The sequence below is a fragment of the Neltuma alba genome, unplaced genomic scaffold, assembly GCF_004799145.2.
Source record: "Neltuma alba isolate B1F8T4 unplaced genomic scaffold, ASM479914v2 tig00013204_pilon, whole genome shotgun sequence".
NCBI lineage: Eukaryota > Viridiplantae > Streptophyta > Magnoliopsida > Fabales > Fabaceae > Neltuma > Neltuma alba.
Genome location: NW_021637509.1, coordinates 21,378 through 82,325, shown reverse-complemented (window position 1 = coordinate 82,325; position 60,948 = coordinate 21,378). Strand labels below are relative to the sequence as shown.

Below are 60,948 nucleotides of genomic sequence, written 5' to 3'. Positions count from 1 at the left end.
GTTAACGGTTATATTGAAGTTGTAAAAATTTTCAACTTCAGTATAACGTTCACAATTACGTTTTTTTGAAAATTTTTACAACTCCAATATAACCGTTAACAACTTTGATATAGCAGTTAACAACAAGTTTTTAAATTCAAAAAGTGACATTTTAATAACTTCAGTAATGCCTTTAACAAACTCAAAAACCTGTTGTTAACCGCTATACTGAAGTTGTTAATAGGGTTACAAAAGTTGTTAACCGCTATACTGAAGTTGTTAATAGGGTTACAAAAGTTGTTAACCGCTATACTGAAGTTGTAAAAATTTTCAAAAAAATTGTTTCCAGTTGCCAGAGTTTGTTGAATTTCCCAGAAAAGCTGTTGTTAATTACTATATTGAAGTTGTGAATGGCATTACAAAAGTTGTTAACGGTTATATTGGAGTTGTAAAAATTTTCAACTTCAGTATAACGTTCACAATTACGTTTTTTTGAAAATTTTTACAACTCTAATATAACGGTTAACAACTTTGATATAGCAGTTAACAACAAGTTTTTAAATTCAAAAAGTGACATTTTTATAACTTCAGTAATGCCTTTAACAAACTCAAAAACCTGTTGTTAACCGCTATACTGAAATTGTTAATAGGGTTACAAAAGTTGTTAACCGCTATATTGAAGTTGTAAAAATTTTCAAAAAAATTGTTTCCGGTCGCTTGAGTTTGTTGTTGTTAACCGCTATAATGAAGTTGTTAATAGGGTTACAAAAGTTGTTAACCGCTATACTGAAGTTGTAAAAATTTTCAAAAAAATTATTTCTGGTCGCCGGAGTTTGTTGAATTTCCCAAAAAAGCTGTTGTTAATTGCTATATTGAAGTTGTGAATGGCATTACAAAAGTTGTTAACGGTTATATTGAAGTTGTAAAAATTTTCAAAATAATTGTTTCCGGTCGCCGGAGTTTGTTGAATTTTCCAGAAAAGCTGTTGTTAATTGTTATACTGAAGTTGTGAATAGCATTACAAAAGTTGTTAATCGTTATATTGAAGTTGTAAAAATTTTCAAAAAAAAAAATTCCGACCGCCGGAGCTCCGGTGACCAATTGTCGGCTGGTCACCGGAGGTCCGGTGACCAATTGTCGGCTGGTCACCGGAGGTCCGGTGACCGGCCAGCCAGTAGGGGCTGTGATATTTTAAAAATAATATTTAAAATGAAGGGCAATGTGGTCTTTTCCTTTCACATAATAATCCCAATTTGGTCTCATGGTAACAAAGTGGGATTTGTAGAATTGGGCGGACGTTTCTGGGCTTTTGGAGTTGGATGTGCATTTTTCTGTCTTTTTCCCAAATTTTTTTCTGATGCCGAACACTCACTCTGAGTCATCAGCCATAAAATTCACGTTGCTAGATGGAGAGTGAAAGTTGTCGTTCTCAACTCATCGCAAACAACTCAAACGATGTCGTTTTGGATCTGGCAATTGCGTTACCCGACCGGTCGTGCAATTCTCCTTCCCACTGTGGCCCCTCCCAGTATCTGGAACAGCGACTTCCTTTCCGTCACTTCAACTCGCTCCTTCTCCAGCACCACCCAAGAAGTAGGGTCCCACTCTCTCAGTGCCATTCTCTGAACCCTAACTGATGCTCTTAAATTCTCTTCACTGTTTCCCAAATTGAACTTCGCAGTACTATCTATTATGTCATCGGAAGAAATTGGTCTTGCTCCAAATCAGAGGATTGATAATGGTCTTAATTCACCCCTAGTTTTCCAAGACGAGCCCTTGCGTTACAGTAGCGGTGCCCCACAACGTCGGGTTGGGGACCCAGGTTCGAAAACGAGGGAGCTGGCCGGTTTCATTGATGAAAAGATTTTCGCCGTGGATCGTGACCGTTTTTTCGCGGCTCCGGCATTGGAGTTTCGTCGTAATGTTTACGGGGATTGCGCGGACCATCGGAACCCACCGGACGCCCGGAATTGGAATGGGAACGGGAGCACTGCAACTCCGAGCGGCGATGAATCGGACGGCGAGGATGATGAAGACGATGAGGAAGAGGACGACGACGATGTTGTTGAGGGTGGCGCTGAAGTACAAAGACTAGTTGGTGTTAACGATGCAAGCAAAGGGAATTCCAATTCTAATTCAATTAACGATATTAGCAATAACAGCATAAGTGGTGGTAACCTGGCTAGTGCTGCAGATGGAATATCGAACGGAAAAGCTCAACACCATTCGTCCTACGGTATGTAGGAAGTAAATTAAATTTCTCTAACTTCAAAAAATAGCCAGTTCTTTTATTTTCGTTGCGCTAACTGGGGGATTGGATTGTAGGATCCAGGAGAGAGGTATTGGGGAAGGATGGAGAAATTGGGCAGACGCCGAATAATTCAAGGGGTAACGACGAAGATCATCAGCAAGAAAGGTTAGATAAATCGCAGAGTGCGGTCACGATTGCCGAAACTGATTGTGAGGAGTATTATTCGCACTATCTTCAAGGCACGGAGGGCTCAGCTTCAGTGCACAAACCTATAGGAGGGGAAAATGGTTGTGGATTTAGCGGAAGAAAGGAAGTTATCTATTCAAGCGAGTCAGTCGAGTCATTGAGGGCAGTGCTTTCAGATCCTATAACGTAAGTTACCTTTGGAACTTGTTAGCTTTTAACATCAGTTTATCACTACATAAGTCCTGTGCCCACTGCCCAGTTTATTGAAATCCAGTTCCTTGTGGATTGCGTTCTTTTCCAATGAAGTTAAAAAAATATCGTGATGCAGAAGGAGGATGGCTCAGTCGATGCTCTTAACTATCTCTCTTTGCGTGCGTACAAGAGCACACAAGTTCAATCTTCTAATATCTTGAGCCGATATAGATGCTTATATCTTTCTTGTACCCGTTATAGTAAATTGATGTTATATTCAAAAAATTCAGGGGTGCTCTTATGGATGATGCAATGATATTGCCTTGCGGACATTCCTTTGGCGGAGGAGGAATACAGCATGTTATTAGAATGGTGGGTTCTAAGCCATCAAAAGCCATAATTTTTGGATTGACCTTTTCTGTAACTAGTCAACTGAAAAATATTATTAACAATGGAGCTGGTAATACTCGACCTCTTTTCTTGTGCATATGCCTCTATCAGTTGAATGGCATGACTTTTAAAGCCCTAGACTATTATTTTGAACAAGTAACTGTTTGTGATATAATTTTGCTGAACTGTAGAAACAAGCCTGAGCCTGTGTGCTTTCTTTCCTTTATCCTACTTTTATCTGGTTTTCTTCTTTTCAATTGAGGATCTTTATGCTTTATCCCCTATCTTTTTCTCTTTATTTATTTATTTTTTGGGTTCTTTCTTTCTTTGTTGTTTTGGGCTTGAATCTAAATAACATCGAGCTGTTACCAAAGTAAATGCACGTAAGTGTCATTTGTAATGAGAACAAAATAAATGTGACAAAACTGCACAATTAGCTGATAGCTCCTTTTCATTTACAGCAGTGTGCTCTCATGAGACCCAATCATCTGCTTATAAGAGGAGACTGATTGAACCTAGATGAATTGCCACTATTTTGGATCTGATCTCCCTCTCTTGCTTATCCTCCTTATAGTTTTAGATGTAGTGAGCAGCAACAATGGCCTGAACTGCTAAAAGTTGGCTTTTTTATTAGCTATACATGTGGCTATTGGCTAGGCAGTTTTAACACTGGCCCATTATTTGTCAAATTTACAAATCCCAGTCTTCTCATTGGAAATTGCTTTTGTCAGTCAGAAATTGCCGTGTTTTCAACTGGCTAATGTAGTGCTTTTGTGATGCATTTTCAGAAAGCTTGTTGCACTTGTTCCCAACCCATATCTGAAGAATCAATATCTCCAAATCTATGTAAGCAGAACTTATCCCGGAAAAATGTTGAAATTTAATTCTTGGTGCTTAAATATGTTTATGTTCTTCCAAACAAATAATAGAATAATTTTGAAACTTAATTTTCTTCTAGTTTCTTGTACTATTGGGTGTTAATTTTATTTATGTAAGATTGATTTTGCTTTCATATGCAATATGTTCGCAAATAATAAAGTTCATAGATCTTTAATTTGATTGAAGGAGTCAAACTCTTGAAAATCGAACTGGAACATCTGATGTTGAAAATTCAGTATACAACACCACAACTAATTCATTGAAAATTTTGGATGGAGGTTCCTTGAAAATTTTAAACGATACTGCAATTTATATTGTATGCTCATATAATTTTCTTACGTGGTTTTCTGCGGTGGCTGGGTGCTGTGGTCAGCACTTAGGGTTGCTGTGCAGGCATACCATCGGGAAGAGGAGTCACAGTTTTACCGATCATCCAAAAGAAGAAAAGAAAGATTTGATCAGGTGTGTAAATTCCTTCCCAACCTCCCGAACCATGCAATATTTTGATAGAATGAAAGAGATTGAGCTAATCAAAATTACGAAGGCTGCCTTGACGCTATCTTTTCATATAAAATTCATTTTTACATAGGACAGGGTGGTTATGGTGATTCAACAGTTATGGAACAACCAAGAGGAAGAGGTGTTCAATTTCCGTTTGCTGTGATGGATCGGGTTATTATAAAGGTAGTATGAGGAAAGTTGAGTTTGCTTTTGAATCTATTCTTTTGTTAAACTAAATCTCATATAGCTAATGACTGGAGTGAAATTGGATCAGGGGAACAAGAGGACCCCGCAGCGTTTTGTTGGACGGGAAGCTATTGTAACAACACAATGCCTGAATGGATGGTCAGTCACTTTCTAATATATTTCCCTTTAGCAGTTAAATGAAATCTTGATTGCTGTATGTGGATTCACTAGTATAGAAGAACGTGCTGAAATATCCATGAACTCAAAAAAAAGCGTGGTTGTGATGTTATTGGTACTATAATTATCTAATATCAAATAATATTGAATTCAAGTGCATATAGTAGAACTTTAGGATTTATTGATATTTATTATCTTTCACTGGAAATTTAAAAATTTCCGGGTGAAACATCCTACGGCATTCTTTTCACTTTTCCTGACGTGGGACAAGATGCCCCTTTGAAGTGAAAATGTACAAGTTATCCTCTTGCTGTAAAGCTATCTGCAGTGTAGGCGAATTTGAATGTGTTCACTGTGATGCATAAAAAAGACATTAAGGGCTTAGCCTTGGAAATAAAAATAATTACTTGATTAGTTCTTAGACAATCCGCATGAGGGAATAGGGTCTGATATTGATTCTTGTACGCGCGCTACTAAATCTATCGTGCTGCTGATGGAGGTCTAAATGTTTAGGTACGTGGTAAAGACATTGGACAATGCAGAGAGTGTTAAATTGCAGTATCGCTCGCTTGCTAAGGTTTCAGATCTCCGGCAAGGTGGGACATGACGGTTTTTCCTCTTAAATTTGCTCACTCTCATATTACTTGCAAGAAAATGTGCTGACAAACTTTGTTAACATAGAAGCGTCGTTAGAGATTGTATGATTTGTATCTATGTATTGATCTTCATACAGTTCTAATTTTACGTCAACGGCTATAAAGTTGTCAGATTATGTTAGAGGAAATTGCAAGTCTCTCTCAGTATTGACTTTAATTGGATTAGATATGGGCTATGGATATGGGCATTGTGCGAAGTCTAATGTGCGTTACATTACGTTATATACGGCTCGTAAATAATGAAGAAAGCTAAATTATGTCAAAATCTAGCATAGAGCAATTTGTTTTACTTAATTGTTAATTATGTCTTATAAATAAAGTGGTAAAAGTCGACGAATTCTGCTTGTATGATATTGTATCTGTGTGTATGTGTGTGTTTGTTGAAAATTTCCTTCAATCTTCTATCAAAAGTGATTCTTTCCCCGAAACGTGGGGTGATAGTTTTATTTTTGAGAAAATCTCACCAATTTTTTTTTTGAAAATTATTAAATTCCAAATTAGAAATTCATATTCAGATGAGTTGTTATTTGCAAGTTAAATGTAATCAAAACCCATTAAAGTGTAGAAAAAGGCACTCGTCGATGTATATATTTGTTATCTATTCTGACATTTTTATTACAATTTCCGTGAGTAAATAAATTCCAAGTAATTTTTAACAAGTTCTTACCATTTTATTTCTGTTTATAATGTGTCACGTTGTAAATTTTACTTCATTATTTGTGTATTTTTACTTTTAGTTAAAATAAAATAAATTTATAATATAAAATATTATATGATTAGTTAAATTATTGAATTTTAATAAAAAAAAATTTCTTGAAAGATATAACATTTGAGTCTAACATGCTACACTCAATGATTTAAAGCTGAAACTCTTATGCACTGTTTGGACGAGAAGAAGAGTTGGAAGGAAAAAAATAGGAAGAGAGAAAATAAAAAGAAAGAAAAACTGGAGGGAAGATATTATCATCCCTCTTGCTTGGATAGATGAGAGAAAATAGAAAGGAAAGAAAATTAATAAATATCTAAATAACTAAAATATTCTCATCAAAATATATCATATTTAAAATTAACTTAAATTAGATATTACAATAGAAAAACTATGCTAACATTAACATCATTAAATAATTTAAAATAATTTAAAATCAAGTTGTTTGGTTTATATATTTTTTCAGATTATTATATTTTAAAACCAAATTATTTAATAAAAATATTGTTTTAAGATATAAAATAAAAAATTGAATAACTTTTTAAATATAATAGAAGAAAATAAATATGGAGAGGAAGAGAGAAGAGGAGCAATAATGGAAATCTTGTTTTCTTTCTCAAATCTCTCCATATATGGAGAAAAAATTTGAAAAGAAAATGAGACATGAGACCTACTTTATTTTTTCTCCTACTTTTTGTTTCTCCTATATTTTATCTCCTATCCAAACAAGAGAAAACTTATTTCTTCTCATGCTTTCTTCTTTAGTTTTCTTTTCTCCCTAATTTTCTCTCAATCCAAGCAAGGGGTTAGGTTCCATTTGATACGAAGCATTGAAAATTAGAGGTAAAAATTTTGATTGGGATTAAAAAAACCTATTAAAATAGTATTTAACTTGAAATTGCTTTTTATATGAGATTAGTCAAAACTATACATATGGGATTAGAAAATACCATGGGAAAAAGTAGTATTTCCCAATTCCACTTCTATAGGTTTGTCTAATCCAATGTACCAAACAATTACTCATACTAAATACTATTTATGATTTTTTCAAATTACAATCATAATCTTTATTTTTTATTTTTAATGTTTTGTATCAAACAAAACCTTATATTTATAGTTATTTAAATTGACATAAACCACTCATTTTTAGCAAAATTATTTTATATCTCATTAAAATTAAATTGAACTTTTGAGTCTTAAATATCATTCCCTTAAATTTATAGGATTTATTAAAAGAATCAAATTAAAATTTAGTAAAACTAGAGATCAACCTAACATTCGCAATGAGATTAACCTATCAAAAATAATTCGCCAAACCTGCGGAGAAAGTGCTGTGTTCGTACCATCTAACATGAAGATCAGCCATAGAAGCTGCTTGTTCCAATAATTCAGCGACTAATCAGAAATTCGAATTTATCAGCTTATGAGCTACCCCAGATTAACAAATGCTTTGCACTTGATCCAAAATGCTCAAGAAACTGAAATAAAAAAGCTGATATTCGTGATTCATGAGACAAATAACCAATAAGAGTTCAGTCCAGACTTAGACTTAGCATTATCTTCCTTATGGTATGAGACCATTTACAATCTCAATTAACAACTTATTGGTACCAAAGATTTAGGCACAGCATCAATCTAACAGATTCAGACAAATGAGATGGAAAACAGGAGGGAAATTACACCGCTAATGTTACAATGTGAAGTAGCTGCAATGAGAAATAGTTCAGTCACTATCTAGACATAGCATTACTCTGACACAGGCAAATGAATGTGACAAAAGAGGGGGAAAACGGGTGGGGGAAATATCCCACAGCTAAATGCTAATGTTACAATCTGAACAAACCGCAAAGCTTGCTCATCTCAGAACTGAATGCTGAGTTTTTCTACATGTTGATGACAATTTACTGAAGGCCGCTGCTTCTCACTGAGGAGAAGAAAGAAGAAAAAAATCAGCAATAATTAAATGGAGGTTACAATTCTCAACGTCAAATCGGGATCAATTAGCTTTGTGACAATAGGAAACTGCATGTTGAGTATATAGAAGCCGCAGCTGCACTGACCGCTAACTCTTTCTCTGAGCTAACTCTGTAAAATATGAAATACCTATATTAATGTGACATTCGTGGGAAATAGTATTCTTAAGTACGTTTGATTGGCTTTTTTTTGGGGATGAGAACATGCTTTCGGCTATTACAAGAAAACACTCAGAAACTAGTTAGAAAAAGTACTGGCATAGAAATACATGGAATTAGTTGTTCAAACCCAGTTTAAGACGACCGTCCAAGTCAAGGCACCGACATGCAAATTTCACACTCCCATATGTTTCAAAGTCAATAATCCAATTTTCGTAATTGAAAAACAAAATCACAATGTATGATCACAAAGCAGCAAACTAAGACCTTGTCGTTGTTAGCCACAGAGAAAGCAAGTTGCAACAAAAACCAAGAAAATCAATCCATTCAGAGAAAGAAATTGTTAAAATTTGGGAAGAACGTTAATAATTACGATGTGCCAAGAGGCCAAAGCTAAAAATAGTAGACTCGCTAGAAAATGCGGATTAGGTTTCACTTGCAACGAATACTAGACTGAAAAATTGCATCAAAGATCACAACAAAAAGCAAAGTTCACTAGACAAAAACCCCCCAAGATATTTAGTGTTTGAGAAACGTGAATGTTGTTACTATCCCGGCCTATGAGATCTAATCCACGTCTAGGATATATGATTGTGCTTTTTTTTTTTTTTTTAATACCAGCATTCAAACACAGAATCCCAAGGTTCAGCCGTCTAGAGGTGTCCATAGAGACTAGAACCAGATTTATCAGTAAATCCACGCTCATTCAACCAAACTATAATTTTATCATTTTTGTAAGTTTTTTCTCTTCATCTAAACTAGAGGCAAAAGTTGATCCAAGACATCTCAGACCTTCAATTCTATATAACGTATCCCCTCAATTTTGATAATGTGAACAAGGGTTTTTAGGGTTTTAGACAAAAAATATTAATAAATGCGGTAGTTCGCACAAAATTAAAATTAATAAATTTGTAAAATCCCTGGTCGGTTAAAGTTCAGCCACGACTGAATCCGAGCCAAGGGAAGGTTTGTTTTGATGCATTAGGAGATCTAAACTTTTGACCTCTACCTTTACTGCACACTTATCATTCGAGTTAAGCTCAAGTGGGAAGGGATTTTTGACATGAAAAGTACGTTTCCTTATCATCTGATTGCCCAAGAAAGCAAATCATATTTTTTTAAGGGGGTTTTTATAAGAATGCTCTGTAATTCCAGTTTTTTTTTTCCTCCTGTTTTCTCCAATTTTATAAAAACATTGCCACATTATCCCCAAAAAAAATGTGACCATTGTTATGCCTATTATCAGCTGAATTGTGCTTTAATTTGTATGTTTTGATCTTTCCTAACACAGCGTCTTGGAAATATCATCAACAGATTATGGTTTTCAGTTTTACCACATGTAGATGCCATAAAATATGCCAAAAGACGAAAGCGGCATACTGTAATATTTTAAATAGCGGAATTCTAGTCGTAAGTTCATAACATCAATATCATCAATAGTTAGTAAACGGTGAAAAAGCTTCAAGTGCAACCTTTACATCTGTACTATTAAATTCTCCGACAAAAATAAGCTTTTTAAAACTGCGGATCACATTATTAGGCACTTTTTTCGCAAGATTCTTCAAACATTGCATGATTAGGTATGAGACTTGCACACAAATGTACGGGTTTACCACGTAATTCAGTCTTTGAACCCCAAAAAAAAAAAAAACAAACAAACAAACATGCCATAAGTGTATCAAAGAGCATTATAATAAACACAAAATAGAACTCTATCTAAATTTGGTTTATAGTTAATACCAGCTAAGTAAAACATATACCTGGAGTCCTTTTCTATAGTCCCCGGTTGTTGCGAACCATAAGTTGCGTTCCAATTTACATGTTGGAGGCCCTGATCACATAGCAGTTGCTTTTCTTTTACTGATTTAACCAACTTTCCTGAAATTATGAACCAGGAACAGTGCAGGCTTCGATTAAGAAAAGCAAACAAAGGCCTTCCAGTGCAACCGGATCACAAAACCCTTAAAGCGAAATTATAAGTTTAAAAAAAAAAACCATTATCCTCCTAAAATGTTATTTCACCAGCCCCATATATAGGGCCCAGATTCAGATGTTAGCCGAGTAGATTGGAACCTTGGCTTCGCTGATAAACAGCGGTGCGTACAACATTTCAAACCCCTGGACGACTTCTTCCCATGAAGTTAAACCATCACTTAACCCAAAAACAAATTATTTTTAAACATTAACTATGAGGCCAGTAAAAGGAAATGTTATTTATCTATTGAGTACTCACAAGTTGCTTTTCTTCTTCAGCGAGTGCTTCATCCATCTGATCAAACAAAGCAGTCCATCTTGTCCGATGCATTTCTGCAATTATACTATGCGGGAGTTCGGTAGTGGTTTTCATAACAGAAGAATCATTTTCTTGGATATTTGAGAATTCCTTTGACATAAGGTAAGGTAATTCAGTATTAATGACGGTTCGAACTCTCCTTCTACTGCGACGCAAAGCTGAAGAAGTAGAAAAAAGAACGATACTGAATGTAAGCAATTGCACTGCCCACGATATGGCAAAATAAAATAAAAATGGAATTACCCGAGAGACGCCCTTTGATGTCTTGATGAAGGAGCTCCAACCATTGAGACGCGACAGTAGCAGCTGAAAAAACAAACAGAAGAATCCTTATCAGCAAGACGCTTTTTTTCTGGTTGCCGGGTCTTAGAAGCGCAATTGGCAAGGTGAAATATGATAGATTAAAATCTCTCCCGAATGCATGATGATCTAAGAGGCCAATTCTAAAGCATAAATTTTTTAATACAACGTTGATTGCTAACTTTCAAACAACTAAATTTTCCATCTGTTTTATCTCTACAGCGGGAATGTCTGAACGAAAAAAGCATGAGGGGGGCTAAATATAAATCTTAAAGAAATAATAATATTGCATAAGTAGAAGGAAAGTGTGACACTAGCCTTTCAGGGAAAGAGACGAAACGCTAGGAAAGTTTGATGATTCCTCATTTGACATAGAGCTAGAACTCACAGATGCCTTCGCTGAAGACAATTTCAGAGCTAAAATGTCATCTTCGGCGAGATGAGTGAATTGTGATCCACAACTTTTAAGCCTTTCTTTCTCCTCCAAGCATCTGTCATTTTCACCAACCTTACCCTCCAAAGTCCAAGAATCATCCGTTGCCATGGGATACTTTTTTGCCTTCCTACTACCAGCAGAATGGTGCACGGTCCCTTCTTCTCGATGAAAGGAATGCTGATGCTTTCCTGTTCCTGTTACGTACTCGAAATCCCTTTTGCTAACTTCTGTACTTTCACCTGCAAAATGTGCTGCTTGCTTGCATCCGACGTTGGCATTTTCATGCTTTTCAGACACAATAGCCTCTATAATCGAATGGACCTGTTTTTTATTTCTTACGTGATTAATAATCCCCGGGTTTAACTCATTCAGCAGTCCACTTGGAGCAGCAATCTTTGAGAACCTGTCAACTTGTTCCCTTTTTGCAAGTTCTAACTTTTTCTTGAGGATATCATTTTTACTTTTTCTACCACGTTTGCTTGGCATAGGAATACCTCCATGAGAAGATGAAAGAAAACCATTTCGCTTCATCTCCCTCCATAATCTCATGGGATCCTTTTCTTTTAAAGGCCCAGTACAGCTACCACTCTCAGAAACGTCCTTTGACTTAAATTGATCGTGTTCTTTGAAAGACTGTGCCGAGCCCAGATTTATACAGCTTGTAACATCTTCTGCATTAAGATCAACGTCAATTCCTTTGGAGTTCACACAAGTAGTAAGGGGCTCCCTATCGTGCTTCCCAAGAAAGGATACTTTGGCGGGATTCTTGCCACATTCACCACTTCCATCACAGGATGAATTTCTGGGACAGAGTGCTTCGGAATTAAGATCAAGTGATCTGACGACAGGACTAACCTCTACCGAGCATGTGCTCCTTCCAATTTGTTCCGGTTGAGAAGCAGTGTGTTCCAGAGGTAAAGGGACCTCTGTCACTTGTGAAATATCATTTTCACTCGACGGTAATGGAAATTTATGTTCTTTGTCCCTAAAACTCCCTTGAGGACGGGTATTAGTTTCTGTAGCATAAGCAGAATAAATTAAATTCGATCTAAGACAAGCATATGCGCAGTATGACTCATATAATTACTTCCTTTCCTGGCTGAAAGGGAAAGCGATTTATTGTGAATGAATTAAAATATAAACCCAATCGACCAAAATCGCATACTACTTGCTCTCGGCAACTCCCTGCCCAGCCGCAAGGAAGTACTACCTAATCATTCTACAAAACATCAATTATATCATTAGAAACCAACAATGTGCTAGTGTCGAAGCAACATTTCAACTGTAGCGTTTCATAAAGCTCAATTCTTTGCAAAACAAATCATTAGACCTTTGCTTGATTAGGAATGGACAGAAGCATACGAAATATCATCGTTCACTCAGACTAACCTGCGGATTGAACCACGGACTCAAGATCTCTCATTTTCACTCTTTTTCGAGACAGTTCATTGTTCTCTCCCAAATGAGTCGTGCTTGGACGCTTCTCTCCGACGGCCTAAAACACCCGGAGGAATGAAGCAGAAGACGAGTAAGAAAATAGAGAACTTCATCCAGGACAACCCAAAAACCGGAGATGCCTACCTTGCAATCTGATCTCGAGGTTGTCAAAGATTTCCCTGGTGCTATCATCGAATTGCTCTCCTCATCCATGAATCCTCTGAACCCAATTTAATCCAAACACTTGCACCGCCAAAAATTGGTTTGAATCATCAATCAAACCGCTGTGACCGAAAAACGGATCTCAGTGCTGTCAATGATGAATGACTCGGAAGTGAAGTGGATCGATGGAATTGGATGAGTAGGTTGGATTAGGGTTTCTGAAATTGGCCAGGGAGGGAAGGAGGGAAAGGGATATGTGGAGTTTGTCGAGAAGTGTAATTGAAGTGGTATAATGGGGAATTGATTTGAATTGAGAGAGAGAGTGAGAAAGTGAGCGCGCTCAGAGTTTAGAAACGTTGCATGACGAAGAATAATAATAATGGGGTAGGAGATATGGATTAGATGAGAACTTGTTGGGCGTCACTAGGAGGGAGACGCCAAAAAGGCCTCCCTGGGTTTTGTTCAAATTCAAAAAAGCTCGGGGGTTGGAGGGAGTCACTGTAGTTTGCGCTCCACGTCGAACACAATTATCACTCGTGTCGTCTGCCATTTTTGCCACATAAACGACGTTACTCCTGTCGCGTTTGGTTGCTGTGCTTAAAAGGCCCAAACCCAACTTTCTTTTGGGCTGCATCCAATTGTGTGGTGTCATCGATGATCTTTTTATTTTTTTTTGGAGTACAACTGACAAGTATTGAACTTGAGATGTAGAGGGATGATTTTTTTTAAAATATATTTGTTTTTATAATAATACCTCTTAAGTAGTCTTTTATAATATGACGAATCAGAATTTAAATCTCCGGTAAGAGAGATATTCACATTTAGGATCCAATAATATCTTAAATAGGATTATTTCTAATAGAAAAATATTTATACATAGCAAAAAAAAATGATGATATCCCTTTTTCACTAAAAAAAAATTCCTGAATTTCATATCTTCTTGTTATTTAAATTTAAATTAGGATGTTTGTTTTAGTGTGCTTCACAGATTTGAGACGTACAATAAAATATCCATCCCGTTGTAGATAGTATATTTGTTTCATTTCATACTGTAAGTTTCGTATTGATTGCTTTATTTATCATGTATTTTTTTTATTTTTCAACATTGAATTATATTTTATATTTACATGATTATGGTGATTTATACATAAAATAATATGGTTTAAAATAAATTAAGAGCATAAGAAATCAATTGCATTGAACAATATTCCATGCCCGCAGACACGCCATATTTTTCTGAACAAAAAACTGAATCTATGATCAAGATGGAAAATGCGTAAGAAAGAGAACCAGTCTACTATTCTGCTCAAAGGATTAAAAAATGATCAAGAATACAAAAGTTAACAAGAATGTTTCGCTAACCGGATGAGAGAACTAAATTCCCTAGGAACATGATAAAAATAACTCGTCAGTCCTGTGAACTAATAACATAATATCATTAACCAAGTCCTTGAAAGGGTGATCACTATCGCATCCTCTAGAAGCAAGATTTATTGCTTCAATGCGGCTTGAAGAAAGACAACTTTTTCTAAAACCTTTGGACAAACAGAGGCTAAACCCATTTGGGAAACCAGTGGGCCAAGCAATGGTAGGAGGAGCTCTTGTGCGTTTGCAGCTAAAGTCACAAACCCATCCATCAATGTTATCCTAAGTAATGGTAATAGTAGTTGTGGATGGGTGATCAAAGGTAAAGATGGTAATTTGACTGTGGGGTTTAGTTGTAAACTTTCTAGACTCCCGTCAACTATCACGGAACTCATCAGTATTACTCAGAGATTATACCTCAGTTGGGTTAGGGGTTTTAGAAAAGTTCATCTTGTATTAGATTGTCTGGAGGCCCTCGACTTGGATGTCTGAGGATGTAATCGAAACCAACGTTATCGTGATGTAGCGGAGGAAGCCTGAATGCTACTGTGTAGGGAGTGGCAAATTCTGATTAGGCACAGGGATCGCGAAGAACTGTCCATCACGGTTTATTTGGCAAAAACCACTCACAAGATAGCAGGAAGTTATAAAGTCTTTGATCAACCTCCCTCTTTCGATTTGCAGGGAGATGAGGGATGATGAGAGTTCTTGTTTTCTGAATTGTTTAACTTCTTTTGACCTTCATTTCTTCTTATAGTCGTTAGTTTGTACTCAGTTTAATTTTTTTTTTTTTAAAAAAAAACGTTGTCTGGATCACACCAAATTCAAGCAATTAAAGCATGGGACTCTCCCTCTACGGTTCTAGCCATACTTTGGTTTTCTAATGCACATGGAACTAGTCATAGTGCTGATTTTTGGGGTATGGAGCTGTATTTTACCATTTTCCCTCTTATTTTATGGACTTCAATTTGTATTTTCCTTGGTTTTGCTTTTTAGTGTGCTGCCTCGTTTTTTTTTTTTTTTACCCTGATGTTCATTCAGTATGATGCCATTATTTTGGTTTAAAGGAGGAGAGCATTTACCCAGAGAGAGAGAAAAAAAACCCTATACAATCCTAATTAAGGTTATAAAATATATCATTAATTTTCAGCATATTAACATACAAACTTAACCTTTCATTTTATTCATTTATTTTAAAAATAACTTTTCCCCTTCTGAAACATGAAACATAAGTTGACTTAAAATTCAGAGTGCAAGCGGGTCAATGGAATTGACAAACCCTACTGAATTTTTTATCCTGTCAACGGACTTCAATCATCCTGACCAGTTTCTCATGCAACACACGGCTTTTTTAAAACCAAATACTCATCCGGTCCTTAATATAGGACCCAATTCTTGAGTTAGTTTTGGTCCTAAATATAAAACCCATTTCTCATATTTATCAATTTTCTCTAAATTACCCTTATAGATACTCTCTCACCCATAATCAAGTAGAAGAGGGAGAGAGGGGTATTAAGAAAGATGATTATGATATTTTGGGAAAAATGTGTCACTTTTCTTATAATTAACTAACTTACCTAACTTCCTTAATCTAATCAAATTAGTTAAATGGGTCTTATATTAAGGACCGGAGGAGTATTATAAATTTATTTTATAACTCGTAGTTATCGAGACAATTATTCAACACCATGCATAAAACCGTGATGATCATGCGGGTTTAATCGACTCCCTCAAAAGATGAACTGTGGTTTTTTTTTTTTTTGAGTGGAAAAGGGAAATCAATTAACCAATCAAAAGGAGTCCAGAATAATTACAAAACGGAAAGAACCAAAATAAGAGACAGCAAGCAAACAGCGCCGATCAAGTGGGGAAATTAATGTCAGCTATAAGATCCATAGCTCTATTAGTATGCCTAACGATGGCATCAGTAACAGCAATAATTTCTTCCGGTCGGAAATCTTCTCCAGCAAACAATCGCTTGTTTCGAGCCTCCCAAAGCTTCCAGTTGAGGATGCCAAATCTCAGGATCCAAGTCTTGTTGGCTCGGCATGGGCTTATGTTATGAAGCCACCAATCACCAATTGGTTTCCCCAAGAAGCTGCTGAGGTGCCTCTCAGGAACGAGGTGCTTCCAGCAGGCAACAGCTAGAGGACATTCTCTGAAGATATGGTTTATGTCCTCAGGTCCTCCGTTGCATAAGTCGCAGTTCACATTTTCAGTTAAGTGACGGTGTTTTCGTTCAACATTTGTGAGCAGTTTTCCTTTATAAGCCAGCCATATGAACGATTGAATTCGGTGGGCCCCCGGCCACTTCCAGATTAAGCTCCATTTCTTAGAAACTGGGTCCCAAGAGTCCTCTTCAATGGATTTGTAGGCTGAGGCTACTGAGAAATTGCCCCCCTTGTTGGGATTCCAGAAACAAGTCGCTAGTCCATCCCCATGGCTGGGAGGGGGGATGCTGGCAATCATGTGGTTGATAAAAGTGGGGAGCAAATCAATGAAAAGCTCCCACCGCCATTGGCCATTGCTGTCTACAAAGTCTGATATTGGTCTTTGGAGACAAGTATCATCAATATCCGAGAAAGCAAGATTTTTAAGAGGCCCAAGATCTCCAACCCAATAGTCGGACCAGAACTTAACTTTCGTGCCATCTCCAATCTTCCACTTGATGCCCAGGGAGGTAATGGACCAAGATCTAGCTATGCTTCGCCATATGTGTGAGCAAGCTTTGGTGTTGAAGCCTTGATTGGTTTCTGGAGCCCAATTATATTTTGCACGCAAAACTTGAACCCATAAGAGCTCAGGCCGGCTTACAAGGAGGAAACCCAGTTTCGATAAAAAGGCATTGTTTTGGCTTTGCATTGATTTCAGACCACAGCCCCCATTTCTAGGTGGTTGACACATTTCTGTCCAGTTGATCAGGCTAATACCTCTATGTTGTGCATCAGAACCCCATATGAAACCTCTTATGATCTGCTCAATTTTGTGGTTGGTAGAGACAGGCAGTAGCGACGTTTGCATGGCATAAAAGGGGATGGAAGACAAGACTGATTTGGCAAGTGTGATTCTACCAGCTAAGGAGAGGGTTTTGGCCTTCCAGTTGGTGAGCTTTTGTTGCAACCTCTTGATTATAAATCGGTAAGTCTCTTTGGTGACTCTTGAGTGCTATAAAGGGACACCAAGATACTTTCCGAGGTGCTCAGTCTTTGAGTAGCCTAGTTGTGTACAGATTTCATTTGCTTCACTCCTGCCAACGTTTTTGGAGAAGAAGATCCTTGTCTTGGCTTCACTTATGGCGTGTCCTGAGGATTGGCAAAATTCTGTCAACGTCCTCTTGATTAATCTAATTTGCCTCGCAGTGGTCGTGCTGAACAGGACAAGGTCGTCTGCGAAGAAGAGATGCGAAAGTTGAGGGCCGTTCCTTCCCATTCTAATGGTGCTCCAGTTGCCACAAAAAACTTCCGAATTAATAACCTGGGATAACCTTTCCATGCATAACACGAAGATGTAGGGAGAGAGGGGGTCCCCCTGCCGTATCCCTCTACTTGGTTGAAATGAGGTAGATGGTGTTCCATTCCAAAGGACTTGCATTGAGGGGGTGGTGATGCAAGTCATGATAAGTTTGACTAGAGAATCGGGGAACCCAGCATCACGCAGTGTGTCTTCTATAAAATTCCATTTAAGCCGGTCAAATGCCTTCTCAAGATCAACTTTGATGGCCATCCACCCTGTTTTCCCACTCTTCGTTCTCATAGAATGGATTACTTCTTGTGCGATGATAATGTTATCCGTGATGTTACGGCCTGCTATGAAGCTAGACTGATAAGGAAGGATGAGATCAGGCATTAGAGATTTCATGCGGTTTGCAATGATCTTGGTGATGACTTTATAGGCGACAGTGCATAGGCTTATTGGTCTAAACTCTTTAAGTCTTTGGGGTCTCTCAATCTTTGGAATTAGAGTGATCAAAGTTCGGTTATGGAATGCATCAAGAGTCCCGTGCTGGAAGAACTGAGAGATCATGTCACAAAGATTCTTGCCTACCGTGCCCCAGTAATGTTGGTAGAAGAAAGCATGAAGGCCATCAATACCAGGGGCTTTCAGTGGTTTCATGCCAAAAAGGGCTTTCTTGATTTCTTCAGGGTGGACTGTAGCTTCGAGGGAAAGCCAGGCAGAGCTGGGAAGAAGTGGGAACATGCCTCTGTGATTATATGTGACTGGGTCTTCGCTGTCCGAATAGAGGTTTGAGAAATACTGCTTGGTCATGGATATTAGCGTCTGCTCATCTGAAATCCAATCTCCCTCATCATTTCTCAAGGAGGAGATGCGGTTTCTTCTTCTTCTGATTCGGGCTTTCATTTGATAGTAGGAGGTGTTCCTGTCACCTAGGCAAATCCAGTTGCTGCGGGATTTCTGGGCCCAAAGGAGCTCTTCATTTAAACATGTGGTTTCAAGCTCAAGGCGAAGCGACTCTTCTAGATCGATCAAGTGAGGCGATGTAGGCGATCTTTCAAGATCCCGCTGGATTCTCATAATACGTTTCTGGAGCTGGTGTTTCTGTTTGCCAATGAGACCAAAGACTTCGTTGTTCCAAAGTGAGGCTGCTTGTGTGAATTGATTAATATTTTCTTTGAGACTGATTTCGTTCGACCAATTATCTTTGACTAGTTGTGGAAAGGAGTCATTGTTAGCCCAGGCAGCCAAAAAACGAAAAGGTTTGGTGGAATTACCTGACCGATGAGACGTCCCAAGGTCAATGAGGAGGGGTCTGTGGTCAGAATTAATTTGGGCCAAGTGTAGGATCTTCGAGTTGGGGAAGGTGTGAATCCAGGCTGTGTTGGAGAGGGCTCGGTCCAGACGTGCAAAAGTGAGTCCTCGTCGCCAGGTGAAATGGGGTCCAGAGTAGCCCAAGTCCACTAGATTATTGTTGTTGCAAAAGGCCTGGAAATGAGGGCAGCCCTTCCTCCTTTTTTCTGAGCCACCACGGCGTTCAGTAGAGCTGAGGGTAGCATTAAAATCACCAGCAAGGAGAAGAGGAGCTGAGTTGAAGTAAGACCTATTTGGTCTTGAATATCTGGCAGTGATTAAATAATTTAGTTTTTAATATAAGACCTATTTAACTAATTTGATTAGATTAAAAAAAATTAGATAAGTTAGTTAATTATAAAAAAAATGACATGTTTTTTCTAAAATACCATAACCATCTTTTTTAATATCCTCCCTCCCTTTTCTACTTGATTATGGTTAAGAAAGTATCTATAAATATAATTTTAAAAAAAACTGATAATATAAGAAATATGTACGAAAATCAATTTAATAATTAGGTTTGATATTAAAAATTAAAGGAGTAAAATATTAATCCAGATCATGTTGCTAAGAAACAATGACTACTCCGACATGCTCCCCCCACCTATAAGCAATTCCATACCAAGTCATTCCTAAAATAATGATTTGAGCAATCAATTTATAATATTCATTTGCTAATTTTGTCCCTGCAAAAATTTTTTCCCCCCCCACAAAAAGTATAGGCTTCTATTTAATTATTTATTTATTCATTTATAACAAAGAGTCCGTGTTGGGGAATGTGCGCAAAGATTCATCGTAGGAAGGCGACTAATACAGCATGCACGTGGTTCCCCCAGTCGTTATTTATTGTTTATTTGCTGGAATGTGTTAGAAACAGTTATAAAATAATTAATTAACAATTAATGGCTGAAAATAATTGATGTGATACTGGAATGTTTGAATAATTGGATCGCAGTGACCCCAGCCGCACAAAGCTAACTCAGAAGCAATGACGTATGGATATCGGACAGCCACAAGAGCCAGCCACACCAAAGCAAATAAGCAACATTATCGAAAATCATAACAAAGTACAGTATAAAATTCCCATCGATTGAAAATACTCCTCCGGTCCTTATTATAAGACCCAATTTGACTTTTTATTTGGTCCTAATTATAAGACCCAATCCATTTTCTCTCTTATATTTATGTATTTTTTTCCAAGATAATCCTTCTAATAATGATAGTTTTAACCAATATACTTAATTAGCAAGGATATTTTAAGAATAACAATACTTATTTATTATAAATAACCAACTTAACTTACTTCTTTAATCTCCTCAAATAAATCAATTAGGTCTTATAATTAAGACCGGAGGAGTACTCCGCAACGAAGAATAAATTAGAGAATGAAACATGAAATATTAATGTTCAAAAATGGATGCCAATAGTAATTTAAAAATATTTCACTATGTCACTGACTCTGTACACATCCGCAAAATCATGGCCAGAATAAGGTCATGCGGCACACCGCAGGATGAATCTTATTTATATTGTGCACAGTTACTTAATCAAGTATCTAAAGAATAAAATTACTTGATCATTCACTGGTTCTGGCTCTGAGTTAGCCAAAGATTCTTGAATTGTGAATCCACTGTCTCCATCAAGTTCTTCACCCTTGTTAAGCAATAATGGGTGCAAAAGGGTCCCGACTGGCTTGACCCGACCCGAGTTGTCTTCAACAAATAGCAGGCCGGCCCGCACCCCGCCCGTCTTCCCTGAACCACCACCCCCCACACCTTCGTCGTGTTTTCCCCCCCTTCTGGTCGTTCTTTCCCAGTCTGATCGTCGCCGGTCAATTCTTCCACCAATATAAGGCCTTCCGGCAATAGCGCCATATCCCGTCGCCATTTTTCCTTCGCCTCTGGCCAATTCTCCTCCATTGCCCTCTTCTCTGTCACCAACGTCGCCGTTGTCGTCGTCGTCGTTATCATATGATCATCATTGTTGTTATCGCCGTCAATATACCCCGTCGGAAAAACCTGCACTAACAACGGCGCTTCCCTCAAATTCTTGACGATCTCCACCACAGAATCCCTCATCCACTTGTCCAACCTATCGATCGTGTCGGCAGCGTCCTTTCCTTCTGCCCGATCGCCAGAGCCACGCGTTTCCATATCGAAACTCAAATAGTTCTTCTCGAAACCGGTCGCCGCCATGGCCGGCGCGGCGGTCAAGGTGGCGGCCGCCGCCGTGATCCTCCTATTTTGTCCTCTCGAACTGCTCTGATCGGCAGCGAACATCACAGACATGGGCCGTGGCGCAACGCCACAGAGACTACACCAATTATTGTCGATGCCGAACCTGGCAAAGCCATGATTACTGCCCGTGCAACCAATGCGGAGCGAAAACGCCATCAAGTGGGATGGCGGGAGGAGCAAGTCTGAACAAAGAATCGAATGGCTAAGGAGGAAGAAGGATCGGATGAAGAGGAGCAAGAACGAGCAGAAGACCAGTTATATAGCTAATTGCTTGCAACAGGTATTTGTAAAGAAGACGAGTGAAGATTGAAAAGCGAGGGAGGATTTAGTTATCGTGATAGATTCTCTTGGAGATTGAACGGTCAAGATTAGATATAAGAGTTCCAGGGTACAGTCTAAACCGTCGCTTATTATTAATTTTAAATTTTAAATTAATTTTTGAAATATCGAATGCTCCAATTGGGATTCCTTGTTTAAAGAGGAAACATCGCTTGCACGCGAGAAATGTGGTGAAAACTGCAGGTGGAGTTTCTGTGCGGACGGATGCATTAGATTATGGAGCAATCCTCTCCTAATTCAGATCGATTTCTTGATGGACGGTGACGATGGATTGGAGCAAAAGAGAAAGGAAAGAGTGAGCGTGTGTGATTGGCGGATGGCATTGCGTGTGTTGCCTGGGAGAAGGATGAAGAGGGGCACGTGGTTTCACGCGAAAAGTGCATGGATATTGAGGGCGGACACACATATGGCATTGGCGTGTACACAATCCTGTCCAATAAAATCAGGTGCGGGTGACACGTCAGTATATGCAATGCCACATCAGCAATGGCGCTGCGAGTTGCGTTATTTGTTGTAAAAATAAAATAAAAAAAAATTATCCCCTGTTATTTACAGAAAAAAAACTCTTCATGTGACAAAGGTTGTTTATAATTATAACTTTGATTGGATTCCATTTTATATCAAAATCAAATTAAACCTAAACAGTGGTCATTATTTTTAAGTAATTTATTATATATATTGATAGATCAATGTTGATTTTTCCACTTCTATAAATAAATATTACACTTTTTAATTTTTTTAATAAAAAAGCTAGATAATTAATTTTAAAATATTAAAAAAATAAATTAAATTAGTTATTTGTAACAAACAAAGAATACCTATTTTATTATATGCGTTAGAAATATTCCTTGATAAAAATAACTCAATAAAAATATTTGAAAAGTATATAAATTTAAAAATTAAAATGAATTAAAATGTAATATATCTAATCAAATTAAACTCCTGACTATTTCTTATATTAAGAAAAGATGATAATATGTTGGCACCCAAAAAAAAGAACGCGAGATAATATTATATTACTATTATTTATGGAGTCAACAAATTTTAATAACAAGTAATTTTATTTGCATTAAACCCTCTTCGTCATCGAAGTGTGGAGGCATAAACCGGGCGCATCCACGTGCAGCCCTTAGTAAGCTAAGGAGAAGGTGAGTTTTTTGACCGGAAGGGGAAGGTGAGTAGATGACGAACTGGTGACAACTCTCTTCGGAAGTATTCTGCAATAGTTGTCTAGAATTACATTCAAAGCTATTCTTTTTGGCAGGCTAAGATTTAAACTAATTAATTCTTACTTGAATAAAATAGTTAAAATTTGCATTAAAATTTCAAATAGATTAAAAAAAATATATCCAAGTGAATATGTTGAGATACTTTTAAATTAAAAAATTTATAATTTTAAATTATAATTAAAAAATTAAAATGTATAGCTTTCTCTAAAAATTGACCAGCATATGTATGTAACATCTTGGCTTGTGAGGGATTAATTTCCTCTACTAAATCTAACCCCATTATTAATCATGTGATGCACGCGCGCTACAACATGCGTACACTCCATTTTTTTAATAAAAAAATAAAGGCAACTTTATTAGAACAAGATAAAAAATATAATTGGGCTCGCCACTCGCACACTCCTTTTGCTTCTGGACAAAAACTTATTGGGCCCCAAGAATGGCCCAAAAGAAGGAAAAGTGGTGCGGGTCAAAGAAAAGAAGCATTAGCCCCACGAAACAACAAAAAAGAATTTGTTACAACTTACACGCCGAAGAAAAGAAAAACTTTCACGCCGCAACAAACGTACAGCACCCACTAATCACTTGTCAGAGATCAAGGAACCAGCAACAGGTTAGCCTTTACTATTACCTGTAAATAGGAGACTTTAGACACAGGGAGACTGTGCAATTACTCCCAAAAACCCGCTAAAACAATAAATATGGATACCTTTCTTAATGAGGATTCGAATCTTGATTCTTCAAGAACTAATTTATTCTGTTAAACTTAGTCCTTTCTCTCCTATCATAACATTAATTACTTCCAACCTCCTTTCACATTTTGTTTTGTTAGCCCGTCTTCTTACTTCTGTAGCTAGTCCCTACTCAGTCTATGCAAATTCGAGATAGAAAAAAACGGTGTTCCTATTATTCAGATGAAATAAAAGAAAAATCCATGCACTTTCCTCATCTTCCACATTATAGTTCATGCAACAATTCAAGAAGCGGACAATTCCATGTGTTTTCCTCGTGTTACAGGTGATTAATAAATAAATCTATACATAGGAATCACATGAAAAATGAGCAAAAACGCTTCAGCTATAATGTAGTATTTGGTTGTTCCAGCAGGATGTTAGATTTTACAACAACAAACAAAATAAGGATAATCAAAACTCTTAAACGGACTTTGTATTTAAGATTTAAAGGAAGTCGTCTCTTAGAATTCGGTACTAATACTATCCACTTAATAACGACAAATCAAATTTGTCTTGGGGCACACTTAATTTGAAAAGTAGCAATACTAGACCAAAAATAGCGAATTTAACGGTGAAATTTGTAAACTTCATAATCGGCTAATTCGCTTCCTTTTTTTTTTTTTTTTAAGTATTGATGACTTGTACATGCTATAAATTTTATAGTATATACACAGCGCTTTGATTTCCCCGAAATTATGAGATATTTGCAAGATCAAGAACACATATCCCTTATTACCAAACCTTATTGCTTTAATAAATATTAGATGGGAATCCTGTATTACAAGAAAACAAAACATACAAATCAAACAAGCAAGTGAATGATATCTTGAGCTATATGAATGAGAGACATGAGAGGGTTGTCTCTATCAGATAAAGGCGACTTCATCTTCGGAGGCACCAAAGTGAAAACCTTCTCACAGGAATCAGTACCATTGGCAGCGATCTCCAGATAAGAAAGGGCCACATCATTCTTACCGGAATCCAACTGTGCGACGGCCGATGATACATCAGTTACTATCACAGCATAAATCAGGCGACAACTCTGGAGCTTGTCGACGACAGCTTTTTCTCTGGCCTTTCCGACCAATTCTGGGACTACTTTGTATAAGGTTTCGTTGGCGTTATCCAGCGACTTGTCGCACACGATGTGAGCCAGACCCTTAGTGTCTGATCCGGCGCTTCTTGGATCTGATTCCAAGGTGGACTCACACAAACTGGGATTTCTGGTTTTCTGACACACTTGATCGATCAAGTCGTTCGCGAAAACTGATCTTGCTGTTGATGGCTGATACTGGTATGAAGAAGAAAGCAAGGCGACAAGAATGAACGCAGATATTAGGGTTTCCATCTTCATCTCTTTGCCCGCAAAATTTGAATTCTGCAAGCTAGAGAGATGGGACGTGTATATATAATCCCCAGTTTTAGTCTGCAATTGATAACGCTATCTCCATTGAATAATTGTGATTTTTATAAATTAATGATCTTTAATTACTTGTAGCATAAGAGTATATATCTACATACATAGAAAATAATTATTATGTAGAAATAATTATATGGGAGAATTACAATGAGGTCACAAGCAAGGAAAACAATTGAAAAATAAGTCCCAAAGATTATCATTCTCACTATAGGACTTGTCATTATAAGCTGTTGATATTGTTATTTGAATCTTTTGGTAATTATTTCTCTTTTATGGGACTTGATTGTAATTTTTTCTAATTATATTGAGTTACTTATATGTATTATGTTAAGTTCTTTATTCACGCACCATCACATATCCTTTTTTTTAAAAAAAATATTATCATTTAATTATAAATTCATATGAAAAAAATATAACATTTGATGATTGGAGAATTAGATACAATGAATATAAGTAATTTGAACCAAGTATTGTCATATATTAAATAACAACTCTATTCCTTAACATAAGAGCTAATTGGAGATTCAATTTATTCATAGATATACAAAACTTCAATGTACTTTGTTTCTAATATTTATCAATTTTGCCTTCAAGTGATTTTTATAGAAATTGCACATGATAAGGAGTTTTCATGAAAGTGTAATTTTAATACACATAATTGATAAGAGTATTTTTTTTTAAAAAAAGTAACATTTATTTATTACAAATAATTAACTTAATAATTTTTTTAGTATTTGTAAATTAGTTATCAGCTCTTATATTAAGCGCTGACCAAGGCAACAGTATATTGTAAATTTTGAAATTGACAGCTGGTTGGTCAATCTCAAAATTTACAATATGGCCACAACACACACACAAACACTTGATATTTGTGAATTTCAAAACTCAGTCCCGCGAACTCAAGTTTAATTTGTATGCAGCTCAAGTCAAGCTCTACATAAGACAGTTTGAGAGTCAGAACTCATCAGAAAAACACACACAAACACGTTCTTAATACTTTTGCTAACATAATAATTAAAATGTTTCAAGTAATTGCTAAATATTTTCGATTAGGAATGATGTGTGTGTGTGTGTGTGTGTGTGTGTTTCAAATACACAGAGAAAGAGATGAACATACTCCATTGTTGCCGTCGAATATGTCAAACTTAATACAGAAAACATGTGAATCTACACGAGAGAAATACATCACACACAGAATGTTGTCTTGAGCTAAACGAACAAGAGACAATAGAGTCCGGTCCCATCTGTACTATTGTTCGATATGATGAAACAAAAGCGACAAGAAGCAAAGACAAATTGTGGGGTTTTTATGTTCATCTTTTATTTTTATCATGTTTTAAATAGGCGTAAATAAATAAATAAAAAGAGTGCAAGGGGAAAGATCTGACTCAAGGACAACCAGGTACTACCCTAACTGGAGCGGAAGCTAACGCAAGTTAAATAAAACTCACAACCTTTTTTCTTTTTTCTTTTTTGGCTAAGCATAGCTATTTTGCTATTCAAAACATTACGGACATTAAATATTAGCATCTCTCATGGGAGTTTTTTGAACCTTAGTTCATTATATTACGAGAGATTAACGAGTTCTATTATAATCAAATTCTGTTGGTAGCCTGAAATACATAACCATGAATGAGTTCGTTAACGCTTCGGCCCGCCTCATCCACTGAAAAAATCTACGTGAATGGGCTCAAAGCCCATTATTAATCTTTCCTTAAAACGGATGATCCTAACAACTCCCTATCATTCGGCTGTTACACGACTGTGTCTTCATTTTGTTTAACATAAGCAATAATTAGTACGCATCATCTTTAGCTAAAGTGGGTTCTGTGTAACACATAATTTTGCAGTAGAGCGAAAAAGGAAAAATACTTCCACAGTGAAATTTGATGGCTTTGCTTTTTTTTTTTTTGGGGTGAAATGACAGCTTGGGATTTTGAATCTTCCAGTTTGATGCCGTACGAAGATGGAGAAAAGCATATATTAACAGTGAATAAATCCTTAACCAAAAAGAGGGAAAAAAAATATCTGAGACATGTGATATGGGAAGCCATGAAACAAGTATAAGGAGAGGAGGTGATGACTAATTGTCCAATAATGAATGGATTCCTTCTATAAAAACGTCTCTTTCAATTTTTGCATCCCAAATTCTCACTTCTTGGACGAAATTCGAAGTTAGTGCTGCAATGAATTTCTTTTCTGTGCTTTCAAACTGTGGGCCTCCCAAGTCCACAGAATATCATCAAGCAAACACTAGAGTTTGAGATTCCATTCTCTGAGCAGAGCACAGCACAATTTCAATCATGATTCCTTTGTATCAATTATGCCCTTGTACTCAATTTGCACATCAAATCAAACAGTGAGAAGAGAAGAAATAATAGCAGACCAAGTGAATTTGTCTTCCTCTAGCTAACGAGCCAAGTAACTTCCTCGCTCGCCCCCCCTCTCTCACTTCTTTTTCCTCTCCACTCTTCCTTCCCTTTCCTCAACATTTCTGTAACTAACAATGTCCACTCATAGTTGTTTTCTTTCTAAATTTGTGCCCATCAAATACCTCACATTTCAATTCCACTCATCTAGTTGAACTGAACTTATCATAAATCCTCCCTGGAGGCCACTCAGCGTTAATAAGACTTTGGCAGATCAAAAAGGTTTTGGATTTTCAGTGCTCGTAATGGTGCCAGCATGACAACATTTTGAGTGTCACCTGAGTCTTTCATGAAATAGCAATGTGATGAGAAGGATTTGGAGTATCAAATATGTCTAGATAAGTGAAGAAGAAAAGAGTAAAAAGATATCTCTGCTCTTTGTGCCTTGTGATCTGCTTCATGAAGGATAGAGGAATCTCATGTTTTGGGCTTTCGTAAATTTGGAATGCAAATCGCACTGGAACTCTGGGAGCTGAAACAACTGCTATGAGCACTTTGCAATCACTTTGAATGATAACGGACTTGAGAGTGTGAGGCATGCTTTACGCGTGAAAAAGATTTCTTCTTGTTATTTCTTTTGTACATAAATTGACTGGCTTCTTCTAGTGATTGTTGCAAATTACAGCTCCTAGCTCCATAAATTTTTTACGTATTTGTTTAGACATGGTGTGCTCCTTTAGTTTTATTTGGGATTAGATAGTAAATTTCCATGTGATAAGGTATCTGCCATCCACACTGAAAAAGCCAGATTGATGTCTGCTTTGATATGCAAAATAAATTATTTTTCATGAGGAATCAATCTGATATAGACTCAAACAGAGATTGTTCAGTCACTTGCTATACTTGTTCATACTGACATAACATATCAGATTGTCCACTAGCAACCACTTCAACTCAAATAAGATTATGAGAAAGGACCATTGCAGTTAAGTAGGATTTACAGGTAAATCACTCTAAAATGAACTCAACCAGAGATCCAAGTGCTGTTTATGAACATTCTTCTCTCTCTCTCTCTTGTTTACCAAAGAGAAAAGAAGAGTTCAACAAAGCACCCATTCATATGCACTTTTTTCATTCTTCTGAGGGAGGGAAAGCCAAGCTACTAGGAGGGTATCATTTGGCTTTCAATCAATTTGCAAGAAACAAACATTCAAGATTCAGTACCATTTGCTTTAGGACAGAGAACATTTACAAGCACTGAATGTGAAAAGGCCACTCAGAAACCATTATCAGGAAATTTTAATCTGCAATACTGATGTTCACCTGGCTGATATCTCCATACAAATCACAATAACAGCACCGCAAATCCCCAAAAAGAAAAAGAAAGGAAGGAAAAGAAAATCCCAAGATAGAAAGCTATAAACAACCTAATCTCTATTTCCAACTTTTCTTTTTCTGTGGTACAGATCTTGATGAGTTGACGGTGGAGGGTTAAGAATTGCAAACCTCATCCACAGCTACAACTATACATTGCCAGAACCAGAAGTGCTTGCATTATGCTGGTCAAGCAAAGACTGCCTGCAAGTAGGGCAAGAAGAATGTGAGAGAAGCCATGTGTCTATGCACCTCACGTGGAATCCATGGTTGCACTTTGGAAGAACCCTCACTTTCTCTCCATCCACAAACTCTCCTAGGCAAATTGGACACTCAGTGGCTCCAATATCAGTAGAACCTGATGAACCGTATACAACTATAGGGATCTGACGCAAAACACTCTTCTTCAACCCTTTTGCCGCTACACGAGCTGCAGCTTCATCTGATGTCTCAAAAGCAAACCTGCTGCTGCATCTCAAAGCACATCTTACAATTGAGTTTAGCCCTAAAGCACATATTAATGCACAGAGCAAGGCCGCTAGTATAATCACCATGTTTGTGTCAAAATTGGCATCACTTGTGTTAAAACCCCCTGTTCTGTTGCCGTTACCTGGAGGGGATGAGGTTGAATCCATGCTTAGCAGTAGGCGAGCCATTTATCCGATCTCTTCTTGCGTTCTCCAATGATTCCGATCACAAAGCTCAAAATTCTCGTACCCTTTTGATGTCAGCTGAGTTATCTGAGCAAATAGCCTTACAAATCATCCCACGCTTGTGTAGCAGTAGCTGGTTGTTGATTTATCTTTTCTTCTGATGCAGGAAAAATGATTTTGTTTCTACTTTAATGAAACATAAACACCAGGCAGAAGAGGCTTTCAATTTCAAAGAAACATATTTTCCATCACAAAGGACAAGTGGCGCCGAATAGCGTCTTAGACTCTGCACTCCATTCCAATCTAAACCCTCGAAGGCCCTGAAAATTCTGATGTACAGGACTCTGACAACTCTTCAGGAGATTGAACAAGAGAGAGAAAGAGAGGGAGGGAGAGCGAGATAGAGGGAGAGCAAACTTGTTTATGCAGAAGAAAGAGGGAGAAGAAGGTAAAGTATATATGGTTTTTATTATTTTCTCTGTAGAGATTGGAGGCAGTGACTGTGTTCAGGTGCTATGTAATGTTTAGCGGTTGCAGAGGCAACTTGGGACACAGATACTATATGAGCAAGGGAAAGTAAGACAGATAGCTTGTTTGTTATTTTGTTTCATTTTCATAATTGGTGTGAGACATGACACACACAGACTTCAATCAAGGAATCAAGAGAAGGATGAAGCAAATAAAAAGAAAACGGAAAAAAAGGTCGTTTTGGGAATTTTGATTACGGGACCTGATCCCACCTAATCTCACAACAGCTTATTTAAAGGAGTACTTATTCTGAGCACCAAATCCTTCTCCCACTCAACAATTAATTTAAGGTTGAAGTAATCTCAGCGTCTTCTTATCTTTCTCATCGAACGTCCATTATTTGATTGCAATATTTTTTTGCATAGAAACTGAAATAATTCATATCCCAAAAGAAAATCACATGGGACCATGACCATCAGAAGCCCCTTTCATGCTCGTTTGATTGCAACATTGAAATGTTCCTACCAAAGGCTGATATTTTAAAACCCCATTTCGATTAGTGCAATATTAATCCAAAGACTTGAAACTTGAAAGTTACGAGTCAGCATGATAAGACCAGCCCAAGGGCAAGCTACCTTTTCGGTGTAAACAGCAATCAGAATACAGCTAGATAATTCTCAGACCAATTTCCCTGTCATCACACATAACTAAACACCACTCACAAGGGGGGAAACAGTTAAAGGTGGATTAATCGGGCAAACCTTGCTAATCCGAGGGTTGAGGATTCGGTGACGATTGAGTGGAGAAAACCCTGTTGTCGATATGCGGACAAGTGTTTGAGAACATCACGAAAACCGAGTGAGAGTGAGGGTTTTTTTTTTTGGGGTGTTGCTTTCAAGGACAATGACGTCCCTACTTTGTTAAGGAAGATAGGGATGCATGGCATTAATAGGGACGAAGGTTGGTGAGAGTGACACTGTGTGGCGTGTGAAGACGTTAAAGCGAGGAGCCACACGGTGAAGGTCATGTGGCCCTGTATCCTTTCCAGGACAGTGAAGACGTTGTATGAAAATTGAAAACGGAAACGCGTTCCCTTCCAAAAATTGTTCTTTTATTCGAAACTTCACATCTTACGTTCATCTCGCCACTAACCATTCAACGCCTGGACTTGGGTTAGATTAGAATCCGAGTGATATGAAAGTTTTCATGTAAACAAAAAGTTACAAGTTTGATCTTACTCACTACTACTGTCGGTTCTATTTACAAGATTTTATTTACAGTTTACAAACAAACGCTTATAAATAAAATCAAAGATAACATGATTTTAGGTTATTAGTGTCATAAAACAAGTACATGTGAATATTTGAAATAACCATATTTTAAAAACTAGCTGTGAGAATTAGAAAACTTGAATATAAAACTTATGATAATTGAGTCAAGTATACTGTTATAATGAGCACATGCCTTTCACAAAATCATAGCCTAAAAGCTAACAATTGGAGCCGGGAAGTCCAAAACCCTGCTTTAAATCAGTTGTCCCCATGTTCTGAATATACGTGTTATGCGATATAACTTCTATTTCTGTCAACTAAATCAAGCCTGCCTTGGGACGTCCATTTGGAGAAGGCCACCTGCCCTTGTCTCTAGAACTAGCACCGTGCAAAGTCCCATCAAAGTCATGTTCATTAATTACCAACTGCTTTCTTAATCTCTCGCTTTCTGATGGTTAAAACTGAATCAAATATGGGTTAATTCAGGTAGGCACGGAAAGCTGATCAGTTATAAGCAAACAACATCAACCGGATTGATTGTCCCTTGTCATTTCAAACCATGTGAAATTAATATCTTTGGATTTAGGTGTCATTTAATTTAATTAGACTTAATTAATTGCCTTGCGCTTTCTGTTTGCACTGCAAACTTGGGCCTCCTCCAGCCTACGTTCTCAAGGCCTATCTTCTTCACCTCTGGATTCACTCACACGTGTGATCTCCTCCTTCTCCTGGTTTCAAACTTGCTTTTAATTTTGCCCCAGGCAGCACGAAATGGATTCTGTGCGTGTTCATGACACACGAGTAAAAGCATTATTGGAATTCAATGAATCATTTATTATGCTTATGTGATATGAATATGCTACTTTTAATTCTTAATGTGCTACTCTCTTCTTTATTATAATTCACTTTTATTTCAAACCTGCAAACTAAAAAATACATTAAATTAACCAGTTTTTTTTCATATTTATTTTTATTAAAAATTGAGAGAGAGAAGGGAAGGGGATGGATTGTATAGGAAATGAAAAGTTGAGAGAGAGATTAAATAATTTTTATTAAATTAACAGGGGTAAAATTAGAAAAAGATTATTAATTATACTACAAGTGACTTATATTTTGAAACAAACTTTTGGGGCACAAGTGACCTATAATAAAGAATAGAGTGGTAAGAGTTAGGTAATTAATTTATGAATATTATAAAAATTAGTTAAGTTAGTTATTTATAATAAATATGTATTGTCTGTCCTAAAATATTTTTGGTGTAAGATGGAATCTATTAGTTTTGTCAAAAAATATTATTATATTTTGGATGACTCAAAACATTATATTTTTATATCGATTATTTATTATGCTTATATAAATATTAGTATATTTTAGACACTTATCCAAGTATCATTTTCCCCCCGCCAAGTTGCATAAATATCCAGACATATCATTTTGTTGTTGAAAAACTCGACGATAGACTATGATAACAAAAATATAAATAATTACATATAAACCTGTTTTTGTTTTCATTCAGAAAACTCTCTCTATAAGTAAGGTTCGCGACAAATTCCGAAATTCACATAAGATTCTGCAGTTTGTTTTATTTTGCGTGCTAATGGATAAGCCAGATTTTTAATGCGTCCGCTTTCTTATGGCCTCTAAGTAATATACTCCTTCGCTACTTATTATAAAACCTCATTTGACTTTTTATTTGGTCCTAATTATAAGGCCCTAATCCATTTTGTCTCTTATATTTATGTATTTTTTTCCAAGATAATCCTTCTAATAATGATAGTTTTAGCCAATATACTTAATTAGTAAGGATATTTTAGGAATGACAACACTTATTTATTATAAATAACCAACTTAACTTACTTCCTTAATCTCCTCAAATAAATTAATTGGGTTTTATAATTAGGATCGGAGGAGTATATAGTTAGTTAATTAATTTACAAGTCCACAAGATTTGTCTTGCCACATTAATAAGTCTATCAGCTAAGAATGACAGGTTTTAAGCTTTTCTTTTTTGGTTTTTTGCGAAGCACGTGGTTATGATTAAATCCATGTTAATAAAAGATAATAGAAGCAGTTTGGTGATGTGGAGAGAGAGAGAGAGAAAAAAAAAGTCATATTATACATTTATACCGACATGCATTAGTTTCAACTTTCAATGGAGTCAGTTTTGGCTGGCCGAGCAGTGGAATCTCAAGTCGGAGTTCACATGAATATAGTCATCTGTTACTATTTATAAATTATTTTCAATATGTTTTATATAAAAAAATCTTAAATTTTATTAACTCTTATGGCATACCGTTCTAAATATAAGAGCTAATTGACTAATTTGAGTAGATTAAAAAAATAATTTAAGTTAGTTATTTGTAATAAATAGGTTGACTTTCCTAAAATATTTTTACCAATTAAATATATGAGTTAGAACTACTATTATTAAAAAGATTATCTTGAAAATAAATGGATAAATATAATAGACAAAATAAATTGGAGTCTTATATTTAGGAGCAAAATAAAAATCAAACGAGGTCTTATATTAAGAACCGGGGTTAGTATTTAAAATTTAACAACTTTTCAACTTTAGTCTTATTGAGTATACATTATATCTTATGTAAACAAAGTCAATATAATAGTAAATATAGGATAAAATTGTTTATCTATATTAAAAAAAATTTCTCAATACCCAGTAAATAGGATTAAAAAAATGTACCAGGGGAGTATTAAAAAAAGGTCTTTTTCTGATAAGTTTCATTGGATTTATCAACTTGTTAGATGCCAATCCCCCACCCAACAAAAGTAAAATATACGGTAATAGAATAGTATATATAAGAAAATCAAATAGTCACGTTTATCATTCTCGATCGTTACACTACATACCGTCCCCACACATCCCACCCGTCTAGCTAATTCCTCTGTATCATCTTCATAATTCCACCAACACTAATCTTCTGACCCCTCCCACTTTACCAATGGCAAATCATTAATTATTATTATTATTAATAACTCCCATGACTTATTACAAAACGTGAAATACACTTAGCGATAATCTCGTATGCACAACATTAAGCCATTTGTATGGCAAGTGATAAAGGGAGTGGTGAAGTTAGGAATAAATATTAATGTAATTTGAAGGAGAAAATAATGGTGGCAGTAATGATGGAAGTTGGGGACACATCTTCGTCATGGAAAGCCTCCTTCCATATTAATTGCCCCTCTGCATCCCATCACTTACAACTTGCGTACGTAATTTTTGGGTGTGCTGGCCCTTATCTTTTATATTTTGGTCAAGCCCAATTAACTCCCACCATTATTCCGTTGACTACACCGACTCAAATACTCCATTTGAACAAGAAAATATCATGTTTTCGTACCAACATTCAAATGTGTATGTTCATGTTATGTGAGATAAAAAATACGTAAGTAACAAGTCATTCTAGTGATAGTGTTACTTATCATATTTGGATGAGGTTTTCAATTTGAACTTGACTTTAACATATTTGTGTGTGTTTAAATTAACCGTAATAGAAAAAAAGTGAAAGATTTTCCTTCCTTTTTTTTTCCACAGTAAATTTAAGCAGAATCACTTGAACTCTTGCATCTCGCATGAGGCATGGCAGAGTAGAGTTTTTGTCTTTGGGCATGGGCAGGTTTCTAGTGTTTAAACATAGGTAAGAAGGCGCGGCCTAACATGCCAGAGATTGTTGGGCGGACCAAGGAAAAGAACGCTGGGCCTTTTTCTGCCCAAAAAACCTGGGCCTTTGGGTCCTGTTGTCCTCCCAAAGTTCCGAGTTTCTAGGCAGAAATACAATACCGCGAAATATGCTTCTACTCCTCCGGTTCTTAATATAAAACCTAATTGCTAAGTTATTTTTTATCCTAAATATAAAATCCATTTATCATATTTATCATTTTTTCTCTAAATTACCCTATGAATACTCCCTCAACCATAATCAAGTAGAAGAGAGAGGGAGGTATTAAGAAAGATGATTATGATATTCTAGGAAAAATATGTCACATTTTTTATAATTAGTTAATTTATCTAACTTTCTTAATCTAATCAAATTAATTAAACGGGACTTATATTAAGGACCGGAAGAGTATTTATTTATTATATTCAAGACTTAGACATTCTTACACAACGGTTATATAACCGCACGTGTGGCTACGTCAGATATTAACAAGAAGGAACAGTACCAACATATAATTGTGCAATCCATCAGGACCATTTTTCATTTTAAGAAATAAATAATAATAATTTGAGATTATTGATATAATCGAACTCACAACTTCTTATTTATATTACCAGGCCAGCTATGAGATTGTTAGACAAGCCTTTGCGATGTTAAAACCCCTGCACTCGCGCTCTCTCTCTCTCTCTGTTCTGGGTATGAATCAATGATAGGTTTGAGAAGTTAGAGGAGGTCAACGTTTATCCAACTTTTGCTCCTATTTACGGACCAATGCGCTTTAATTTGATCATTGGATTGAAGAATCTATCATCCCACACACTATTATACTAATATGCGTAATTGATATAAGATAAATCTCATATTATAAATATGCATACGAAAATAATTAAGTCAAATTTTTTATATTTGGTATGCTAAGTAATGTGTGACCAAAAAACTTGACATATTAAATATGAAAAATTTAATATCAATATTGTTAGGACAAGGACAAAGAGAAATATGTCATAATGGTAAAGCTGTGTCTCATGAAATGCTCCTTTTGTTTTTAGATACTACCTCTGGTTCTAATTATAAGAGCCAATTGACTAATTTAAGAAGATTAAGGAAGCAAGTTGAATTAGTTATTTGTTCTAAATAGGCGTTGTCTTTCCTAAAATATCCTTGCTAATCAAGTGTATTGACTAGAACTCTTATTATTAAAAGGGCTACTTTGAGAAAAAAAATATAAATATGAGAGACAAAATAGATCAGGGTCTTATTATATTTAGAACCAAAATAAAAATAAAACAGGGTTTTATATTTAGGACATGAGGTAGTATGTTTTATAAAGCAACATTGGAGAAATATGTCATGATGGTAAAGCTGTGTCTCATGAAATGCTCCTTTTGTTTTTAGATATGTTTTATAAAGCAATGTTTCATATATATATTTATTTCATTAATAGTTTCCGAACACTTATAACTTTATAGAGTTATTTTAAGAATATATTTTTATGAAAATCATGTGGTCATGTGAAGTTGTGAACAACTGAACATCAACATATTTGTAAATACGCACTGACTATAACAACTCCTTCCACGTCATATATTCACGTAGGCTTGATTTGAGGGTCTGAGACATAAATGAGAAATCACCTCTTGAATAGTACTAATAGAGCTCCAAACCCGAATAAATAGTACAGGGACAAATAACGGAATAACCGGTCTCGACAGAAAAAAAGACGGCGTTTAACTTTGACCGTCATCCGATCGGCATCTGTCCCTGTGAAGAGTGGAGTTCCGGTGGTGGAAGATGGTAGCGCGGGGAATGTCGCGCGGTGACCTGGCACAACATGTTGCATCATTGACCTCACCAGGCTGCTCTCTCTCCCACCTTCAATCTCCTCCCTAAACGATGTCGTTTCCCAACCATCCTCCTCCTCACTCCTCCTCCTCTCGAGGCCCCTTCCACCGCCGCGCTCAGTCCGAGGGCCAATTCCGATTGCCCGACCACTTCGATCTCGAACCTTGCTTCTTCGATGGCCCTTCCTTCGCCTTTGAAGATCTAGCAGCATCGGAGGAAGACCTCCTCTCCGCCTATATGGATCTTGACAAGTCCGGATCCCAACTTAACTGTGCATTAGCCGACCCCAAACCTGGTACCTCCGACACTAATAATGCCAATGGCGGATCCGTTGGAACTAGCGGTGACGGTGACAAGCCTGCCAGGCCTCGGCATCGGCACAGCAATTCAGCCGATGGGACTTTCGTGCTCGAGGCCATTGACTACAAGAAGGCAATGGCTCCGGATAAGCTTGCCGAATTGTGGATTGTTGATCCTAAGCGAGCAAAGAGGTATGATTCTTCATCTATATTGTGCATAGTCTTCTCGTGGATGTGGGTTTAGATTTTCTTCATTATATAACTTGAGGGAGGAACTTGGTTTTTGGATGAGAGTGAGCATGAGCCATTTATATTTGTTTCGAAGAAGAAAATATGGAATCTGTTTTGCCATTTCGGACCGCGCTGGACCATAATGTGGCTCCAAATATGCATGCTCAGGAGTAACACATTGGATTCTGGGGTATTAGCTCTTAAGTTTGTGATTCATTATTGAGGTTCGAAACTTTTAAATTCTCTATTGTCTACATGCGTAGTGATGATTCTTATTTCTGTTTCTTAAAGAGTTTCCGAAACTGTGCATCTGACGCAGGATTCTGGCAAATCGCCAATCTGCCGCTCGTTCAAAAGAGAGGAAAGCGCGCTATGTAGTAGAACTTGAGAAAAAAATTCAATCCCTTCAAACAGAAGCAACCACTCTTTCCGCTCAATTAAATCTTTTCCAGGTGCTTACTGAAAGATGAATCCATCCTGTTTTGTTGATTAATCATCACATTCACAAACCTTTATCTGAGTAACTTCACAGAACTGATACAATTACTTATAGGGACAGCGACAATCTTCTCAGCCATATCCATGCTTAAGTATGAAGTTGGTGTATATGTGATATGTGATCTTGGATTATTCACAGAATGGTGACTTATATGATTAGTTATTGATATTGTCTGATTTGAAATTTGTCAACAAACCTTATACGCAAATATGTTTCTTTCTTACTTATATTTGAAGCATTTGGACTCTATAGTTCAAATAATCATATATTCTTATCAGATTCTTTAAACGCAGGTGGAAAATAACTGATAATGGAGCATATCCGATCATGAGCTAAACAAGCAGAAATTTTCTATGTTTACTATTTAATTATGACAGATGACAGATTGGATCTTCTTCATAGTTCAAACCCTTTTTGCCAATTTGTGATGTGTTGTTGGTATTATTCCGTTATTAGTTATTTGTCATTTTTTTTTTGCTTCCAGCGATCATTCTGCAGATGCTTATATTTTCTGACTTCTTATAGACTAGTTGTCAAAATGCTCATACATGATGGTGAGGATGCTTTATATGGTACTAGTGCCGATCTAAGACAATTATTTGAAATTTACTCTATTTTCAGAGAGATACGACTGGTTTGACTAGTGAAAATACAGAACTGAAGCTTCGGTTACAAGCTATGGAGCAACAAGCTAAGTTACGTGATGGTAAGTTTCAATTTTCAATCAAACTAGGGTTTGAGTGCTTTATTTGTGCGACCATCTTTTTGGGGTGGGGGATGGCGGGTTAAATTCAGATTACCTGCAGCAGTCTGGTCTAATTTCATTTTTGCACCCTGTGGTCTAAAACTACTTATTTTGTGCACCTTCTGAGCTTTACTCTGTTATCAGATAGGTCCAATTTTTAACAGAAATGGAACAGGTTACCAAACAAACCCTGTTCATTCCCTGATGGATTCTTTCCTAGTCAGATAAATCCCTAATTACCCAAAATGCTACTTCCAAGTCCCATTCTGCCTTGATACCTTTTTTTCCCCCTCATGATGTACCTTAATTTGTTGGATATAACATATTTGGAGCATTCGGGGAGTCGGGGAATTAAATGAATATCAAAGGTTCGGACTGTCGCTTTTTAATGGGGCAGCAAATAGGCCAAATCATAACTCATAAGGAAGTGATCTGAAATTTTCTCTTTTTCCCCGTTCTTTGATCTCTGTCTCAATTGTTACTCGCTATACAAGTTCTATCTCTGACATTAATTCCACAGCAACTATGCTAGCTTTTGTTTTGCCTAAGTTTGAGCAGAATAAAAATAATTTTCCATAAAGTTGTCGGAAATTCTTTTAAACTTTTGATGACATCTATACCATGGAACCACAGCTCATATGTAAACTTTTAAGCTTTCTAGGGGTTCTTAGAGGTTTCCTGGAGTGTTATGTGGTCCTAGGAAATCAATAACCCACTGCTGATATTTCTCGTGTTATAGTATTAGTTAGCTTAACATGCTCTCATTGCTTGCTTAAATATAACTCTCGAGACTTCAAATTTCGATAACTAATTCTGCAGCTTTAAACGAAGCACTGAAGAAAGAGGTCGATAGGCTTAAGGTTGCTACTGGAGAGACAGTAACTCCAACCTTAACCCAAACCTACAATGTGCAAGCGCATCAAATCCCATACCCTCAAGGTTCTTTCTTCTTACATCAGTCACAGTGTGGACCAGTTGGTGAACCTCAGATTATGCAAATGCAACACTTACATGCACTCTCATCTAGTTTACCAAATCCTCATCAGCCGCCGCTTGCAATAGCCAGCCCGCACGACTTGTCGGAAATGTTGCCTCAGGAATCTATTGGCCAATTTCAGGGGCTTGAGATAAGCACCGGGGGTGCCCCCATTCTGACGCCTGATGGTTCCTCTGGTTCTGTCAAACAAATCAGCAGTGCCTTTTGACGCAAATTTGATTAACCAACATGTCACCGCCCAGTTTATTGAATTGTTCATAGACTGACGTTAGCGAGACACGAAGGTATTCTTTTTCTCTGCAATTAATTCTTTACTTGATCAAATTTCAGATTGTTGGCGGCTTATTCAGGGTCCCCGAGCTCACTCTTCCAAAATTTTGTTAGCCTTGTCTGAATTTGAGTTCCTTTTATTGATATTACCACGAGAGACCTTTACAGTCCTATCCTTTCTGCTACTGTTATTTTTTTCCCAACAATGGGACATGTACTTCATTTTTTCGGTACGAGTATAAACACATAACAGACCCTTGCATTCAATGAGGTATTGTCTCTTAGTTTGGGCGTGCATGTGTTTGGATGACCAATTAGGTGTTTTTGTCAGATCTAACTTTCTACTGTTGTTGAACAAAGAACCTGGTCCTCATTAATGTTATCTGGTAAAGCTCAAACACTTGGACATGGGTTGCTACGAATGGACCGTCATGTTTTATTCTTGTCTATTCGAAACTTCACTTGGTTTGTCATGTTTTGTGCCTCCTCGCAATTTGGGAGAGGACATTGTGTGTAGCTATGAGCTCCACATATTTCCATCCCCTATCTCTTTGCTCTACGATCTGTTGAGAGAGGCTCCTGCCAGGACTCTCGCCCCACTCTCCTCGAGGTTACGTTCTTTTTTCCCGGCCCATGAAGTTACACATTTTAATTTGAGTGCGAATAAAGATTGTAATTGAGGGGTGAAAAGTTTTGAAGTTTAAATTTTTAACAGTTGAAAATTTCCATTATACACCTAGTTATCTGGTCGTTCGTATCCAGCGGCAAATGAAAGGTAGGCGCGAAATCCTTGGGGAAAGTGATAGATATTTAAGATATTGTAAGAGATATTAATTGAAATTTACCTTTGATAATCAATATCAGTAGAAACTACGTAATCAAACAGATTGACATATATTTCTTAAGTTATGAAGGAGAAAAAGTTGTTATTTATGCTTTTTAGAAGTTTTTTAAAACTTGTAAATTTAGTTCTAATTTCAACTATTCATTATTTGAAAATTAATTTGTATAATTTTTTTACTTAGTTATAATTTGGAAAGAGTTCAATAATAATTTGAAGTTTTTATAAAAAAAAACTTGAGGCATTTTAAATGTCATTTTCCTGAATTCTTATCGTCCCTGCTCCTCCCCACCACTACTAAAAGTCGAGAGTGTGATGTGCAAGTGTGTTTTAGTTAACAAATCTTCTTTCATATCTTCCTTTTTATTGAGCAAACTCCTTTCATCTCTAAATATTTAAATTTCCAAACAAATGATAATTCCTACCGAGGGTAGATATATGGAAAGCCAAAGGGTACAAGTGGAATTTAAAATCCAACCATTAAGACCCTTACATATTCTTGAAATGTTTATTGTGGGTATTATTTTAGCAAGACGCGTATCATCAATAACTCCGCCCTCACGTAGGCTTTTTTATGAATTCCATTGACGAAATAAATAAGGCAAACAGTATTACAGTATTTTTATTTTTTTTAAAAAAAATCAAAGTAGCTTTTGGGTCTGGCGAGTAGCCGCAAGTATTGAATGAAATTATTGAAATGTTCAACTTGGTGTTTCACACTGCAGTCGCAATTAATGCTCCTTTGTCTTTGGCCTCAAAAAACAACAGAGGAAACAAAAAAAAAATCATAATCACAGTTTTAACTTGTTATTCTTCTAGTTCTATTTGTAAGTTATTTCTAACATATTTTATATAAAATAAAAAAACTTTAAATTTCATTAATTCTCATTTAAAATTCAACAACTTTATAATTTTATTCTTATTTAATATACATAATATTTCATATAAATAAAATCAATACAATAATAAATAAAATGTAAAATTGTACATCTATACAAATTTTTTTTCTTAATACCCTATAAATAGAATTAAAAAAAAATATTCTTTTCCTATCCCATAAACAGGACCAGAGGAGTATTATCAAAACCTAACTAGTTCCCAAATCCGTTCGTACGACACGTGCAGGACCCAAGAAGGGACATTCTAATTAACCCCCTTCCGACGTTTCATTTCAACAAAAAAATTTTGTGGGCCAACTTAGATCCTCCAATATCACAAAACTAAAATAATTCCATGATGTGCATAACTTTGGTGCAAGTTGTGAATGTTCAGTCTAATCTCAATTTTTTGGATGGAAGGAAAAATAGGAGAAAGAGAAAGGGAAGAATTAGTGTAAAAGAAAACTTTTTAAAATAAAAAAATTACCATTTTTTTTTACCGTTTTCTCTCATAATATTCTTTCCTCTTTAGTCTTCTCTCCTTTCAAAATAGTTAGCTCTCGCATCAAGCTACTACAACACTGAGTGAAGTGATGCTGTTTTAATGAAACAACAAACGATGTAATAAACAACAATGAGAGAGATCTTTTTGTTAAAATTAGATTGGAAACAAATAAAAATTAAGTCTTGTGTACATTATGTCAGCCATCACACTAAGCAAATGGGATGATGATATTTTGGATTATTACATATGGATAATATCCATACAATGACAAATAACATATCAAATAAAGTGATAAAGACCATTATGATAATATAGGATTGAAAACCCAAAACAACAAAATTCAAACATTAATTACTCACATCATGCGTATAGTCAAAAAGACGTGTGTAAAGAGAGAAAATTTGAATCCTGTGTATATTTCACACTCTTGTATGTCAAATTCATGTATAAAATATAAGACTGGTATGAGAGATTTTTCAGATGAAAAGAAGTTAGATATTCACATTGTGAGTCGTAACGAAAAATTGTGTCATCTTACAACGGTTGTGAAGGGGCAACATCACATTGAATGCACATGGGAGGGTGTTGAACATGTAGTTTTAACTTACACACCAGACGAAACTAACTCTCTTTAAGGCTGTCTCTGTGTCTCTGTGTTGTACATGGGGGGGCCATTTCCCTTAACCACCCTTAGACAATGACCCTTTGAATCCCTTTCAGCCATTTGTTCCATCCATTTCTAGGCTTCTTTTTTTGTTTCCTTCTTCTTCATCAAGTGGGGTTTCCGGTCTGGACAGCCCCTTGTGGTCACCACATTCGATTGGTTCCTACACTAACTACATATTCAGACAAAATCCACATGCTTTTTTGTGGACCTCGTTTCAGTATGCTATTCAAGTAGGCCTTTCTTTTATGAAAGAGGGGGAAATTTCATTAAACAATGAAATTATAAAGGGTGATACAAACCAAAAACACTTGTGCATCATCAAATAATTACAACAAAACGAAATATGAATAAACTAGAGACATCAAAAGATATTCTAAATGTTTATAGTCTGTCTGGTGAGATCAGATAATTCTTTGACAAAACGATCAATCTAAAAGGGTGAAGGTATGGTATTTCTAAAAACACAATGATTTCGAGACGCACAGAGTTTCTAACAGGAATTTCAAAAGTGATTTCAATTGTAGCTTAATTTTGAATGCAGCTCGCATTGAGCGAAGGAGTTAAAACTCAACTTCATTTGGCAAGATGATATTGTCTAGAATATTATCCGAATCCTTTTTTATTTACGCTCACAAACAGTGTTCAATTAGGTCTTATTATTAGAGAGAAGATATATTCTTTTGGATATATACAACTTTCATTTGGATTCTTCCTTCTGTTTTAATTGTTTTCATCTACTTCTTTTTAGACTCAGTTTTCTGAAGAAAAAGGGAATGTTGATGTTGCGAAGTCATGCATGCAAGCATATTTCTTAGTCTATGGGGCAGTTTTTATAATTAGTGCTCTCCCTTTTCTGGTTTTTGTGCTTTTTTGAATTGAAGTTTCTAACTCTGTATTTGAAAATTCATGAAAACTTGATATTTTCCATCATGACTTTAAGCCATAACTTGTTTTTGATTTGTTTGCACAAAAGAAGAAAACTTTTGACTTATATGTGCCTAAATTGGTGAACCCAAATGAGTGGTTCATTATCTTGTATAATATTTTAGAAACACTGATGCGAATAAAGGAAAAGGTCAGATTTCGGAGTACACCACTAGAGAATAAAAGTGGTAAATTTCCTATTATTTGGATAGCAAAAGAAAATTAATTAAAGGAGAGAAAGAAAATCGAAGAAGGAAAAGACTCCCCTCCTATTTTTTTCTTTATCCGGACAAACCTAGTAAACATGGTTAACAGTGAGATTGTTGGCCAATATGTAGTCAAGTTTTTGAAGATTTGTAGTTTATATGTTTAATTATGGTGTTTAATTGTGAGTAGGATTGGGTTAATACGAGAAGCATCAGATAAGATAAAATTAAACCTATCAATAAATGTATAATAAAGTGAAACAACTCAAGTCTTAAGATTTTAAATTAAAATACGATGTCGATTTCACTATTCTTCACTCCTGATCACTCTTTTGTACTATTTGCCCATTTCAGGCTTATTATTCATTGTGTCCCATCTCTGCCCCCATTCCCTACAACCATGAAATAAAGTTCAGAACATTTTAAATTTATTGTTAGACACGAGTAAAAATTGAAACTTTTTTCAGCAATCTGAAAGGTATGAGGTAAATCAAATTCCTCCATCATATTCCATATTAATAAGACAAAAATTGATGGTAGAGAGTTAATTTTCCGATGACATGAAAAGACACATTTATTAGGGCATATTAAGTGATTAATTGTTAGTAATCATAATGAAACCCTGTCCCTAACTGTGACAAACAGCAGAGAAGATGATTTATCACAATCCGTCTAATCTCATTAAAGCTTAAATGCAAACATACTTGACACACAAGTCATAATCACACTTTAGTTAAAAAAAATCCTTTTAGGCACAATACAGAGCAACAAGCAAATCCCAAAAGGGATTTTATGTTAGTGTTCATTCTAATTTTTTTTTTGGTCAATATGTTCATTCTAAGTTAAGTAGCCAACTTAAGTTTTGTCAGCTATCTAAAGGATTTTACATTTAAAATCTGAAAATATTAATAATTATTAATTAATTATATATCCACCACGCAAGGGATACTTCGGGTTTCTTATTGTTTCCCTCACATTGACTGTTGACCTTCCGAAGCTGGGGAAAAAAATTATTAGCTAGGCCACGATTCAAAGTTATCATCCTACTTTTTGATAATTCATCATTGAAACATCAACTTTAAAGGGAAAAAAATAAACATTTTTGCTAGTTGAATACTACCTCAAATCGTAATTATAAAACCTCGTTTGCAGTCTATAAATGAGGTCTTATAATTAGAACTGGGGGTAGTATTAATTTTAAATTGATGAGAATTATAAATACTACTCCTCCGGTCCTTAATATAGGACCCAATTGTTGAGTTGGTTTTGGTCCTAAATATAAGACCCATTTCTCATATTTATCAATTTTCTCTAAATTACCCCTATAGATATTCTCTAAACCATAATCAAGTAGAAAAGGGAGAAAGGTATTAAGAAAGATGATCATGGTGTTTTAGGAAAAACATGTCACATTTCTTATAATTAACTAACTTACCTAACTTCCTTAATCTAATCAAATTAATCAAATGGGTCTTATATTAAGGACCCAAGGAGTATATCAATATGATAATCGAGGTCCAGGTCCATGTCATGCCATCACACCAGTTGGTATGATAAAAAGAAATTAAATGAAATCCAAAACAAATAATAATAAACCACATAATTTTTTTATATATTAATTATTTATGTCATCATTTTTTTCATTTTTTTATTCTTAATATTTTGTGCATCCAACGTGATATTTGAGTCATTACTTTTTTTTTCCAGCCAATGATTTATTAGTATTATCCTCTTCTGTTGTAAACGCCTATATAAATACATAAATATATATATATTCCTTTCTTGACTGAGAACGCAGAAGAACACAAGTAGGCTCAAGTTTTATTTAGAGAAGACGACGTTTTAGGGCAATGGACCGCAAAGAGCGGGACTTGCATGTGCTCCTAACATGGTAGGCCCATCTTCAGATCCTCCCAGTTTTTCTTTTTTTTTTTGGTTTTTTTAAATCTTCCCAAATTTTTCTCTGCTCATTAATGCCGAGATTGATGCCTTCAAGAGTCATCATTTAATAAGTAAATGATTTTCGAAGTTTTCAAAGTTTTTGTTTTTTATTAACAATAAACTAGTCCTCCTGTTTCTAAATATAATCATCATAATTTATGCTCTTTGTTTTATCTTTTCTAGCTCTTATCCCCAAATCCCACCACGTGTACGTTTGACCTTTTTTCCCTCAAAGTTCACTAACCAAATTCCTTTTCGATTGCAGAAACAACCACATCAGTTTATATTTTTTGCTTACTGCGATAATTTGTCTTATAATAACAAGTAACCGACAATGGACTCTGAGTGGTTTGTGAAATGACTTTGTTTATAGATTTCTGAGAGAGTTAGGCATGAAAATGAACAAAAGAAACAATCTTTGGCTCTTTTTCAGCACTGGGTAATATATTTTTAACGAGCTCTCTGCATTTTCTTTGAAGGTCTCTGGATTTGAGCAGGATGACACACGTGGAATCAGATTACTTGAGCTCTTGGTATCAGAAATATGCTATACCGTTCTGTTTATTCATGTCGGTAGTCTGCACAGACTGAGATCCTCCTGCATTATTAATAAATCCTTTCACATTTAGATTCTTGAACAATTTTGTCCCCTTCTTACATAATGAGACGGGGTAAATCAACATTCTTCAAGGATTGAGATGCTCTCATTTACATTTAGATGTTTTTGCTTTGATTGATATTCAAACTTCAATCTTCCAGGTTAGTCAAACTTTATTGCTATGAATTGTCCTTTTAAGCTCTGTTAGGTTTTGACAGACTTCATTACCAAGAATGGTTTATTTTGATTTGGACGTGAAGTGAGAATGAAGGAAAAAGTAAAGTGGGCTGCTTTATTTACCAAAGTTCATTAGAGTATGCTATTTTGGACATAACTAAAGGTTAAGTATGGTGTAGCACACTGTTACACCAGAATTAGCGACTTTACTGTCGTGTGTACAAGAGTTTCCATACCGTGATTTCAGGGAAGATTTAGAAGAAAACTCCATGTTAAAGACCTCGAGAAATAAGCATAAAGTATTAGAGAAAATTATAGGGAAACGGTTGAAGAATGCATGTGCCAAGTGGGACCGTAGATTAAGCAGTTGGTAGTCTAACTGAAACATTTGCATGTGCTCCTTCGTTTCTTCTAATGACTTTGAGAAAAAAATTTATGAAATATGAATCTCTTTTTCTACCTCAGAATTGCTAATTTGTCCCTTTCAACCATGGGACCCCACTTCCGAGTCTTCTCTAGTTTCCTATATAAGCATACTACCTTCTGCTATGCTCAAAGCAGCAAAAGCTCTCATATCTCACTAAACTCCTCTGTTTTCCCTCTTCTCTAAGAATTAGCTAGCACACAACACAATGGCCATTGCAGCTACATTCTCTGCTTTCTCTCTTCTCTTCCTCCTCCTTCTTAACCTTCAAGGCTCCTTTGGTGATAACGGAGGATGGCAAGGAGGCCATGCCACATTTTATGGTGGGGGTGATGCTTCCGGGACAATGGGTAAGTTTGAGAACAACATATTCTCATTTGGAATTTATGTATCCATTATAGGCTTTAAGTCTGCTATCATGAGTCAAAAAGTTGGAACCTTTTCATCTGGGTTTTGCGTTTCTGATAAGATTATGTGTTGTTCTTGCAGGAGGAGCTTGTGGGTATGGGAATTTATACAGTCAAGGTTATGGAAAAAACACTGCAGCACTGAGCACTGCTCTGTTCAACAATGGTCTGAGTTGTGGATCTTGCTATGAGATGAGATGCAGCGGCGACCCCAAATGGTGCCTTCCTGGTTCTATCATGGTCACTGCCACTAACTTCTGCCCTCCTAACTATGCCTTGGCTAATAACAACGGAGGCTGGTGCAACCCTCCTCTCCAACACTTTGATCTCGCTGAGCCTGCTTTCTTGCAGATTGCTCAATACAAAGCTGGGATTGTTCCTATTTCATTCAGAAGGTAAAAATAAAATAAACGCCACATGTACTGTTATATTTCGTATCTGTCCTTATTATCTAGAGAACATAAACTAACTTGATTTTTTTTTTCCTGATTTGGAAACAGAGTGCCCTGTGTTAAGAAAGGAGGGATCAGATTCACCATCAATGGCCACTCATACTTCAACTTGGTTCTGGTCACAAACGTTGGAGGAGCTGGGGATGTTCATTCTGTGTCAATCAAAGGGTCAAGGACAGGATGGCAAACCATGTCAAGGAACTGGGGCCAGAACTGGCAAAGCAATGCCTACCTCAATGGGCAGAGCCTGTCCTTCCAGGTCACAACCAGTGATGGCAGAACCATTACTAGCAACAATGTTGTGCCAGCAAACTGGCAATTTGGACAGACCTTTGAGGGCGGACAATTTTAGAGAGCTTTTAAGGTCACAGTTTAAAGTTATATTTGTGTAATATAATTGGGCTTGTTTGTTTTACGATTGTGAGGGGAAGAAAGAAAGAGGGGGTAGATTAGGAGGAGGAGTTCTTCATGCCAATATGGCTTCTAACGCAGAGGTGGCTATATGGCACCCGCTAGGCCTATTATATATATAATAGTTGTTTTAGTTTAGGGATCTTCAATTCATCACTGCCTTTTGATTGTTTGAGGTGAAGGGCAGTGAATATCTCATTTATAGCCCTGTATATTTAATTTCCCAAATGGTCTAAAAGCCAAGGTGGGGCAAGTTATATATCAATCTAATGAGCATGCTTGTTGCAAAAGTCTTCTTCGTCTTCTGCTATTTTGGTTTGCTAGTCGTTGTTCTAATGAAATAGTTAAGAAAGCACTTTTTTTTTTTTAATATAGCTTGAGTGTTCGGTTTCAAATATTTCAAATAACGAGTTGGCAAAAAAACAAAAGATGACAAAAGTAAATGTAGAAATGAGCTTATTGTCAATATTCTCGGAGAAATTTTGAGCACATAAACTAGTAAAGTTTTGTATGGTAATCTACAATAAAAAAAATCTTTTTTATTATTTGGGAGAATTACAGGGAAGAAAAATATTGCATAACAGCTCTTCAAAGTTGCTATTGCCTACTCTGAAACTTGTTATTACAGGCTGTTTAGGTTGTTATTAAGACTTTTTAGTAATTTTTTTTTGGACCTCATTATAATTCTCCCTTGATTATTAAAAAACATATTCATAACAATTATTTTGGTCTTATTATCACCTTCATAAGTTTTTTTAATGTTTAGGAATTGACTTTAACTTTTCATCCACAACTGTTCTTATTTTATTTCATCAAACAAGACCAAATTCTTACTTTATTTCTTGATAAGACGAATTCTTACTTTATTTCTAAGTCTTGTATACAAATTATTGATATAATTGTACACAGTTTCGAACAATTTTTTTCCTATTCGTAATTTAAAAGAGAGACACAACTGCCAATATCCGGAAAAAATTGATACAAGCACATTCGTCCCTTGTTATATTTTTGGTAGGCAAGGAAAAAAAAAGGGTTGTGTGAACACTGACCAGTACTGCTAATATACAGAAAATCACTAATGTGCAAATTAGAAATTTGAGGGTTTGATTGTTAATAGAGTTGCGAGGCACATGGAAGTCAATTAGTTTTAGTTGCACCTTCAAAAATATAAGTGGTACCAAACCTCCTAAAAGTCAATCAAGGGACTGATCAGTAAGAAATAAAATTAAACCAAAAAAAAAAAGAAAAAGAAAGAAAGAATAGGACCAACTTCTTCATACTCATTCGTACGCAGACAGACTTGTCTGTTTCTCGTTGCCCTTTTGACTATGCCAATGTTTGGACCATTCATAACGTGCAACATTGCTCCTTCCTTTTTCCTCACCTACACTCTAACCAACTCTCCCGCAACCTTGTCCTCATTTAATCACTATTTTTTTTTCGTATTCTTTTTTTTGTATTAAATCATGCAAGAGTAGGCACTAACTAAGAACATGGTGCTCCATATGCATTTATGTATGCAAAATTTGTTGGTCAGCTCAATAATTTATAACCCTTATCTTGTTCTTTTCAAGTGAAGTATGGTTGAAGTATTTTCCATTTTGTGGTATTCACGTAGTACAGCTGATGCTTAGACTTGATGGTCAGCTCAATAAATTATAACCCTTGTCTAGTTTTTTTTTAAAAAAAAAAAAAAATTCCGACCACAATAAACTAACCATTACACGAAGATATGTGGTATGGAAAGAAATGCATGGTGCACAAACATGTCTTGGATGCCGCGTTTTATTTAATTTCCGTGGAACTCAACATTTCTGGAAGGATGAGTAAGTCCTGGGTGAGTTGTTAACCTTAGAACAAATAGGTAGTTGAAATTTCAGTTGACTTCAGATTTGATCGAGAAAGTGATGAAAACCTCCAACAGTTATTTCATACGTATATGGGTTAATGAATATAGTTTATAACTTGGGTAATAGTAAAAGTTCTTATAAACTTATATTTTAGATTAGTATTGATCATTTATATTTTAAATAAATCGATAACTTTTTTTCCCTGTTCATTCGGCCAATAGCTTCGCTCAGGAGATGTTAAGTTTAAATATAAGAGTATTCCATAGGTTTTACCGTATGCATAAGCCACTATAGGATCTTAAATATACACGTTATGGGCGGGTAAAAGAGGAAACTGGCCGGACAATTCAGGTTGTCAGGTCGCACAGACAAACTTTTCCAACCCTTTTTGGCCTAAAAACGCTTCTGATGGGCTATCCTTTCTTCAAAGGCCCCAGGAGGCAGCAGTTCAATCTCATAACCCATAAAAGAATGCTTCACTTTAATCTCTCACTTCGCAGCGTCTCCAATTCGTTGACCATTTGCCAATGTTCTGGAGAGAGGCTGGTCTCACCAAAGCTCAAGGACATGAGACGACCCATTGTTAACCATCTGTTGTGAGCAGGACAACAAAGCATGCACTCAATATACAGTTTAGATATGAAAAACAATGCTAGCATTAGCAATGCAAGGAGTATGTTGCTAACTTGCTAAGATCTTGGGGATTTAAACTCCTATCAGCTTGTCTTGCTGCAACTAAATCATTTTCTACCACCTGCAAACACAAGCCACCGGTATAAAGCCTCCAAAGATGCTTCAAGTTGTGTCATTTTAACAGATTAAGAGTCAAAATAACAGGAAGGAATCCAAGCACTCAGCATGAGCGAGACTATTTTAATTTGTTGGTTAACTATTTTCCTGTCAACTCAAAAGAGGCCTAGTTGATCTGAACTTTAACAAGATGACGCAAACCTTCTGCATTTCTGATTCAATAGAATGCGGTAGCTGTCTAACAGTAGCCAAATACCACCTCCAAGAGTCTAAAGCTTCTCCAACAACAGTTTCAGTAGCATTTACAACAGAAGGTCGGAAGGGTACAACTACATCAGCTGGCAAGATATTTGATTTCCCTTCTGACATGACTAGCAGCTGGACATCGGTGGCCATTTCCATTTTGTAGTACTTGAAGTCATATTCCAGCTGAAACACAGTATGAAATGTTAGTTTCTTCACCTCTACTTTCAAATAAAACAATTGCAAACAAGCAGCTGCAAAAGGAGAACAGCATTTTAAATTTTGTCAAATCTTTTGAGGAATGTTAGACATTTCTAGCAGTTGTGCAAGGCATTTATAAATTTGTCTTCTAAATGGACAGTCATACTAAAACAATTCCCATGACTAAAACGAGTGCCAGACAAGAAAATAGCTACCTTTTGAAACTCCATTAAATTTTTCAGAAGCCTTGCATTCTCCACACCCACAGAGTTGAGGGCTCCCGCCTTTAATTTTGTTTCATCAACAATTAAGTGAGTGCCTTCAGCTAGCTGCAGAGCTCCAGTAACCAGTCTAGAGCATCAACACAGGCACCCATAAATGCGTGTTAATATAAGAAATAAGGTGCCCGTAAATCAGAAGAACTAGAAATTAGAATTACCTGTTTGTATCATAATCTTTCCTTGGCGCAAGTGCAGTTGTGTTTAGGTACTCCACGGTAAGGGGTATACAATGTGTGAAAGGCAAGAGATTCTTCACAGCAAGAATTAATATATTTCCAAAGGCAGACATAGTTTCTTTGCTAAAGCAAGTAAGATTTAGTGAAAGCTTGCCCACCGCAAGAGTGTCTGCTCTAGCATGTACCTGCTCAAGAACAGACTATCATTATAAGGGTCCTCAATTGTGAGGATAGCTGGAAAAATACCATACGCTGAATACGAATTGTTAGCCAGACAGGAATCAAGGCAGCATTTACAAAACCATGAAATGACTGGGGAGAAACTTCTAAGAACTACGTACCCTGGATAGAAGATGTAGCAACAAGTAATGAGCAGCCACAGCATCATTGCCAAGAACGGACGTGAGATGTCTGAGTAGAGCTTCCCTGATCTCTCTGATCAAGTGAGATTTTGGCTGCGAGATCATGTACATCCTTTTTCAGCAAAGACTTTCCAATCAATGAAAATAACAAGAGAACCCAGCTCAAGATGTAGAACTTTAAACATACGAATCAAATTCCAAGTCAATCATTCAGATTAAGTGAATTATACTTAAGCAAGCATGCAAATTACCTCTATTATGGGGTTATTCTGAAGGAAATCTGAAACTGCAAGTTTTCTGTGAACAAAACAATGAAGGCGTGGCACCTGCACCACAGAGGAAAATGGATATGCATATGTTAAAAACCAGATACTATGTCACCATAACATTAAATTGATGCTCCTTATAGTTGTGCCTGAAGGAACAAGGAAGCCTGTCAGATTAATATATGCTTTTGGGGGGGAAAACAGGCGTTTTAATTCAATTAAGCATTAAATTGTCTGGAAGTGACAATAAAGTAGAGTTTTAGAGCTAAGTTATGTTTTTGTCACACTTAAAGAACTCTTCCGACTTTCAAGTGACTAATCCCAGGAAAGGACCTGCCATGGCAGGAAGAAATTGTGAAAGTTGTAACAACACCCCCCCCCCCAATAAAAAACAAAAGTTTGTCCCTTAAAATCCAGAACTTGTGCAAACACGCAACGAACAAATCTCCACGACACGAGATGGGGATTGGTAATTCTTTCATTGTAAATTGCAATAAACACCTTGTTAGCTGGAAAATGCTGCAATGGGTCATCACAAAAATCATCTGAAAATTCAGAATCTCTGCTGCCCACAGGAGGCTCCGCACTAGATGCAAGGATACCCACAAACTCAAATACATCATTCAGCTTTAAGTCAGATTCCGGAGAATCATATATCTGTGAAAAAAAGAATGAAAATGAAGGAAAAAGACTGAGAACTTCAGAAAAAATGTAAAGCAATAACAATGAATAAAAGCTTTTTATAAAAAACGAAAAATCTATGTCAATAAATTTCATAAGAAATTAAGAGAGGGACAGACAGAGAACAGTTCTTACCTTCACAAGACAAGGAAGTGAATTACCATCACAGCCTTGCACAATACTCATACCAGAGCTAGAACTCTCAGGCAAAGCTCCCTGAGATTGGGTAGCAAGGGAAGTGTGTTCATCTTCTCTCTGTAAATTACGCCCAACAAAAACCATTAAGGCCAATGGCCAATCCTTGAAAGAATCACTACCAGAGCCCACTAATATGTCTGAAGATTTAAAAAAACATAAACACTAGAAAGAAGCTACACTATTCATAATTTGTGAACAGCCCAAATACATAAAAATTTTACATTTTATGTTGATATTGGTAAAAATTTGGGGGGGGGGTCAAATCAAGTCAAAGTGATACAACTAGAGCTAGCAAATCATGCAATCAAGACCTAAAGCAAGCCACTTAAGAACATAACTCATGGTTGCTTCTCTTCAGTGAATGAAATAAAGAAAAAAAGAATGAGTAGCATAAGTTCTACATACCATCTTTTTGGTATCTGGAGAGCCTTGAACCGTATCAGCTGAGACCTATGAATTCAGTATGCTGGTAAGAATGATGAAATATAAATTATCCAGCAATTAATGCTGCAAAATTTCCAAAAACAACCTAAAACTCACTTGTAGGTGTCAAATTAATCACTCCCTTTTATGCACAAAAGAAAAATACCAAGAGAATATTAAATTAGAAAATGCATTAATATCTTGTAACCAAATCATTTGAAGGCAAGTCACTCAATTTCAAAGAACTAATGTTAAATTGACAATTTGCTACTCATCAACTAATTATTTGTAAATTTTCAATGTCTAAGGCAATGATCTAACTATCAACAGCATGGCAAGGCCGGAATATACATGCATATCCTTGCATTCATCAGACTCATCATCTGCTCTCCTCCGCTTTTCTCTCTGTTGAAATGTCCAATCCTCATATTGATTAGTTACTTCTGTTGAAATTTCAGTCCATGCATTCTGCCCCGGGACCTGAAGGGGGGGGGGGGAACATAAATCATTGAAATCCTACACGTTAGGCAAGTCTTGAATCACCATCGTTATTTTCCCAAACAAGATTCCCACTTCTAGGATGATAATGGAATTTGTCAGAAGCAGAAACAGTTTAGATTCTTGTATGAAAGCATCTGAGATTGGTGCAGCAAGCATCCATGTTGAAAGAAAATGTTGACTCTAGAGAACTCACCGGAACACAGTATAGTAACCGCCGTTCCCAGATTCGCATATCTGCTGAGGAACCCATAGGAAACTGAGCTACATCCATAAATTTGTTGGTCCTCCACACTGAACCATCCTTCAAAATTGCAAAAAAATAGTTCGCTATCATCAGAATTACTTTGTACTAGAGATTAGAGATAGTTGGTCCATAAATTTAGATTAATGACAAGAAAAAATACCTTATAAGCATCAGAATTACTTTGTACTAGAGATTAGAGATAGTTAGTCCATAAATTTAGATTAATGACAAGAAAAAATACCTTATAAGCACCCACATAAAGCTCATTCCCAATCATGTCTTGTATCATTCCACGAAACCGAACTAGAGTATTGGGTTGTACCCATCTGAGTGTGGCAGGAGTCAAAACCGGAACCTGAAACAACACATCCCAGGTAACAAATTTATCACCAATGAATACATCACTAGGAGATATGTAACAGATTAAAATTACAAAGAATAAAAGAACCAATTGATCTAGTAATAAAATAATGGATTTGCAACATACAATGAACTAATTAAGCTCTAAATTCCCGAGAAAGAAAAGGTTAAAATACTCTATTCGCCTTTTGCCAAGTCCAAATAAACTAAATATACAAAAAAGTCATAAACTTATGAGTTCCAGAAAATATTCATGCTATGAGGTAAAGACAGTAAGTGATTTTAAAGATCGGGTAGATTATAGTGAACGATAAAGACAGTTATGAGATCCCATAAAACTAGAAACTGGGTAAAAAAAATATAAATACAGGAAAGAAGAAAGCGAACCCGAGAAAGTCCAGGCTGATCAAAGAGGAAACCGCTGAAGAGATCAATGGCGCCCCAGTCCTTGGCGTCAAAAGAAGCAGGATCGGAGCCCGAAGCAATCGCCTTCTCGAACGTTGATCTCACGACCCCGAGAGGATTCACCAGAAAATCGTATGGCGGTCCCACCATTTCTTAGTCCCGAATCGCCAAATTACTCGGTCTTTCGCCTTCGCTGCGCAGTAGAGCGTCACGAATCACGGAATCAGGAAGGTCGGCGGTTCACTACCCGTTCAGTGATCAGTGGAGATATGCAGATTGTTTTCCCGCCTAAACTTCGCGGGCTGTTTATTCCCGCCATCTCAGCCCTAGTCTCAGTTCTCTAGGGTCCTAAGCCTCTCTCTTTCAAATTAAAAACACAATTTTATGCAATAAATATAGAAAATTTGTTATAAAGTCCCAAAAAAAATAGTTATTAAAAAATTTCAGTAAGAATATATAAGCTTCTAATAACAAATTTTAAAGTAGAAAATGATAATTTTAATGCTACTTCTCATTCTTGATATGAAAATTGGTTATATACTTAGATTTGATTATAAATATAAAAACCTTAATTCAAAATATTCTTACTGATGGTAAGAAATTTTAACCAAGAAGTAGTACCAATGTACTTAATTAAAAAAAATAATTTATGTGAAAATATATATTTAATATAAATAACTAATTTAACTAATTTTTTGAATTTTTTTAAATTAATTATCTAACTCAATCAAAGCTACTAGTTTTTTTTTTTTGAATATGGAAATACACATATCGTAAATTTTTAATTTTTTTTTTCCTCCACAACCTTGAAACGTTCCACTGATTCAAAGTATATCTAATTCAGTTGTAACAAAATCAATCAACTTTAATTTTAATTTTACCTATTATAATGTTGTTTAAACATTAGAAAAACAATCATTGATTAAATTTTATCAACTTTGATTAATGTTTGCCAACCAATTTTCATTAATTTTAAACGGTGTGGTTTTTAAAACGAAAAATGACACAAAAATGATATTTAAACTTAAAAATCCTAAAATGGTCATTTGAATTTGCAAAATTCTAATTTAGACATAAGTGACCAATTTGGATTTGTAAATTTACTCAAATGATCATATTGCCCTATATTTATTTATTATTTTTTTAAAAACCAAATGCCCCAACTGGCCGGTTGTTGGAGCTCCGACGCAGGCAACAATTTTTATTAAAATTTTTACAATTTCAGTAAAACGGTTAATAAGTTTTGTAACGCTATTAACAAGTTTAGTGTTACGGTTAACAACGGATTTTTTAGAAAATTCAAAAAGTAGCATTTTTACAACTTCAGTAATACCGTTAACAAGTTTCGTAACCCTATTAATAACTTCGGTATAGCATTTAATAATAGGTTTTCTTAAAAATTCAAAAAAAAATAGCACTTTTACTACTTTAGTAACTAATTTTTTTGAAATTTTTTTTATAATTTCAATAAAACAGTTAATAAGTTTTGTAACGCAATTAACAAGTTTAGTATAGTAGTTAACAACAGGTTTTTTAGAAAATTCAAAAAATAGCATTTTTATAACTTCAGTAATGCTATTAACAAATTCCGTAACTCTATTAACAAATTCGGTATAACATTTAATAACAGGTTTTCTGAAAAATTCAAAAAGTGACATTTTTACAGTTTCAGTAATGCAGTTAACAAGTCATGTAACAATATTAATAACTCTCATAACCATAATGACTACCTAATAAGTGAAAAAAATTTTGTTGTACAACTTTCATAGGGAGCTAATATTAAAACATCAACCTTTATAAGAGTTGTTGATATCGTTACATGACTTGTTAATTGTGTTACTGAAATTGTAAAAATGTCACTTTTTGAATTTTTTAGAGAACTTGTTATTAAATACTATACTGAACTTGTTAATAAAGTTATGGAACTTGTTAACGGCATTACTGAAGTTGTAAAAATGTTACTTTTTAATTTTCTGAAAAATCTGTTATTAACTGCTATACTATACTGAATTTGTTAATAGCATTACAAAACTTGTTTACCATTTTACTGAAGTAGTAAAAATTTTCAAAAAAAGTAGTTACTAAAGTTGTAAAAATGCAATTTTTTTAATTTTAAAAAAAACTTGTTGTTAAATGCTATATCGAAATTATTAATGGAGTTACGAAACTTATTAACGACATTACTAAGGTTGTAAAAATAGTATTTTTTGAATTTTTCAAACAATCTATTGTTAACCACTATAATGAACTTGTTAATAGCGTTAAAAAACTTGTTAATTGTTTTATTGAAGTTGTAAAAATTTTCAAAAAAAATTGTTGCTGACCGCAAGAGCTTCAGTCACCAGAGCTCCAGTGACTGTGGCCACTTGAGTTTCGGTGACCCCTGCTGGCATCAAGCTCTAGCGACCGGTTGACCAGTGGAGACATTTGCTTTTTTAAAAAATAATAAATAAAATAAAGGGCAACATGGTCATTTTAGTAAATTTACAAATCTCAAATTAGTCACTTATACCTAAATTGGGATTTTACAAATTGAAGTGAGCATTTTAAGATTTTCAAGTTTAAGTGTCATTTTCCCTTTTTAAAATGCTCAAGATCAAAATGAAATTCCCAATTTCTTGGTTTAGGCGAATAATTTGATTTGACTATTTTTGTAATTTACACATCAAACTTGCATGAGTATAATGAATGCGTCGGTTGGGTGAAAGATAAAAAAAAAAATATTTATATCAAAATAATTCGGGAAATGAAAATAAAAGAAAGTAATGAAATCATAATAATCTAATACCCAAAAAAAAAAACATAGAAATAGTATCAGAGCCTCATTGACTACATAATGCTTGGCATTTGAAGCCTGTATTAGTTATACAAATTTATATTACCCGAAAAAAGAAAAACAAAAATGAGTCTAATTACATAACATGCGCGAGCCTAAACCACATAAACCATCCCAACCTCCAAGAGAGACACTGGTGGAACCTTAAGCGCCACGTCCGGCCCTCTACAGTTTCTTCTCAGGAAATTGTAGCCATAGTTAACAGCCATTCTCTTTATCAGAGATGATCCTTGCTTTGCCCTCACATGAGAATGGCCTAATACAAATGCTGTCCCTGCTTGCTGAGCAGCATACAAATCTTCGAGCTCTTCTTGCATTTCCACCCCCATCTCACTCTTTGTCTCGTTCTCATCATCATCAATGGCAAACCTTACTCTTCTCTGAGCCACACCCATTGGTTCCATCTCTATGACGTCTGCCACACTTTCTACAGTTGGGAACCCCACTGATACGCTTGCTGGCTGAACTGTGTCCTCAACCTCATAAGGTGGAATCCCAGAGAATCCAATTGTTCCTATCACTGTTAATCTGTGACTTGCTGATTCGTTGGAGTTTGAAGCATCATCCTCAGTGCTTATGTTAGATACTCTTGATCGGTACCAATCATAGCGGATGAAATCAGCCAGCTTTTGTACTAGTTCAGATTCAAAGGAGTCAACATCCTGATGAACATCACGGTATCCATATCTGACTATGCACCTGTAGGACCTATGATTGGCAGGCCCTACCCGGCCAACAAGGTACCTTTCTGCAGAAGGGACATGAGGGACTGGAACTGATTTTATGCATACAAAGACTAGGATGCGGTGGAACGCAGGGAGGTTGGTGACAAAGCGGGAGAAGTTAGCCGGGATGCCAGATGTCAGATCAGTGAACACTAGGCCTATTCCTGGCACACGAGCAATTCCCAAGCTCGGACCTAAGGCTAACAGCCATTCAAGGGAAACCTTGTTGTGGAGGTCAAATTCATATTTCTTGATGGTTGCATAGTGCCAAACCAGCATTATGGTCATAAGGAAGAGGGCAAGGAGGATAGGAAGCCATGCGCCCTCCCGGAACTTTGTCAGTGAAGCCGAGAAATATAACAGCTCAACAGAACCAAAAAACAGCAGGAAGCAGAGGGCTATGATAGGTGGTTTATGCCAACAAACTATAATCACCAATGAGGTCAGGCATGTCGTCACTAGCATCACAGTCATCACTGCTAGTCCTGCAACAAGTAAGTAGTTGTATTGTATCCATTCCAATACTCACACTAATACATAATAAAAGCATAGGCAAGGTGGAAATACTGGTACAGGTAATCAAAACAGGCATAAGAACTCACCAGATGCATTTCCCATGTGTTTTGTATCCCTGAATCCAATGGTCACCGCAATGCACAGGATCATTAGGATCCAATTGATTTCGGGTATGTAGATCTGACCATGTATCTTGTCAGATGTATGAACAACCTTCACTCTTGGGAAGCAACCAAGCGACTGGCTCTGGTTTATGATGGAAAACGTTCCACTGATGATTGCTTGGCTTCCCACAACAGAAGCTAAAATGGCCAAGACAAGCACTGGCCACCTCACCTTATCTGCAACAAGAGGGGAAAAATCAGTGTTACATTTTTATGGAGTATACTATTGTAATAAGCTAGGACGACCAGACGCTGTTGAGGAAATAATTAAGCAAAACCAACGTCCCGGATGTTGCAAAACAACATTCCATCTAACTGTTCTAGTAGCTTTCTTTGGATTGTTATGCTAAGATACTAATATGATTGCCTTAATAAAATGAGCATGAACATGGAATACCTGGAACTGAGACATAGAAACTGATCTCGTGACTGGGATGATGATGATATGACAAGTAGGCAGCTTGACCCATATATGCCAATATAAGGGCAGGATATACCAGAAAGGTGAATGCAGTCTGCACAGCACAACTTGTTAAAAAAACTCTTTAGAATGTAATCTGACTTTTCCCAGGTTTATATAACAAGCATCTGCAACCAAAGAACCCAAAAAAAAAAAAAAGGATGGCAGGACGACCTGAATGGCTGCATATGAGAAATGCCCAAGATCAGCAAACATAGCTTCTGAGCCTGTTCAGAACGTGCCCACATCAGATTATGTTTCAACTGGTAAAGTTACATTCGAATTACATGACTCTGGACGAGTAAAAATTTTTACAGGTTATGTTATAAATATGTGTGTGTTAAGAATTGAACAACTTCAGTTGGATATGGCTCAGATTATAATCGTTCCAAATATTTCAGGCTATACATGATTATAAAATCTGACTTTTTCTGGTATAATACTTGTAAACTATCGGATAGAGCTCGTTGGTAGTTGAAGATGCATTAACATTATAATTTCATTTTCAAGGCTTGTTCAGATCATTTACTACACAAAAATGAAATAAGTAACTTCTCAGCCTTATGCTGCTTCTACTTTGATTTTAACATGAACATGCTACAAGTATTGCCAATCCATATCACAGGACAGATGTTGCATCCAATCTTCAGGTTCACTGTTTCATGAAGGCGTCACACTCCATCAAACTTTGATGGGTTATCATATGCTAACCAAAAAAAAATCAGAACGGAATTTATTGCGCCACCTGAGGCTAGCTCAGGTGGTAAGTACGGGATGAGGGTAAGGGTGAAAGGTCCAAACGCTGCAAATGTTAAAAATAAAAATTAAAAAAAAATTATTCTGATGGAAGTGCAAATGGACCTCCCTTGTAACTTTCCATAGTAAGTTACTAAGGAAAAATGCATGTTCCGAATAATTGTTTCAGGATTGATACCACAAATAATTGCGTAGACTGAGACTAAGTACATGCTCATAAAAATCATGGTTTTGACCTATGGCTGAGATTGCTCACAAGATGCTCCTAATCTAGACATATATTCTTGCAAGGCTGTTTATAAGATGCTCCTAATCTAATATTCTTGGTCAAGTCAGGAAGAAATGCGTGTTTCTGCAAAGACAGAGCCCACGATTCAACTAACATATAAGAGTACACAAAATATGGAATTTTACCCCGTGCATGCATA

At 36.1% G+C, this 60,948-nt stretch overlaps 9 protein-coding genes across 15 annotated transcripts in view; 3 read left to right on the top strand and 6 right to left on the bottom strand.

Annotated features, from left to right (window-relative positions):
* Positions 1 to 1,535: 1,535 nt before the first annotated feature.
* LOC114735341 (U-box domain-containing protein 62) lies at positions 1,536 to 5,631 on the top strand. 3 transcript variants are annotated; one of them, XR_003739261.1, is made up of 8 exons: positions 1,536 to 2,215; positions 2,305 to 2,602; positions 2,899 to 2,980; positions 3,787 to 3,844; positions 4,251 to 4,339; positions 4,467 to 4,561; positions 4,653 to 4,723; positions 5,255 to 5,325. XR_003739261.1 is itself a non-coding variant. In XM_028923030.1 (8 exons), exons 1-8 carry the CDS (start codon positions 1,672 to 1,674, stop codon positions 5,346 to 5,348), a joined length of 1,326 nt encoding a protein of 441 aa, XP_028778863.1. In that variant the 5' UTR covers positions 1,537 to 1,671; the 3' UTR covers positions 5,349 to 5,631. The 3 variants fall into 3 exon arrangements, 1 of the variants encoding a protein (XP_028778863.1); XM_028923030.1 differs by having other exon boundaries at positions 1,537 to 2,215; positions 4,472 to 4,561; positions 5,255 to 5,631; XR_003739262.1 differs by lacking the exon at positions 3,787 to 3,844 and having other exon boundaries at positions 4,472 to 4,561.
* Positions 5,632 to 7,634: 2,003 nt separating this feature from the next.
* LOC114735350 (uncharacterized) lies at positions 7,635 to 12,755 on the bottom strand. Its single transcript, XM_028923039.1, is given in 7 exon segments — positions 7,635 to 8,188; positions 9,996 to 10,095; positions 10,098 to 10,113; positions 10,469 to 10,686; positions 10,772 to 10,834; positions 11,147 to 12,280; positions 12,654 to 12,755. Coding segments are annotated over 7 exon segments (1,650 nt in total). The 5' UTR covers positions 12,688 to 12,755; the 3' UTR covers positions 7,635 to 8,103.
* Positions 12,756 to 20,408: 7,653 nt separating this feature from the next.
* On the bottom strand, positions 20,409 to 21,510 carry LOC114735365 (uncharacterized). Its single transcript, XM_028923058.1, has one exon. The coding sequence runs from the start codon at positions 21,425 to 21,427 to the stop codon at positions 20,615 to 20,617; it is 813 nt and encodes a 270-aa protein (XP_028778891.1). The 5' UTR covers positions 21,428 to 21,510; the 3' UTR covers positions 20,409 to 20,614.
* A 2,832-nt stretch (positions 21,511 to 24,342) lies between these two features.
* Positions 24,343 to 24,995, bottom strand: LOC114735339 (pectinesterase inhibitor-like). The gene has a single exon (XM_028923027.1). The coding sequence runs from the start codon at positions 24,925 to 24,927 to the stop codon at positions 24,376 to 24,378; it is 552 nt and encodes a 183-aa protein (XP_028778860.1). The 5' UTR covers positions 24,928 to 24,995; the 3' UTR covers positions 24,343 to 24,375.
* A 3,559-nt stretch (positions 24,996 to 28,554) lies between these two features.
* Positions 28,555 to 29,779, bottom strand: LOC114735340 (RING-H2 finger protein ATL72). The gene has a single exon (XM_028923028.1). The coding sequence runs from the start codon at positions 29,390 to 29,392 to the stop codon at positions 28,886 to 28,888; it is 507 nt and encodes a 168-aa protein (XP_028778861.1). The 5' UTR covers positions 29,393 to 29,779; the 3' UTR covers positions 28,555 to 28,885.
* A 6,766-nt stretch (positions 29,780 to 36,545) lies between these two features.
* LOC114735351 (bZIP transcription factor 18-like) lies at positions 36,546 to 39,837 on the top strand. Its single transcript, XM_028923040.1, has 4 exons — positions 36,546 to 37,141; positions 37,500 to 37,632; positions 38,301 to 38,385; positions 39,244 to 39,837. The coding sequence occupies exons 1-4, from the start codon at positions 36,702 to 36,704 to the stop codon at positions 39,627 to 39,629; spliced, it is 1,044 nt and encodes a 347-aa protein (XP_028778873.1). The 5' UTR covers positions 36,546 to 36,701; the 3' UTR covers positions 39,630 to 39,837.
* A 7,151-nt stretch (positions 39,838 to 46,988) lies between these two features.
* On the top strand, positions 46,989 to 48,412 carry LOC114735371 (expansin-A8-like). The gene is made up of 3 exons (XM_028923064.1): positions 46,989 to 47,202; positions 47,342 to 47,654; positions 47,760 to 48,412. The coding sequence occupies exons 1-3, from the start codon at positions 47,061 to 47,063 to the stop codon at positions 48,061 to 48,063; spliced, it is 759 nt and encodes a 252-aa protein (XP_028778897.1). The 5' UTR covers positions 46,989 to 47,060; the 3' UTR covers positions 48,064 to 48,412.
* Positions 48,413 to 50,239: 1,827 nt separating this feature from the next.
* LOC114735363 (mini-chromosome maintenance complex-binding protein) lies at positions 50,240 to 55,339 on the bottom strand. Of its 2 annotated transcripts, none has more exons than XM_028923054.1 (14): positions 55,046 to 55,339; positions 54,540 to 54,653; positions 54,248 to 54,355; positions 53,905 to 54,033; positions 53,536 to 53,580; positions 53,068 to 53,187; positions 52,753 to 52,908; positions 52,237 to 52,311; positions 51,965 to 52,078; positions 51,606 to 51,808; positions 51,382 to 51,517; positions 50,924 to 51,151; positions 50,659 to 50,726; positions 50,240 to 50,563 (listed from the first exon to the last, which is right to left on the bottom strand). In XM_028923054.1, exons 1-14 carry the CDS (start codon positions 55,211 to 55,213, stop codon positions 50,449 to 50,451), a joined length of 1,779 nt encoding a protein of 592 aa, XP_028778887.1. In that variant the 5' UTR covers positions 55,214 to 55,339; the 3' UTR covers positions 50,240 to 50,448. The 2 variants fall into 2 exon arrangements, with proteins under 2 accessions (XP_028778887.1, XP_028778888.1); XM_028923055.1 differs by having other exon boundaries at positions 53,935 to 54,033.
* Positions 55,340 to 57,826: 2,487 nt separating this feature from the next.
* LOC114735357 (potassium transporter 2) overlaps positions 57,827 to 60,948 on the bottom strand; it is a 7,137-nt gene continuing 4,015 nt past the window's right edge. For 3 of the 4 annotated variants that reach the window (XM_028923046.1, XM_028923045.1, XM_028923047.1), the window contains 4 exons: positions 59,939 to 59,991; positions 59,702 to 59,819; positions 59,227 to 59,481; positions 57,995 to 59,109 (listed from right to left, as the gene is read on the bottom strand). In XM_028923046.1, the coding sequence (XP_028778879.1) occupies positions 57,995 to 59,109; positions 59,227 to 59,481; positions 59,702 to 59,819; positions 59,939 to 59,991 (1,541 nt within the window). Of the gene's footprint in view, positions 59,110 to 59,226; positions 59,482 to 59,701; positions 59,820 to 59,938; positions 59,992 to 60,948 lie in introns of all 4 variants that reach the window. The other variant, XM_028923048.1, reaches the window with a different exon arrangement.

Excerpts from the sequence above, each read along its gene's own strand:
- LOC114735341 (XM_028923030.1), top strand. The coding sequence starts at position 1,672 with ATGTCATCGGAAGAAATTGGTCTTGCTCCAAATCAGAGGATTGATAAT. Across the intron at positions 4,340-4,471 it reads GAAAAGAAAGATTTGATCAG|GGTGGTTATGGTGATTCAAC; the intron begins GTGTGTAAATTC and ends TACATAGGACAG. Across the intron at positions 4,562-4,652 it reads TGGATCGGGTTATTATAAAG|GGGAACAAGAGGACCCCGCA; the intron begins GTAGTATGAGGA and ends AAATTGGATCAG.
- LOC114735365 (XM_028923058.1), bottom strand. The coding sequence starts at position 21,427 with ATGGCGTTTTCGCTCCGCATTGGTTGCACGGGCAGTAATCATGGCTTT.
- LOC114735339 (XM_028923027.1), bottom strand. The coding sequence starts at position 24,927 with ATGAAGATGGAAACCCTAATATCTGCGTTCATTCTTGTCGCCTTGCTT.
- LOC114735340 (XM_028923028.1), bottom strand. The coding sequence starts at position 29,392 with ATGGCTCGCCTACTGCTAAGCATGGATTCAACCTCATCCCCTCCAGGT.
- LOC114735351 (XM_028923040.1), top strand. The coding sequence starts at position 36,702 with ATGTCGTTTCCCAACCATCCTCCTCCTCACTCCTCCTCCTCTCGAGGC. Across the intron at positions 37,142-37,499 it reads GATCCTAAGCGAGCAAAGAG|GATTCTGGCAAATCGCCAAT; the intron begins GTATGATTCTTC and ends CATCTGACGCAG. Across the intron at positions 37,633-38,300 it reads CTCAATTAAATCTTTTCCAG|AGAGATACGACTGGTTTGAC; the intron begins GTGCTTACTGAA and ends CTCTATTTTCAG.
- LOC114735371 (XM_028923064.1), top strand. The coding sequence starts at position 47,061 with ATGGCCATTGCAGCTACATTCTCTGCTTTCTCTCTTCTCTTCCTCCTC. Across the intron at positions 47,203-47,341 it reads TGATGCTTCCGGGACAATGG|GAGGAGCTTGTGGGTATGGG; the intron begins GTAAGTTTGAGA and ends TTGTTCTTGCAG. Across the intron at positions 47,655-47,759 it reads GTTCCTATTTCATTCAGAAG|AGTGCCCTGTGTTAAGAAAG; the intron begins GTAAAAATAAAA and ends ATTTGGAAACAG.
- LOC114735363 (XM_028923054.1), bottom strand. The coding sequence starts at position 55,213 with ATGGTGGGACCGCCATACGATTTTCTGGTGAATCCTCTCGGGGTCGTG. Across the intron at positions 53,188-53,535 it reads CTCCAGATACCAAAAAGATG|AGAGAAGATGAACACACTTC; the intron begins GTATGTAGAACT and ends CGTAATTTACAG. Across the intron at positions 50,564-50,658 it reads AATCCCCAAGATCTTAGCAA|ATGGTTAACAATGGGTCGTC; the intron begins GTTAGCAACATA and ends TGCTCACAACAG.